The sequence below is a fragment of the Contarinia nasturtii genome, unplaced genomic scaffold (genome assembly GCF_009176525.2).
Source record: "Contarinia nasturtii isolate CC-2019 unplaced genomic scaffold, AAFC_CNas_1.1 Cnas_scaffold_1182, whole genome shotgun sequence".
Taxonomy (NCBI): domain Eukaryota; kingdom Metazoa; phylum Arthropoda; class Insecta; order Diptera; family Cecidomyiidae; genus Contarinia; species Contarinia nasturtii.
Window position 1 is genome coordinate 965,507 of NW_022198526.1, and position 62,254 is coordinate 1,027,760.

General features: G+C 33.2%; 6 protein-coding genes and 2 long non-coding RNA genes across 17 annotated transcripts; 3 read left to right on the forward strand and 5 right to left on the reverse strand.

The window, feature by feature from the left end:
* Window positions 1-16,432: 16,432 nt before the first annotated feature.
* Window positions 16,433-17,227, forward strand: LOC116344776. The gene is made up of 2 exons (XR_004201455.1): window positions 16,433-17,000; window positions 17,098-17,227. It is a non-coding gene; the product is annotated as an uncharacterized LOC116344776 (long non-coding RNA).
* Window positions 17,228-20,253: 3,026 nt separating this feature from the next.
* LOC116344788 (protein spaetzle-like) lies at window positions 20,254-21,764 on the forward strand. 3 transcript variants are annotated; one of them, XM_031773529.1, is made up of 3 exons: window positions 20,254-20,648; window positions 20,813-21,013; window positions 21,086-21,764. In XM_031773529.1, the coding sequence occupies exons 2-3, from the start codon at window positions 20,899-20,901 to the stop codon at window positions 21,583-21,585; spliced, it is 615 nt and encodes a 204-aa protein (XP_031629389.1). In that variant the 5' UTR covers window positions 20,254-20,648; window positions 20,813-20,898; the 3' UTR covers window positions 21,586-21,764. The 3 variants fall into 3 exon arrangements, with proteins under 3 accessions (XP_031629389.1, XP_031629390.1, XP_031629388.1); XM_031773530.1 differs by having other exon boundaries at window positions 20,254-20,534; XM_031773528.1 differs by having other exon boundaries at window positions 20,254-21,013.
* Window positions 21,765-22,377: 613 nt separating this feature from the next.
* On the forward strand, window positions 22,378-39,354 carry LOC116344877. Of its 6 annotated transcripts, none has more exons than XM_031773718.1 (4): window positions 27,309-27,336; window positions 27,444-27,584; window positions 27,658-27,774; window positions 37,801-37,895. In XM_031773718.1, the coding sequence occupies exons 2-4, from the start codon at window positions 27,473-27,475 to the stop codon at window positions 37,842-37,844; spliced, it is 273 nt and encodes a 90-aa protein (XP_031629578.1). In that variant the 5' UTR covers window positions 27,309-27,336; window positions 27,444-27,472; the 3' UTR covers window positions 37,845-37,895. The 6 variants fall into 6 exon arrangements, with proteins under 6 accessions (XP_031629574.1, XP_031629578.1, XP_031629577.1 ...); XM_031773717.1 differs by lacking the exon at window positions 37,801-37,895 and adding an exon at window positions 27,889-28,055; XM_031773714.1 differs by lacking the exons at window positions 27,309-27,336; window positions 27,444-27,584; window positions 27,658-27,774; window positions 37,801-37,895 and adding exons at window positions 22,378-22,592; window positions 38,505-38,898; window positions 38,963-39,354.
* LOC116344878 lies at window positions 24,515-25,429 on the reverse strand. Its single transcript, XR_004201465.1, has 5 exons — window positions 25,322-25,429; window positions 25,074-25,227; window positions 24,757-24,912; window positions 24,616-24,697; window positions 24,515-24,546 (listed from the first exon to the last, which is right to left on the reverse strand). It is a non-coding gene; the product is annotated as an uncharacterized LOC116344878 (long non-coding RNA).
* A 5,460-nt stretch (window positions 39,355-44,814) lies between the features above and the next one.
* On the reverse strand, window positions 44,815-46,723 carry LOC116344792 (protein spaetzle-like). The gene is made up of 3 exons (XM_031773538.1): window positions 46,245-46,723; window positions 45,685-46,179; window positions 44,815-45,596 (listed from the first exon to the last, which is right to left on the reverse strand). The coding sequence occupies exons 1-2, from the start codon at window positions 46,405-46,407 to the stop codon at window positions 45,686-45,688; spliced, it is 657 nt and encodes a 218-aa protein (XP_031629398.1). The 5' UTR covers window positions 46,408-46,723; the 3' UTR covers window positions 44,815-45,596; window position 45,685.
* Window positions 46,724-47,110: 387 nt separating this feature from the next.
* Window positions 47,111-49,058, reverse strand: LOC116344777 (protein spaetzle-like). Of its 2 annotated transcripts, none has more exons than XM_031773515.1 (2): window positions 48,407-49,058; window positions 47,111-48,306 (listed from the first exon to the last, which is right to left on the reverse strand). In XM_031773515.1, the coding sequence occupies exons 1-2, from the start codon at window positions 48,696-48,698 to the stop codon at window positions 47,786-47,788; spliced, it is 813 nt and encodes a 270-aa protein (XP_031629375.1). In that variant the 5' UTR covers window positions 48,699-49,058; the 3' UTR covers window positions 47,111-47,785. The 2 variants fall into 2 exon arrangements, with proteins under 2 accessions (XP_031629375.1, XP_031629374.1); XM_031773514.1 differs by having other exon boundaries at window positions 47,111-48,330.
* A 1,024-nt stretch (window positions 49,059-50,082) lies between these two features.
* On the reverse strand, window positions 50,083-52,985 carry LOC116344760 (L-dopachrome tautomerase yellow-f2-like). 2 transcript variants are annotated; one of them, XM_031773492.1, is made up of 4 exons: window positions 52,855-52,985; window positions 51,409-51,667; window positions 50,736-51,302; window positions 50,083-50,658 (listed from the first exon to the last, which is right to left on the reverse strand). In XM_031773492.1, exons 2-4 carry the CDS (start codon window positions 51,642-51,644, stop codon window positions 50,163-50,165), a joined length of 1,299 nt encoding a protein of 432 aa, XP_031629352.1. In that variant the 5' UTR covers window positions 51,645-51,667; window positions 52,855-52,985; the 3' UTR covers window positions 50,083-50,162. The 2 variants fall into 2 exon arrangements, with proteins under 2 accessions (XP_031629352.1, XP_031629351.1); XM_031773491.1 differs by lacking the exon at window positions 52,855-52,985 and adding an exon at window positions 52,122-52,286.
* Window positions 52,986-53,441: 456 nt separating this feature from the next.
* On the reverse strand, window positions 53,442-54,767 carry LOC116344920 (L-dopachrome tautomerase yellow-f2-like). Its single transcript, XM_031773782.1, has 3 exons — window positions 54,544-54,767; window positions 54,098-54,427; window positions 53,442-53,916 (listed from the first exon to the last, which is right to left on the reverse strand). The coding sequence occupies exons 1-3, from the start codon at window positions 54,765-54,767 to the stop codon at window positions 53,442-53,444; spliced, it is 1,029 nt and encodes a 342-aa protein (XP_031629642.1).
* Between the last annotated feature and the right edge of the window lie 7,487 nt (window positions 54,768-62,254).

Genomic DNA, 62,254 nt, shown 5'->3' on the forward strand with positions numbered 1-62,254 from the left:
AGGTGTTTTCATTGACTTTCACCCCAATTTGACTAAAGAACAGATTTCTTACCTTCTTTCCTTCAAAATAAAGACATGATCGGCATTTTTTTTTTTCATTCATCGACTGACAGATAAATTTTCGATTGTTCTTCATTTTTATCTTTATTACACTTTTCTTTTCTGGTCGGACACAATCCGAATCCAGCCGAGACTGCTGGGTGATCATCGTCATAATTTATCGCACAACCAACAAAGATGAACATAGAACAGATACAGAGAAATTACTATTAAACAACGGAGCAGTGCTGTAGAAGTGAAATCTGTACTGTGCGACAATGGTCTGAGTGTAAGTTAATAATGTATTGAAAAACGGTAAATAGAAGAAAAAAAATTGTCAAATAGGCAATCAGCATGACGTAAGAATCGTTTGTGCGAGATGTACGAAGAGATAAACTACTGTAACCGAGAAAATAAAATGTCATGCAGAGCGACTTGTCGTCGGTTCACCATTTAAAAATTGTATCAAATCGTCATTTGAGCACCGCATGGCCGAGAGACTGTAATCTCGCTTGTTTTGGTTTGAATCGATGAATGCTCATTACACAACTGCTGCACGCTCACGAATATGTCAGATGGTTTCACTTTCAGATTGATAAAACAGATGACACGAGTAAATATAATTCGAATCACCTCTTTTGCCCTTTTATTCGATGTATTACACCTTAAATTACATCTTAAAATTGGTTTAAATCGGATTTAATTTGTCTTCACCTGCGTTGACGATAGAAAACCAAAGCGGGTTAGCCACGCACACCACACCACGCTTACAATTTGCTTTTCATGTATGCATGAATTACGCCAACAACACGAGAAATCCATAAAAATATCGTGTGATTTACGGTTCGAGAAACCTAATATTGTTCATATTTAACCCTAAATTATGGCCAATTTTAAGGTTCAAAACGCATTTCAAGTCCTTTTCATTGCCATTTCATTCTGTGCTTTGTTACCGTTTGTTACCTGCTGTAATGCAAACTTGATAAATAAATAAACATATATTCCTGTCTAATGAGATCATATGCGGATGTAAAAAGCGTGAACACTACATTAGCACATTTTGAAATGGAATTTTCAAGCAACCCATCACCTCACAATTTTATTATATGAAATTAGATATGACGTGATAGCACAGCTCAAAAAAGGGCTTTTTTGATACATCAATACGGTAGTAATCGTATCTGTTTGGGTAACCCTTTTTAATACTCAGTCAGCGATTTACACATTCAGTTTCTAGATCGAAAGAAAACAAGCCACCATAGTTGTATAAGAAAATAATACACAACAAAGAAATATCGAAACTCCCATAGGTTTGCCAAATCGTTAACCAAATATCCCATCGTTGTTGTTTTTTTTAATGTGCATCCTTAGAAATGATATAGTTCCCGCACCGTAATCTCAACTTTCATTGAATCTATTTTCATCAGATAGTTTAATATTTCATGATAAAATGACAACAAGTAAAAATAGAGGTAAGAATTTAAACGGATTCGTTACTATTCACAGTTTTGAATGCCCAAATGCCATTCAATGTGAGAGAGAGATAGTTCTTGAGAGACTTGTCTGGTAGACGACACGGTATCAATTTAATTTGTCATGAAAATGCCGCGTTTATTTGATTAAATGAAGAGGTTGAATACCTCTGCATCCTCCGGACCCGTTTCCCTCTTTCATTTTTCACGCATTTCAGTACTGCATCGAATTATGAAGTGCTGAATAAACCTAACAAAATGGAATTTCAAGAGATCATTGAGAGTGCAAAAAAGGTAATTTCTTTGAATAAAAAAAGAAAGAAATCTTTTGGCCAAAAAAGGTCAAGTTTGAAATTCGGTAAATTACAACGATACACATTGTGATTTCAGAATTGAATAAAAAACATTTCAGTTTTATTGATTTCGATCAAATCCGATAGAATCGGCCTTTGGTCAACACAATTGTCCAGCTTATCGATCGATTTTTTTAAATACATTGGCATTAAATAGTGCCAATACTTTAGATTATGAGCTCACGATATTTTCAAATCGGATTATATTCGAACGTCATACACGATTTGATATTAGCTTACCGTTTTATTCAATAAAGTTTTCTCTGTAATTTTCATTTCCGCACCGTATTCCTTTCTTCTTTCTGCCGATTTAATTCATTCTAATTGATCCAATTTTTGTTTGTGTTGCATTAAATTTGTTCAGCTGAGAGAATAAGCAAAGAAAAAAACTCCAAACAAAAAGGCGGCCAATCGTTAGTTTTTATTAACAATGATGTAGGTGTTTACTGGATCAAATTCACTTCAAAATCCATATGGTGTATAGATTGCGTCTAATATTCTCATCTTGCACCGTATTACGCATTTACGCACATTTGCGTGAAAAAAAAAAAACAAAACATCAGTACCCAAAAAAATCATCTCTTTTCAAGGTAAAAAAATGCATGCTCCGGTCGGTTTTTATTCCATTAGATTTTTGATTCAATGGACACGACACAAAAAAAATATATGTTGTGAATTAGCTTCAAATAACGTGAGCCTTTTACAAAATCAACTTCTTTGTCGGGGATTGCTTGTAACGTGAGCGACAGTTTAGACTACATAAACACAACGGATCAAACGCACTAGAAAAGAATGCTAAAAATTCGGTAAATCTACTCCGCTGTGTGCGAAAAAAAATGAACTGAATATGGATCATTGGTCAAAGATTAGTTTGTTTTTGACACGCTGTGAACATAGTCATGGCTACCGACGATTTATACCAATGAATTTGATATTTGAAATCGGATTTGATATCATATCGGAAGAAAGTAAAGCAAATTAAGTGTAAGAGACTAAATGTTTTTGTTTGTAAAATGAACGCCTGTTTGAACGAAAGATGAGGACGACCCGATTCAGTAGATCGATTAATTCTTATCATTTAAACGGATCTAAATTCCAAACCTCATTGATATCTGATATAAGAGAGTGAAGTTTTCTTTTAAGAAAATAACACACCGAAATTGCGCTCATCAAAGAACAATGGATAAACAATTCTTTCTTCGTATTTTTTTTTTCTTTTGTCCAAAATTAAGCAATTGAAAATCACTTCTCTTTCCATATGTGGATCGAGTATCCTTTTTTGTTTTTTAAAAACACATCTCCATTGTTTGTGCTAAAATGTTTGGAAAATTGAAATTCTCAAGAAAACGAATATGGTTGATGAATCTGCCGAAGGAAAGCGATTAAAGTAAATCGTTTTCGTCAACTTTGTGTCACCCAAATTATGGGCTGAGCTCACCAATTTTTTGGCAAATAATGCACAGGATGTCGGATGTGAGAGAGTGAGAGAAAAAAATTACACCAAATAATCTGGCTGTAAGCAAATTATATTTGTGTTTGAATTAGAACAAAATAAACACAAAAAACCGCTCATAAATCTCACTTAGCGAAAAGTATGCGAAATTCGGTCATTGTTTGGACGCATCAGAATTTAAATATGAATTAACCATGTCGTTGACTTGAAACCGGGCCCCGGCCGAATGTGTTTGACGTTATTTGAGCATAAAGTAGTCCATGTGGCCACAAGACCATACAAATTTGTCAAACCAAAAATACCAAGCACTTCCGTTTGAATCATCGTCAATGCAACAATGTATATTCGCATAATGTGGCTATTGCTATTTAACAATCGTCTTCCTTTGCATAACCCAAAAATTGTGATGAAAAAAACGATGGCTCAAAGTCATGTCTAATAGCCCCTTTTTTATTGTCGCACCTAATAAAGTGAATAAAGAACGGCCATAAGTACTTTCAATTGAACGTAAAAGAAAAACCAGTTAAATGAAAAATATAACAATTGTGCGTCGTTTCATTTGGTCAAAACATTTGTGCTTGAGAATGAAAAAAGAGTTTTTGCGTTGCTGCTTCATTTGAAAAATTTAAATGGTGCGCGACTGTGAATAAGAACCAGTTTTACTTTTAACCATTTTTATTCTCGATATGCAAATTCCTTTTGTTCAACGATACAATCATTCATGCGCATTGGTCTTGAGGCAAACTATTTCTATTATTTCAAATGAAAATTCTCTTATTCAAAGAGAGCTCCGCGTTTCAAATGCAACGGATTAAATGTTTCGGTTTTATTTTTTCACTTTCAGAATTGGAATGTCTTCCATTGTGAACGGTTCCACAATGGGAACAATAACACACTTAATACGAGAATTGGAATATCTTCATTCCAATATATAAGTAACGGTTTGTTTAAACACCAAGGGAATGCGCTACACATTCATCAATGGAATGCATTTCGTAACACACAAAAGATCAAAGAGCAAAAAGCGTGAGGCATACAAAATGTGAATAAAACAACAACAAACAATACCCTCTCTTGCACATATATTGGTCGCTTTTCTTTGCCTCATTTGACAGGGAGGAGAGAGATGCAAATTCGCGGTCGACAATGCATCACAAAACGCTTGAAATAATTGACGTGATGACAGCCCGCGAATTAACACATAACTTGATTTATTCGACGAACAAAATTGCATTTGCAACGCGTTTGAAAACAAGTTTGCAATAGCTTCTGATTGAGCGTGTGAAGTGGTATCTTTGGAATTCTTTTGCTCGAAGTCATTTTTTATTGGCTACAATAAATGTCGATTTTCACATCGAAACAAATTGAATGGAAAAATAGGCGATTTTTCATGGTTTTTAAGATTCAAAAAAGAAACCGTGAACCATCTCAATCATAATATCCTAACAATGTGCTCATCAAACGTTTAACAAGCCGAAAAAGAATTTTACAAAAAAAAAATGTTTGTAATTTTTTTTATTGCTCATTGTTTACATCATTGAAAAAAGCACTCTGTGATCTAGTTCAGTTTAGAACATTGATAGAGCGGTAGAGAGAGAACCATATCTAAAAATGGCACATTGCTGGCGTCAGTGGGATTTTTGGCGTCGTAACAACAAACACTTGAAACACACAATATATATATATATTATATATGTATTGACCAATCATAGGCCAAAGCATTTCTGATTTGCTATCATAAAACGCTCAAATTAAACGATTCGAAATCCTTATAATTAGGTATATTCAATGGTGAATTTTTATTGATGCCACATGTCGATGATTGAAAGGCTTTATTGGCGTGCGCTATTTTTTGCCTACACAACTGAATCGACTGTTCGTTGAACGTAAATATGGCCTACGTTTCGGAGGCAACACACAATAGCCGCACATAAATTAATTGTCTGTGCGTTCATTTTGTACAATTCTAATCCATCTTGTTCTCACTTTCGCATGCCAATCGCCAAGCAACAGTGAATCGAGACTCATTCAAGCCCATTAAAATGAAATCCATCAATTTATAGTTGAACACGAATCGAATTGTTTAGAATGAAACAATAAAAATGTGAATGGAGCGATGAAGGCACGGTACATACCAAAAGGCACACGATACCCGACTCTATGATTATGACCAATCAATGGTTCATCGCATCTTTTCAAACGTGTTAGCCAATTCAAACAATATATCGACGAAACGGAAACTAAAAATGTCAATAAAACACCTACTGTTTTCACACTTTCAACAAATCGCTCTTCATTCACTGCAACGATTTTTGTTGCATTTTTGCATTGCATTTCGGTAAAACCTTGTGTGACTTTTGTGAGCGTTACTGACTTTATTCAACACTTTGTTTGAAATAATTGAATGCTCGTCTTTCAATGGGTCTTCCAATTTAGATAATAGCCAGAATACGTTTAATCGCTTTCGATTTCGATACAACAACAAAAAAATGGGTAAACATTTTTACAACATCTGCGTACCCATGCCCATTGTATGTGTGCGAATGCTACAATGTGACTTTTTGACAACCATTTTCAATCATCACACAAAAGATACGGGCTACTAAACACAACTTGCACACAAAAGACTATATTATTCTCAATAGAATTCAGATGGACACAGTCTTTCGCAATCTGATTGCAATTTGAGCAATATGTTGGAATCGGAAAAAGTGCAAATGTATCAATATAGCGCATTAGTACTAATATCACTAGATATGACAGAAACCTGTTTTTTCCCTTGAATCTTTTCCATCGAGAATATGAACATAAATTTTCGTTGACTATTTGAATCGTCACAACTTTTTCAGTTAAAAGAAAAATGGTTTATGAATGACTAAAAATGCGTCTTTGTTCGGAGAGGATAAATTATGCAAAGTGCCATCGGAACTCTTTTATGAATTTTTGTAAATTCATTTCTTTTCTTTTGGTAAATTCATTCGAAAGGTACGTTAAAAGAGCGACAAAAGCAGTGATAACGCATTATGATTGAATCGTCAAACAAATTCGATACAGCGGTTATGTAAAGAATTTAAAATAAAACCAAATACTCATTCAAAAATCTCATAAACCATTCAGAAAACGTGACAAAGTTATTGAAACTGTGACCGACATTATGTTTTTGTTATGATCACGTTTGCTTGGTCAAAAACATGAGCCAACAGTGGGAATTTTGGATTTTTCATGAGATATACTTCGCCTTCCGTACGACGCTCGTGTTTGATGAATCATTCAATGCAAAAAATTGGCATAATTGGCCCATTGAAAGACGTTTTTCTAAAAAAAAAAGCAATTTCACCGGCAACTTAATTCCCTGGCTATTTGAATAATTTCCGATGTTTGCTTTTTCTTTCTATTCTTTCTTCTGTTATTTGTAATTAATTCAATTCATTTGAGCATCATATGTTTGCCTGCTTTCAATCTCCCTCAATAATACCAATCACAATCCAGTAACAAATTCATTGCGATTGTTGCACCAAATCGTTCCAAAGAATATCATTTTTTGCTCCCGACAAGCCATTTTGATATTTTAATCGTGAGTATTGAAATGTGTGCATCATGGTATCGTGGGTTGCTTGCTGTGTTTACACAAAAAAAAAACACAATTCTTCCATATATTGTATAACATATCTGTCCCTCTACAATTCAACAAAACTATGCTAACAAAAATCGCCCCTTGCTTGTCAAACTAATCGATCTCCATCGTGCATAAACTGTGCAATCACTGTCTATGTTGTGAATATTCTTCAATCGATTGCAAACGCTGCGAGTTGAAAATAATAAAATATTTGCAATGGAACATTGTTAGCGCTTCCATTATTCATTGAGTGTATTTTTTGTGTGTTGTAACTGCAATTCTCATGAATATTCGAGAATTCGATAGAGAGAGAGAGAGAGAGAGAGAAAGAGAGAGAGAGAGAGAGAGAGAGAGTAGGAGACTGAGAAAACTGTCAGCGGTCCAGTATAGATTGAAGATAATAATGATTACGATGATTTTTTTGTTCGAAGGGATGAAAATCAAACAGAAAAAAAATCAAACGCCATTCGAAAGGAAGGAAAAAATGGCGAAGCAAACGGTTCGGTCGATGTTCGGCCACATTGATGGTCGGTTATTTATGTTGTAAATCATATTATATGTGCACGTTGGTTATCGTGTGCAATTTTGCTTTCATATGTGCAACCCCGCATACGATATCATTGTTTTGCTTCTGTCGCTACTTTTTTCCCGTTGATTTCCGTCAAATTTCGTCGATTGTCATTCGACTGTTTTATTGAGCTTCCCACTATACACAATCACTCCAAATGGTTTCAGGGCTGCGGGAATCGATTTTGATTTTGAGTCAATATAAAAACATTATACACTGACAAAACTAAGGTTATGATTTTGACAACACCGTGTTGTAAATGCTTACATTCCAACGAATGTTGTGAAGTAGCCAACAATTGTTGTCATTGTGAATACGTACAATGGCATATATTATATGTACAACAACAACAACAACAACAACGGAATATAACATTTTATTATAAATATTGTCAGAGAAAAAAAAAGAAATCACGTTGAGATGAGAGGACACAAATTCGAATTATTTGCATTGTATAACGTCGGCACTGGAAGTAAAAATGCAAAGTTTTTTTTTATATTCATCCATTTTAATGCATATTTGCCTCGTGCAACGAACAACAACAAAAAAAACGAGATTATGTGCCATTCAGATCGATATGATTGTCGTCGTTGGGTATTTTTTTTGCCCTCTGTTTTCCAAACAATAACCTCATATACAACTAAACTGCATGATCGCCAGTTCCTCTCTCTCTCTGCTTTTTTCATTTCGAGGAAAACGTATAGATTATCCCATCCCGTAAAAAACTGATTGATTTAATCATTTTTGCTGACGAAATGGCCTCTGTTACGACCGAGTAATATTGGCAATCGGTTTTATTAATATCACCTCAAGCAATGAACCATTTTTTGTAAACTTGCAATTTTGTTATGCAACTGCAAATATAGACGATGGAAGAAACAAAATGCTTCCAAATTGGCAATTTTTAAACCTTTTTGCTTTTTTTCATTACAATCAGGAAATATTACATAAAACATCGTGGACAAACAATGATTCACGGAAACTTGCAACATAGAGTCAAATCCAAATAGATTAAATTTTTTTATACCAAATTTCATGTCAAAACAGAGCATTGAATAATTCACTGCAAATGAAATTTTACAATTTTCCAAAAAAAAAAATCGATTAAAAATATGAATTTTGCTTTAAGTGAAATATGGATCAATTACTCTCTTTTTTCATCCTCTTACCGGCGCCTGTTTACACAGTACCATTAAGAACGGAATTTGAAATTACATTTAAGTCGAAGCTTATGTTGGATTATCCATATGTATAATAAGTTGCAAAGGTTTCAACGCAAAACATTGTGCCGATATTGGTTTTTTGCTCATACAATGAGCCCTTTGTGCGTTCTGCCAACCCAAAAATTGTCTTACGCTATCGTTTGCTGACAATGGTAGAAACTAGTCCAAATTGCCCATTTTGATAAAACACCTTGAGTCGTTTGAATTGAAAAGTGTTGAAAATCTTAAAGAGAGAGAACAAATACATGTGGCACATTTCGATACATAATAAGCACCGAATCGAATTGATCCATGCGAGAATTAAATGAGTTGTGGTATTTTCAATGATCTTGGTAAGCTGCTTCAAAACCAAAAACCTTGGAAAAAAAACCAAAAGTTCTTCTAAATTTAAAGGCGCATGTTCCAAAAACCAACATATTTTACTGATTCTCCAAGGAAGCATGTTCGATTCAATAAAGAGACGACAATAGTAAAAGGGACAATTGTAATTAAATACTTCCATTGGGCATTTCACTCCCTCAACTTAATATACTCTGTAACTTCATCTCGAGAATTGCTGTTATGATGCAAGTATATGTTTCAAACGAGCGTCAAACTGACCATGTCAAATTACCGCACAGTGCCCGAAAAAACAAAACAAAAAAATCGGCATTCGATATTGTTTTCTTTTTTCGTCAGACTTTTGAAGAAACAATGAAAGATTTTTGTCGCTCTTTTGGATGTCCATTCAAAGGCAAAAAAAATTTTCGTTTGAAAGGAATGAGGAGAAAGAAAAAAAAACATAAAGAAATTTACGTAAAAAATGGTCAAACAGTACAACATAATAATGAGGAATTGAGAAATAAAAGCAAATAAATTGCCGCTTTATCAAAAGATAATGGACGATATGATGGCCTTTTCCCTTTGTTTCTTTGCTTTTTCGAAGAGAAGAAAAAGAAGTCGAAGTCCTTTTGTAAGTTCGAATGGAAAACAAACTGAATTAGTCATATGGCAAAAGAGATCTCAAATGAAGAAAAAGAAGCAAAAAACAACAAGATTCAAATAAACTGATAAAATGAAACATCTTATTTTTTTCTTGAACATTGTCTATCTTTGTTACACATTTGACATCTTATTTTTGTGATACTGACCTCTACAAGCAACATTTTTGATAAAGAGAATCTCGTGTTGTTTTGCGGACGAGACATACCATGAACGGATTCAACGGCATTTTTTTTAGTCTTGGTTACTTGCTGTTTGGATGCAATTACTGTCGATGCGACAAATGAACCGATTTATATTTGTATTTTTTTGAAGACAGCATATATATGGTTCGACCATATTTGAAATGAGAAACATCATTGTCAATGCAAACAAATGAAACGCTTTTTCTTCAACAATTATTTCATAGAGGATAAATGTGACTTAGAAAAACGGTTTTTGTTTGTCTCTTTGATTTTGTCGTTCGTTTTGACCATTGTTTCATGACTACATTCGGAGGCTCTGTCAATTTTTGGCCGAATGTGCACTCACAGATAAACGAACGCATTCACACGCACACAAACATACTGTTTAATGGGTGTAAAACCGAAAATTGCGACCACTGTGAGATGCAGGTGTGATAAGCGACAAAACAAATGATTTGACGACGGAGTCGCATGATCATCGGCATTGTTTTGGCCTTTTTGTTGTAGCAATGGCTTTTCTAATAGAGTTCTTTATATGAAAAAGCGATTTCAGTACAAAAATGGGCTTGACCGATTTGCCGAAAAACCAGAAAAGATCAAACACAAAAATAGCGCGCGACAGAGAGCAAATAATCGACCGGATTTGGTTAACATTTGTTTTATACACAAAACGCATATATCTTTTGGATATCTCTCTCTCTCTCTCTCTCTCTTTGTGTCGCTCTCGCTTTTGCATCGGTATGGTGCCATTTCATTGATTTATACAGTAGACACAATTCTCAAATTTTATCTTTCCAACGAGACAACAGAAAAATCACTGCTTTTATCTATCTCACAACTTACTATGCTAAAACAACATTTCACGATTTTTTCTTTTCTAATTTTTTACTGCCTTCGATTAATTGTTGTCGAACTTTGAGCAGGCCGCACATAAAAAAACGAACATAGTTTGAGTTTGGCCGAAACAAACGAGCTTTACTGAACACAGTCATTTAATTTACATTGACATATGGATGCACGATTTACAATTTAGAAAACAGAAGATAAGTGTAAAATGGATTCGTATCGTGTCGAGTTTTTTGTTTTCAGAAAAAAGTGTCAATTGCTTAACTCTTTTTTTACCATCCAACTTTTTTCGCCCAATATCAGTTTTTTATGATACCATTTAAAAAAGTGACTGAATTCTAAAAAAACAGCATCGATATGAATCCAAAAAACAACCCAAATGAAAGAGTTCTTCTGAAAAAAAAAAATCACCAATAAACCAATTTTGTCTTGAGAACACACATTTTTTTCGTCTTGGGTACATTTTTTTTAATTGCACCACAAAAACCAAAAACAAAAAATTGAAGCAAAAAAAAGGGTTTGTTGTTGCACATGCTAACAGATAAGCCACAGATTCTTTTCTATTTTTCACTGAAAAAATTGTAGGTTTATTATAATATTGTGGTGTTGTTGAAAAAACAAAAAAAAACAACCCGAAAAACATGAAATACTTTTTTGTAGAAACGAAAGTGAAAGGTGTTCCATTGCAACGAAAAGCATTCAAGGTATGTAATAAACAAACCCTTTCATTTTGTAACTTCGAAAAAATGAACAAAAGATACGACAAAAAAATCATCTCGTTTTTTTTCTAGAGCAGTTTATGACACGATTTTTTACACTTCAATAAAAACATGCAATGCCAGCCTAACTCTTTTTCCATTTTGTAGTATGCCACTTCCCGGTTGTAAAGTTGCAAACAAAACGACGACAGTTTTTTTTGTCAATTGCTTTGTCACTTTTTTGAGTGAAAGGATTGAAGAAAAGCAAGTTCATTTTTTGAAACAATGCAACCAAGACGTTAAGTGCTTCAACTGCATGTAATTTTCATTTCATTTTTATGATAGTTTCTTATCTTTTCTTCTATTTTCGAAAATGTGCCTTGCATTCGATCCATTTTTTCGTCTATTTCATTTTTTACCATTCGTTACCGACAAGCATTTTTTTTGAGACATGCATATTTTGAGTCATAAAAAATGCAAGCACCAAAAAAACCGTAAGAAAAAAAATTACAATACTGTTGGCATGGCAATTCAACATTTGGCACAGAACAAAGCAGTTGTATGATATTCGATGTATTTTTTTCTTGGATTTTCAAAAAAAGAACTCTCATTTTTGTTGCTTCCAGATTGTTGTTGTTCGATTGAATTGCATATGAATAAGTTTCGATTTTTCGAACCATTGATGGTTTCAAATAAATCATATTCACATTGCGTTAAGCAGACACTTTTCAAATCTAAGTGGATATTTGACATTTTCGGAATGTTTATATTCGATATTATATTTATTTACTTGATGTAACCCACGCGCCGACGCAATTTTACCAAAGCATGTGGTTTTTCCGAGATGGTCAATTCACTGACTCGAGTGTACGTGAAACACTTGCGCGACCAAATAACTCAATGCTATAGGTTTCAAGGCGACAGTGGTACGGATGTATTTCGCTTGAAAATGTTTGCTTTCAACATGTTCAATCAGCTCAACATTTAGCATCAAATGAAAAAGATACGTTAACATTCTTCGAAATCGGTATCGAATAGAAGACGTTAAAAGAATCGTTTGCAATATTTTTGGTTTGAGTTTACCAATGCGGATCCTGCTTGGTTTTGTAAATGAAAACCATTCCTTGCCATTCATTCTCGGTGACTGCTCAATTCCAACGAAAATGACCGAAATGTCGCCACAGGACACACACTTTTCGACAATAAATTTTCTAAAATATTTTTCAATCCGTCTCCGTGTTCTTATTTCGTTTTTTTTTTTTTGTTTCAGTGTGCCGTTTTGAAAGAAGATGGACATTGTTGCATGAATGTAGCACCAGTAACCACTGAACATAGTCACTTGGACATGTTCGCAAAACATGTGAGAGACCACTTGCAGTTCCGAAAATCTCTTTCATTTGGCTTCCTTTTGTAAGGCGGCACATTTTGGCATCGGTTTTTTTTATTCTCTTCAAATTGTCTTTCTGCCCATTCCGAACATATGATATTGAATTTGGGTTTACTTCTTTGCTTTTGTTTGTTGATTCAAACTTAACTCATAATTACCTTTAATATGCCCCCAAAAAACGTTTAAACAAATAACAAACCATTTATTGCGCTTGAATCGCACCAGCAATTTGTTACTTAATCGCTTATTTTTCTCAAAACATATCATATAATATCAAAATTCACTATAATTAATGAGAAAAACTGACTTGTGAGATTAAAAAGGCTGGGAAAATGGAAGGCATCATGTGGTTCAAACAAAAAGTGAATGCACGTTTGCTCAGTTGTCCGATTAGTGCACCACTGCTGTGACATATTGCTAGTTTCAAACATGTTTCCAAACAACATAATATCGTTCAATTCCATTTCAACGATTTATATACACATTTTTTTAAGTTCATCGTTACTTGCCAATATTTTTACATTATACGGTTAGAATGCTGAAATCTAGTTTACGCGCCATTTCTGCACGGAATGAATTTAAAACAATTCATTCCGTTTTGAAAATGAACGTTAAAAATCAACAAACTGTGAAGACGCCAATATTCTGGATACATTTGCTCGGAAAAGGCAAACAATGCTATGCAAATGCGATGTAATGAATATGAAATTGGTCGAGAAAGTGTCGAAAAATGAACCGTTGACAGAAACCCGTGTCTCGTGGATTGTGAAGTCAAATCAATGATATTCAATGGTACTTAATTAAGCGTAGAAAAGACGATCATTTCACTAAATCTTAATGTAGTGTTTAATTCGGTTAATTGATGTACACGATAAAAATCATTCGTTCATCTAACTCGAAGTTTTTGCAGTGAACGATGACTTAATTACACAAAATATTTATTCTTTACGGGAGTAAGAAAAATGCTTTTTTAGGGTGAACTGCAATAAAATTCCAACATAGAAAGCATCGAGTTTTAAATTCCTTGTATCTTCAAGTCCGTTTTAAATTATGTAAATTGAAGTGCTTGCCAGGCGTGACCGCTTTCGAAACTCATTCAAAAAGAAAATCTGCCATCTTTGCACTTGACACACTTTTTTGATTTCATCACACTGCCATTACAAGACATATGAAATAGTTAAAACTCAAGTTCAAAAATATCGGTCAAAAGAATGCGAGAATTTCAATTTTCTGATTGAAATCAAAGCGATTAGCGAAACAAAGGTTTCACTTAAAATGCTATCAATTGGGTCATAAACCAATGATCAATCATCATTATCATGACACTAAAACGTCTTTGATTAAATGAAAGAAACAAAACTCTTTAGGCAAAACGACCAGTGGCCAACAGTGAATGCATTTGGAAATGCGAAACATTTCACCATCAAATTTTACGATGTTAGCTTTATAGTTTCTTTTCCTCGTTTCTTGTTCAAACATAAGGAGTGAGCGGGAGAGAAAAAGAGATGATTTAATTTTATTACTTGGAAATTTGTGTTTATCCGAAGCAATGAACATAAAAGTACCGAAAAGGAAAGTCGAGGACGGAGAAGAAAATGGCACTGCAGTAGGGTGAACATTCAATGATGTCATCGAATGAAATTGATTCGTTTTGTTGTGTCGTAATCAAAACATAGAACGCATGTCATCACAAACGAGAATAATAGGTTTACAATTTGATTCAAATTGGATTAAAATTGACCGAGAAAAACCGAATTGTCGCTGGTCTTCGGAAAGTTGCCGGAATGACCCTTTTTTGCGTCAATCATGTATCGAATGAGCCATAAAAATCGAAAAAGGCCATTTAACGACCGTTCACTTTCTTTGACGTCGAACAAAGGCCCCCAAACAAAATGCCCAATCTATAAAATCCGGAATCAGTTTGCACGAATCCACAATTTGTTACTTCTCGTGCGAATAAAAAAAACAACGGCACCCGCATTTTTACATTCTTGCAATGGTAAATTATTTTCTACCCGGATTAAATATATCTGATTTTACATGTATACAGCTATTTGCATTTAATGTTTTCTGGTGTTCATCCAATTTTTCTTACTTGGCTCATGCACACACTCAGACATGCCAAATGAACCGAAATTAAATTTAAATTGTTGCAAAAATGAATCTGAATAAAATTGGCATTGCCAGAACACAATTTGGTTTGTTTCGGGCAAGCATTGACCGCAGACGCTCGACTCCGTCTCTTGCCCTCTCTACAAACTGCTCGCTCGATCTCCTTCATTGCAAATACATTTTATTTTAAATTTTACATTTCAATTTAAAAACTCATTGTAATTGGTTCTAGTACTTTTATGGGTTTTTACATTTTGAATTGGCCAATGTGGTATACCAATTTTTTTCTCTCTCGACCACATTGACTTTTTTAAAGCCAACAATTATATGACCAAATTGAATTCAATTAAATGCACATTTTTTTATCGCATATGTATACTTCATAACATTTTGGTTTTATTTTCTCTTCTTGTCTGTGCTTTTTTCTGGGCTTGAAGTATTGTTTTACGTTCGATTTAAATAGATTTTAGTGTCATTGAAAAAAGAAATTGCAAGTGGCAGAACTTTTTTATGTTTGATGAGAGTCATGAGGCAATTTACTGATTGAATTGCCACGAAAATTACGAAATCAAATGATATTGCCACAATTGAACTACAGTCATGACCGTCACTATAGGAAATCTAATTAAATTTATAATATATAGCGATCATGATGACATCGATGCCCTTCATGGACTGACATACTGATTTAAAGTGTGCAGCATTTTTTTTTTAAATATCAAATCCTTTAATCTATTTGAAATGTATTAGAATATATCAGTTTTTCTACTTTCTATTCACTGATTAACGGATATTTCTATTTGCATCACACAATCTTGAAGTTTTTGTGACATTTTTGACAAAAAATAAGCTTTATTTTGATATCATCATTAATGTTTTTCAATTATTGAAATTCGATTAATTGTTCCAGATGGAATTATAAATATATTTTTTTCTCATAATTTCTTATCAAAAAAATGTATATGATGAAAACATCTTGTTCATCTATTTTTCCACTAATAAAATTCATTAAAGTATTGCAATATGTCACCATAAAAGCAATGACATTTTATCTGTGAATTTTGTTGCCGTGATTAACTCGTTTGTTACACGATATTAATCACGATTTGAAGTATATAAACGCCCACTTTCATTAAATCCAAAAATAACACAACAAGAAGAATGTTAAAGTTTATTTTTTAAAAAATAAAGTTATTGGTGTTGTTTTATTGGGCTTAAAATGATTGGGCACACATCTTATTAATTACGATAGTTTTGGGTAAATGGTAATTCAAACACATTCTGTTTTTATCATCTTTTCCAAAACAAACTACAGTCAAATGTATTTGCGTGTGTTTGTTCATTACTTATGCAAACAGTATTCACAAATATTTTGTTCAATCTACGACTAACTCTCTTCAATAATCAATTATTGTATTAGAAAAATGAACATCATATACTGTGTATGAAGAAAAGGAGAATTTAACAGTCTTAGTAGACATCAATTCCTCGAGGCTCTAGTTTTGTTACGCGAACCATTATACACTTTTGTCGCGGTTTCAATTTTCTATTCATAGTGTGATCAAATACATACACTCATAGGCGCTTTTTCCATGGTTGTTTTTTTATAAGAACTTGGCATTGAATGAATAAATAAAAGAGCATTTCTTGAAAAAACAGCTTTTTCGAATTTTGTAGAAAAATTCACGCGTGTTCACGTATTAATAAAATAGAGTCTGTTATGAGTTCGATGTAAACATATTTTTGCTGAAAAACAAACTTACGTAATTGCTGTTTTACGTAAGTTTCAAAACAAGTTCATTTGGTATAAAAAGGTGTTCAAATTTTAAATGAACATTGTACTCTCAAAGCTTTTATTCAAATAAGTCAAAGGAAGGACAAGACAACATGAAATTATCTCGAATTTTCGCCGTGGTTTTTGGAATTTTTGCAGTTTTGGCCGGCGCTGAAGAAACGTCAACATCTTCAAGCATCTCATCATGTGAGCACGCCAAGTGTACCGCAAGCGCATCAGCTTCAGCTGGAAAATAGATATTAGTCCTTTGCTAAAATGATTTTAAACCAATTGTAAAATGAAATAAAAACTGCGAATAAATATTCGTTATATTTGATTTGAACAACTTTTTAGACAAAAGTCTCATGATTTCATTTTATTTTCCAATAGACAAACTTTACACTGCAGACTATCCTACTGATGTTTTATGGTGAGCTATTTAAATTAAATGAGCAATATGCATTTAAAATACAAATCTTATGAACATAATCGTCCGGAATAAATGAATAGATTCAGCGTATATTAATTGCTTTTTATTGTAAAAAAATATATTTACTCTGAGTCATTGTTTTAAAGTGATGTCGTGAATATTTTTAAGAGATGGATTTGTAACAATTTCACTAAAATCGCTGGAATCAATGTCATCCTGTACCAACTGACGTTTGATTCATCAAGTATTGGTCTGAAACCATGTGGTGTAAAGTCAGTGGCAAAAAGAAAAGTTTGCGAAAAATGTCAGGGTGTTTTTATATATTTTAACTTCTTCTTCAGGTTTATGAAACGCGAATGATAATCTACTAGACAAAGATTGCTCTTTTAGTTATAAAATATTTTTTCAACCGATTGCATAATAATTTATTATTTATAATAAAACTTGTATTCATTCATATGTTCAAGGTGCTGAATTTCTAATTGCACATTTAGTTGGACTTGATTAAATATAAATTTAGACGCTTTAACTTTAAATTCAACTTTGTATTTTGAGTTTTTATAAAGTTGAAAGTTTCTTATGTTATGCTTAATTTTGACCAGTATCAAATTTTGTATGAAATCTATAATGTTTTGAATTTGCATTCGCCACTTATGGAAACGTCAAATGTTAATGTTGAACTGTAAATAAATTTCGAATCACCTGAGTTGAATGTGGGCTGAAAAAGTATCGTTTTGTCTTTTATGAGAAGAGTAGTTCAATTTTTGTTTTAGATTAAGCATTTTATTATTTATTATTTTAGCTCATTAAAATTCTCAAAAATTTGAAATTATTTTTAATCAAGTGCATCAATTTCATTGCGTTGGAGCGGCATTTTTAACGACATCTGGTTTATGTTCTGCTTCTTGGGGCTTAGTAATTGTATCTGGAGAGATACCTTCAATATTATTGCGTCCAGATTCTCCTTCTTGGGGCTTAGGAACTGTATCTTTGGGCTTAGGAATTATATCTTCAACGTCATTGTGTCCAGCTTCTCCTCCTTGGAGTTTGGGAGCTGTAGTTGTAGTTGTATCTTCATTGAAATCGTGTTCAATCACTTCTTCTTGGGCTTCTTTTTCTTGAGACGTGCTTTTATCATCAGAGTCTTCTTCTAGGCGATAATCTTGGAATCCTGGTGGTGGTGAAGGTGGGGAATGGCGATACTCTCCAAATCCTCGGAAAGGCGGACCTCGTGGTGGTGGTCGAGGGAATTCTTCGTCTTCTGATTCGGATTCATGCTCTCTTGATGGTTCTCCTTGAGGTTTAGCGTTTGCTGTGTGTGTATATACTGCAAATATAAAAATAAGAGCAACGAAAATTGCCAAGACTTTCATTTTGTTGTAATTTACTTTAACTTCTTCTATAAGTTAATGAAACACGAATGATAATCTACTGGAAACAATACCTCTTTTATACAATTTCTAAGACAAAAATGTTGCGTATTGTTCAAAATTTAATATTCAAATAAAAGAATGCAAAAAGTTCAAATAAAAGAATTTCCGTGTAATTGTGTAATCAGTTGGATAAATACAAATTTGGGCACATATTGATAGATGAATTAAATAATAAACAATGAGGCATTTGCAGAATATCAGACTGATAACACGTTGCCGAACAAAGTAAATTTTTTTGGTTGCGAGTGAGTGAAGAAATATTGGTATTAGATTTTATTCAGATACTCATTAATTTAACCCTCCTAGGTATAGAGTAAAAAAAAAACTTGAACGGATAGAGTCATGATGTACAAAACAGATGTCCATTGGACATACAAAATGTATGAAAAGTCTATGAAATGAACAAAATTATATATTTCTTTTGTTGAAATTATGACAAAATTAATTGGAATCTGATGATGCAGTTTCATACGGACGCTTTTTGGTGCAGTTCGTACACATCACAATTCTTTCGGAATGTTCACCACAAACATGTTTCATACATTTGCTGCACTGTGTTCGCGTCTTTCGATTGATTTTAGTGGGACATAAATGACATGCACTTTTTTTTATCTTGTTTGGTTTGCGTTGTTGAAGTTGACGGTGCTGTTGAACTGTGCTGGGTACAGCTCGATGCGCTTTATTAAATCCATAAGTGGATCTGCGTGCTATTTGATCATACACCAATGCTTCCGATAATTCGATCAAAAATTTCTTGCGTTGAAATGAATATCGATCTCGTGTAATTCCATGTGTTTCATTATAAACAATGAACGCAGCGAGTCCACAATGTGGAGTACACATACATTGGTCAAGTTCATGAATGAAGGCCAACGATTTCTGCCTCGTTGAGATGAATAGCTGTGACACAGTTGATCTAACTGATCAATGTCACCTTTTGTGCTGTTATAAAATGTGTTGATTTCAGCTCCAGAAACCACATTTTTGATCAACAGCGAACGAATCATGTGTGTGTGTCTTACCTTATATACACATATAAACACATCCTTTCTTTTTTATTCTTTGCTACATTGGTGAATCTTCTCTATATGCACCGTTTTATAACGCAAAATTCAAAATGTGCTTGTCTACAGTTTTGAATTGTTTTATTTTTTAATGTTTATATGAGGTTTTCATACATTTTGTATGGGCGGTCCAATGGACCGCCACTATACGTTCTAGGTGAGATTTGGTTTTATCAAATGTCCACAACATATACAATTATTTTATGATAGAAACAGTATGCACATGAATTATAATCTTCTGTACGAATAATCTGCCCGAGAAATTTTGATTTTTTTTAATTTACTTAGATTTTTATTCAATTTTTTGCCTCTATACCTAGGAGGGTTAAATAATTATGATGCAAATAATTCAAAACAGATTTCAATTATTTGTTCAGATTTTTTGTTGTGACAAAATCTTTCGGTTATAGTAGATTTAAGTTTTAATTAAAATGTGTCGAGTGACAGCGAAAATATTGGCTGCCGCTACACAGTAAGAAAATATCAGCCGACGCTATACGCAAAACCGACTGGTACATGCACTCATACGTTTTTACATCTTTTACATCTAGTGACCATACGATTTTTCGACTGTGCGAAGATACGCACAAAGAGTAACGAATCAGTCGAAAAATCGTATGGTCACTAGATGTAAAAGATGTAAAAACGTATGAGTGCACGTACCAGTTGGTTTTGCGTATAGCGTCGGCTGATATTTTCTTACTGTGTATATGCATATCTGTTTTGACTATATGCAGAGATAAATTGTTCGGTGAATTGAACACAGAATCTCGCAGAATTCGAAGTGATTATACATACCACAGTTCAATAGCACAATAAACACCTAATTCTTGGCAAAAATCCCAATGAAACCAAGAAATTATTGAATTGTGAATCTTGGTGTAAGCGTGAAAATCATTGGTTTGTCGTGCTCAATCAAGACTTTTTGGATCTTTTTTACATGTTCAGTTATTTTTTCATGTATTTCATTGAATTGAGCAAGTAACTCAAAATTTCAGTTAAAACCATTCAAAGGTTATCATCTTCATTGCCCTTATCTCCATGTATACCGCACATACTGATATTTAACGAAGTTTGGTCCGCCCAAAATTAAATGCATATATTCACTCTTTTATTGACACAAATAGAGTGAAGTTCATATTTAATTTTTGCTGTGATTTTTTTCATTTTTTCAAAAGCTGACTTCAAAAGGCGCAGTTTTAGTTCGAATAAAAAAAATTGTGCATTGGAATTTGCCGAAGTAAACACAAAATAATTCGAGAACATGTTGAGAATTGGTGTTTTGAGTGTAATTTACTTAATAATTGTGAGAGAACTAACATCATCCCGTATCACAAATACTGATGATATAATTCGATTTCCCAGTGAACAAGATTGTGGTAATAAATTTGAAATTTATTTCTCTGTTTTTTAACCATGGCCATAATCAATATTCATTTCAAATTAAATAGTTACAACGAATCGAATTATTGCAAATGTGAAAGATTGTGCTGAAAACAATCAGACATATTGCACAAAAACCGATAATTATCCAACTCGGATTGTACAGCAGTTACTGGACCGCCAACCACATAAATATGACGATGTATTTGGCAGTGATATGATGACAGAAATAGAAACCCGTTTTGATCCGAATCAGGATGAAGTTGAATTATGCGAAACTTATGAAGATGTAATTTTTCCGATCATTGGAACAAATTCTATGGGAGTGGATCGTTTTATCATCAATACACCAGAAAAGAAACAAGGTGTACGCATTTCAATGTGCGGAAACGCAGGAATTGAATGTAATATTTTGAACAAAATAGTTGCAAATGACTATGTCACCACATGTAAACAACAATTCGTTTATCGTGAGTTAGTCGCTTTGGGTGACAATAACCAAATTATAAAAGATAAATTTGAATTTCCGGCTTGTTGTTCATGTGCCCTGTACAAAATTAAAAATTGATTGAAAGAGGAGTTGGAATTTAATTTTGAATTAATGATAGTTTTGATCAATAAAAATTGGGATCAAATGATTTTCGTTAGATAATCTGTTTATATATTAGATGCTCTTCTCAAAGAGCATTCAATATGCTCTAAATATTTGATTAAACTGTATTTTCTTTCATGTATGACATAGTTTTACTTTTGATCAATTACTTTTCACCGTATTATGAAACGATTCTTTTAGAAACAAAGGTAATATTGATAGTAACCAGCGAGATTCTGTGCACAAAAGAAGCTATATGGCAATAATATATTTTTTTAAATATATCACTGGTGGCACATAATTAAAATGAAATTCTTATGAAAATGAAACAAAACAAGTGTTTAATTCACTGAATCAACCTATCATTTTGGCTGTTTGCATCATAGTATGAAATCGTCCTTCACAAAGAACGCGCTTGCTAGGAGCTGCTCCATGTATGTGTTAGTATGGATTGCTTGTAATACGCTTCACAAGTGCGATTTCATGCTCTGGTTTGCACCAAGATAAAATTACTAATCAATTATTCTTCAGAATCAGTTTCCAAACTTTATAAATATAAACTTACATGCTTGTTATTATAAATTCCAATTTATTTCTTTAAATGATATACTAATCATATGATAAGAATATATTGGACTCAATACTAGCGAATTATTGTTGTTATAAATAAATAACATTGTGAAAAATTCATTACCAAACGTGCCGTTTTTTTCTATTTCAGGACAAGATTAAAAACTCTTCATAACATGCAACATTCAACGAAATCAGACTGGGTCAATGTGAAAAAAATGAGTTGATTGTCTGAACTACGACAACTGTCGAACTTCTGCCGTCATTTTTTTATTAAATATTAATCTTGGGAGAAGCGTTACAATCATTCTCAAGCATTTATTTCAAATGAACTTAAAACTAAAAAAAGCATAAGTATTACATTAATACAGTGGGTGTATTCTATTTTAAACGCTACTACGACATCTAATACCGTAAGTCTGACCGTGCAACAAAATCAAATATTTTTGCTTTTATATTTTGAAATAATCGTTAAAATAATATAGAATGCTAAAATCATGGCTAAAATTCATTGGCCAATTCGTCTACTATTAATAAACAAGTTATACTTCAAATTCGCGAAGAACCATAAAATATGAAAAATCAACGTTAACCACCTGAAAAAATTAAGATATTTGAAATCTTAAGCATTTATAGCTAAATGCTTTGCCGATTAACTTACTTTCTTAAATGAATCGCAAGTGCATGAAATATTCCCAAATGCCCGAAAAATAATTGACTGCTGAGCAATCATTAAACATGTTGGTATCATTTGTTGGATCTCATTTGAAAAAGAATACCAATTACATTGACATATATCATCATTCAATTTATCGAAACGATTTGTTAGGCTTTCGCCAAATTCACACACAATATAAACCAAAGCAAACGACCAAAATGCCAAAATCAATGGTTTTATTAATTCGGTTGAGCTACCTGTACTGCGTAACTATAAAACAGTGTCTCCACAATATATAGAAATAGCACAAAATAGTGTCGATATCTATACTATATCGGTCCACTATATATGGAAGATATTGCCGAACGGCACCGTATCTCACGATCGAAGTGAGTGTAGACGGGAAAAATCACAAGTTGCCGTGCAGCAGTAGAAAGAACTGTGTGTATGCGGGTAGGAATATCAAAAGCAAGCACTCAAAAAAACTTACTCCTAGCGCCACCAACCTATAAGTTGTGTATTGTGAGAGCCAACTTCAGACAGATTGTATATATGTGACAACTATTTTTTGACATTTGTAAAACCGGCAATTAGGTGTTTGTGTTTCAACTATAAACATTAAACATGCGAAAAGTAATTTTGCTTCTTTTTATTAATCATCATTTTACTGTGACTTTTTTTCTTAATTTTTACATTTTTATTTTTTTGATTCATTATTGGTTGTTTTTTGTGCTTTACTTTCATTTTTTCCCTGAAATTTAGAAGTGTGGAATGTGCGAAAAATCGTTCATTCGTTTACAAACTTTGCGGGAACACGTCGAAAATGTTCACCAGCCAATGAAGAAAAAATTCAAATGCCCGAATTGCGACATATTTTGCTCGCACATAATCAGAAGTTGCCGAATCAGCTTTTGCCGAATCAGCTTTTGCTGAATCAGCTGTTGCCGAACCATGATCTATTATCTGTGAACGTGTGAATAGATCAATCAACAATTTTTTCAAAATACTTACATTTGAAGAAAATGTGCCTTTAAATTGTGCGGTCTCGAGCAAAATATGTCGCAATTTTTTTGAGCAAAATTACTTTTCGCATGTTTAATGTTTATAGTTGAAACACAAACACCTAATTGCTGGTTTTACAAATGTCAAAAAATAGTTGTCACATATATACAATCTGTCTGAAGTTGGCTCTCACAATACACATCTTTATTGAGTGAATGCTTTTGATATTTCGACTTGTTAAAACGATGCATTCACGTTTTTTATTGCCGATTAATATTTTTTATGAATAAAACATTTTTTTAAAAGATTGGCAATCATAATATTCATTAAATTAACCACTAGAAACATATTTGTGGATTCATTTCGTTTTGATATTAGAATAGTAATCGATACGAAAGTAGATGGCGGTAGGATGTAAAAATCTTTTTGCAAAAGTGACATTTCAGTACAAAATACGTTTTGATATTCCTACCCGGTGTATGCGTCAAAATATTTGCCGTCCGCACTCACTTCGATTGTGAGTTACGGTGTCTTGCGGAAATATATTCCATATATAGTGCACCGATATAGTATAGATATCGACACTATTTAGTGCTATTTCTATATGTTATGGACACACTGCTATAAAACCAAATCAAATCTTTCCAATGAGCAAAAGATCAATTATCAAAATACACACCATTTCCATCTGAAACGCTAAGAGGCAGCTAAATAGAAGTTATGAATAAAATTAGTGCATAAATATAAAAAATAATACATGTTCAATAATATATTACCTACAAATGGTCACAACACTCCAGCTGAAATACTGAAATACCTGATATGGGCTCTGATATGTTGGAAAAGTCATGAGCAAGTCTAAAATAAGAGATTTCATTGGTTTTTTCACGTATTTTCAAGACAATTGAACACTCAACTTTTGTTCATATGCATGAAATTCAATAAATTCATTAAATCCTCTTTTAAGAACCAACGAATTTTCCATAGTTTTTGAAGTCGCATCCAGAACGGCTAGTTTTTCTTTCAATTCATCGACCAACAACATTAGAATCCAACACCATGCTGCCACCAAACTAATATAACATGTACAAAAACATGCAACAATTTGAAAACAATAAACAATCAAAAATGCAAACGGCGTTCTGCAATCAAATGGCACCCTTTGTCAATGAAAATATACTTATAAAAATGCAGAAAATCCGGGATTAATTTAGTTTACTTGCAAGACTCTCACCAAATTTGATGGGGAAAGTTGAAGGTGTCGGCTCCCAAATCGGTTGTGAAGTAAAGCAAATAGCTGATTATCAAATTCAGCATCAATTGTCCGGTTACTGTTACTTTTACTAGCCACAAATATAACTTTAACTTTGATTCAGAATTTTTCAAACCTTTAATAAAAGCGATTCACATTAGCAACAAAAAACCAAAGAAATTTGAGCAATCCTATAGTTTAATTTGGGAAATTCACATAATTTGACTCACGTTTTTCGATATAATATTCAAATTGATCCATTAGTTTGAAAATTGTGTCAATTTTCCATACAACGACCAACCGGCTAAGCCTATGAAGAGACAAAATGCGAATTCCCCTCATTTGTGCCATCTTGTATTCCATAGTTGAACTCAATTTAGTTACAATGAATTGAATCGAAAAAGAGAAAAGAAACAACAACAGTAACATGGCTACATAGATCTGTTGACCAGTGAGATACGTATAACAATGGAATGAAAGAATTAAGAAAGCGTATATGTGTATGTATGCATCAGCGCGCATAGATGTACAGCTCTGTGTGGCCGTGCTATTGTTGTTGTTTTTTCTCTTTTCCATTTCAATGCTACAGAATTAAATTCAGTTTTTCGATCTAATTAGAACTAATGTGAGGTGGCGCTGATCAGCTGCGTTCGCATAAAAAAGTTCCCAATCTCATATACGCCGTGATGGTGGTATAAAATGAGTCCGCGTACACCCTGAAGTCATTGGCCATAAACAATAGAAATGTTGTTGAACAAATGGCCCATAGCACAAAGAAAGAAAGTGCCACTGATTTTCTCATAACTGATTCGGTGTTAGAATCGAAGGGCAATCGCACTTTGAACACTGCAGTTGTGCTGCTCTCTGACATTTATAAGTTCAACCCCATGTAAAGACATTGCTCTCCTCTTCTTCTTTATTTACAAGAAGCATGTGCGTTATAGCATCTTAACTTTGAGATACCAGGTGGCAGCATATCTGCGTGTTCGAAACCCAATACATTGCTTTAAATGGAGTGCGAGCAGAGTGCGTGGTTAGAATACTTCTGCGATTCATCTGACGGTTGAATCCCCGTGAACTTTAAACGCGCGTAAGTTGACGCAAAGAATTTCTTTGCAAATTTTGATTTTATTGGTTTGACAAACAATTTTATCTGAATTCACGTATGTATTTGATTGCTTCTTTTCTGTTGTACACTTGATTGAATACGGATGGCTGAGTATTTTGTTCTACCTAAATACTTTTTTCAACAATCCTGAATAAAATGTCATTCAAAATCAATTTTCACGAATTAAATGTTATTGTTGACTAGTTTACAACTCAAGCCATATAATTCCTTCTATATGCCGCGAATCTTAAGTATATACTTGGAAAAACACAAGGTAATTTCACTCAGGTTAAAAATCCTAAAAACATTTGTCAGATATGTTCAGTAATATCATTTACTAAATGACCGTTCATTTTGTCATTAATAACATGATTTCAGAGTTCAGAGACATAATGTCTATCGCTTAATTCGCGAGGAAAGTGTGTTTTTTTTGAAAAAAGAGAGTATGTTGCCTTTGCGATTTAATATTGCTTACAAGAGAAAAAGAAGATCATTTTTTTCTCTTTAACTTTGTGAAAAACACCAAAACAATCAATAATAATAAAAATCGCCTGAACACATGATCTCTTAATATTAACACATATGAATATCAAGTGAAACAAACATACTCTCCCTCTGAATCGAGCAATGGAAGAATTCACGAATGACAATCAAAACAAAATTAATAAAATGCATTATAATTATCATAATTGGCATTGGCATTGGAAGTTTCCGTACCCCTGAAAATCTATTGTGATAAGCTGTCCTTATATTTGAAACTTTTAATGAGTTAAAGAATTAAAAAATGCCAACGTTGGCATTTTGCAGCAACATTTTTTATGGTTTTAAAACATTTAGAATTATTCTTGATTAGCCATAGCCTTCCCAAAACGAAAAACTTAATATTTTAAAATTTTTGAATATATTTTTCTGACCTTGACCGTCAATGTGAAACGAAAAGTTTTTAAACAAAAGAATTATGTATCAGACGATATGAATATACTATGGCCAAATGGTTGAATAAAAAACGCTCACGTAGCAAAGTTCCTGCGGTCATCATTTAAATTGCTCTTATCTCCATGAACGCGAGCTCTTATTTATACTTAAATTGAATTTTGATTTGTTCGAATCGTTCATTGAGTGAAGTCTCTTTTCGCTGTAAGCTGTTTGAATTTTTACAAAAATATTGATTTCTTAAATAGGAAAAAAACCGCTTGAAATTTAATTTTGCGTTTGAATTAAAAATCAAGTATTGTCATTTTCAGGAAGAATAAAGAAAGAGTAATCTGAGAACATGACTACGATTGCATTGAACATTTGCCTTTTGAGTGTGATTAACTTACTAATTGTGATAGAATCAACGTCATCGATGGAAAATAGTACAATTGTTTTTGATTTCAAAAATGGTAATAAATTTGAATCACTGTCTGTGCTCTTTTACATTCGATTCTCGACTAATTTTCATTTTCAATTGAATAGATAATTATGAAGAAATAACATTATGCGAAACTTATGAAGACATCATTTATCCGACCATTGGAAAGACTTCTGCGGGAGTGGATATGTTAATCGTCAATACGCCAGAGCATAGACAAGGTATACGTATTTCAATGTGTCAAAACATAGGACAGCCATGTAATAATTTAAACAACTTTGTTCCATCTGGCTATGTCACCGCATGTAAACAACAATACACTTATCGTGAATTAGTCTCTTTGGGCGCCAATAACCAAATTATTAAAGATAAATTTGAATTTCCATCTTCTTGTTCATGTGCCTTGTATAGAATTCGAAACTGATTGAAAGAAGAGTTTGAATTTAATTTTTATTTTATGATAGTTTCGATCAATAAAAATTCTTATGTGCATTTTTTTTCATTAATGTTCTTTTTTCTCACAATGCAATTAAGTAAATAGTCAAAGAACCAGACGGCTAAATTCGGCTAGTCGACTGGTAATATTGTCAATGTTGTTGTATACAAGTTACAATTCAAACATTTTGCCACTGAATCGTGTGATTCTTTTAAAATATAATCAGTTCTCAAATTGATAGTACCCAGCGAGATTTTGTACACAAAATCAGCTATGGGTTGTAATACAACCGTTGTATCAAGCAAACGAAAGAAATCATAGCTTTTTTCAATTGTTGTGAAACATTTGATTACGATAATGTTTTTTTTTTTTGTTGCTTTTTAATTGTCGTGCTCGTGTTCAATCCATTTGATCAAATACAAATGAATTAAATAAACAGTTCGTTTTTCAATTATTTCAACACCCAATAAATACACTTTTAGCGAAAATATTGATATTTGTTAAATATGTTTTCAAATTCTGTAAATTGGGTGACGAGTAGGGCTCATAATGATTCATGCAAAAATAGCGATATTGTTGCAGACCATAGACAAACAAACTAGCAAACAAATATACAATTGTGAAATCAAGTCCTGGTACATCTCGGTTGTTATCTTGAGTAAGCTAGAATAAAAACCCGACTGGAAATAAAAATTTCTGAAACTGAAACACATCGTTTTTTATAAGTATATGTAAAGTCGCATTCAAAAAAAGTGCTGCAGCATGTGTTCCACTTTTTATTCTAACCATATCAATTGATGTAAATTGATATGTCGAAATAGTTTTGAAACTAGAGGAACTTAAAAAATAGCATATCTATAACCGTTTGAATGACATCATTTGCGTTTGCAAACAATCGCTTAAAAGTCTTCAAAAATAACTAAAATGCCATTGTCAAGAACAATAAAACGATATTTTATTCTTTGAAATGCAAAAGGTTGAAAGTCAGGAAAATAAATCACTCGAATTAATTTTCCTCATTTTGGCACTTTTCGTAAAAGATTCCAAAGTGTATTTGCTTCTACTCTCCTTCTGAATGACTTCATTCTCGATTCGATTACAATGATGCGGATATAAATTGCACTTCATTCAAATCGTTTTTTTCTTTGGTATTTCAACTGTAAAAGAAACTAGCATTCATTGAGTTGAATGAGAGAAGATTAGCTGAATGGGATGAAATCCATTCACCGCGATGTCAATTGTCTCGTTGGTTTCTATTTCGAGTGAATTGTTCGTTGTGTCTCTTGGGTTCATCCGTTCATTGTCAATTGGTTTACATTTTTACCTGATACGTGATCAGCAATAAGTACATTGAATTCATTCACATCTTATCTCTCATTTTCTCCTTCAACATTACGAGTGCTTTATTTTGAGTTTGGTTTTTGTGTGTCACCATGGATTTAATTGTGTGATTCGCTATAGCGCAACTGTGGCAATCCGAAATTATTACCACAAAAGCGAACAACTAAAAAAATATATTACTTCCGTTTTTTTTTCTACTGCACAAAGAATCAAATTGAAACGGTCATTTTCAACATCTTCTTCAGAGTTTCATTTTTCTCTTTTAACGCTTATGAATGGAAAAGCAAGAGACCACATAAATTTTGGTATTTAAAATAATAAAAAAAGGAAATAAGTGGTCGCATCAGAATAAATCAAACACTAAGTACACCAATCAACTTGAATGTCACTTTTGTACAAATTGACCCACACGCACGAAAATCGGATTTCAATTTAATATTAAATTACCCAACATTTTCCTTTTGTCATTGACATCATACAAAAGCTAAACAAACAATCGCATTTTATTGCTTGGTCAACAATCAAAAGCGAACCAATATTTACAAGAGTTAATACTTCTGGTTTTCTACGGGATGTAATCGGAAATAAATGTGTACACATAAATAAAAGTAGATCATATCCTTTGCAACACAATTTCAGTGTTGTCTCACAGAAGGGATCGCTTGCCTTTATTTTGAGCATCTTCTCAATTTGATAGTATTTGGGTGTTAAATCTATTTTAACGTTCGTTATGTTATTATTCTGGCATTTTCGATTGAATTGAGAACATTTCTATGAATTTCAATTGTCTACAGAGAATAAATCAATTTTTTTCAGTTGCTTATTTAAAAAATCAGAATCCTCCAGTTCTATTCGGTGTCAAATTGAACACAATGTTTATTGCGTGTTTTCCTTCAGCTGGAAGGATTTTTTATTATGAAAGATACTTATCTCCACTGATATTCTATAATTATTGATGGAATTCATTTGTATCTTTCCATTTGTTTCACTCTCTCTCTCTCTCTCTCTCTCTCTCTCTCTATCTCTCTCTCTCTCTTTTATTGAAGGTATTTTTAGACCGTAAATTTCAGACAAGCATGTTCACTTTTTTTTGCGCGAAAGATATTTTTTTCTCGATAAAGATATTTATTTTGGATACATATATGCGTTCAATTATTATTGTTTGGCAATCGTAAAAATACTTCAATTGAGACAGATTCAATGCAAAAAGAAGTGAATAATTCAGTTAATCGATGTTTGGAAAATAAATATTTTTGATGCTTCATTGTTTGTCGTCGTCGTTGTGCTTGCATTTTTTTCTTGTTTTTATTATAAAACGTTGTTTTGCAACGAATAAAAAAAAGTTGATATTTATAAAATATTTCGGCGAATGAATTAAAGTAAAAATAGAAAATGGAAATGGACATCGAACGACTCAACCTTTTGTAAATTGATTTTGATTTTGACAGGTTTTTTTTGTGTAACGGGCATTAATTCCCGTATGTGGTCCAATTTCGATATGAATGCACAGGAATAAAAAAATCTCAGCACAACGAGAAAAAAAACGCTTGAAAAACGGATACAATAATACGAGATTCGCGCGTAGAAACACAGCTGAAAAAACAAGGAAAATCGGTGAAATTTGTAGAGGAAAAATGCAAACGAGGTTTTTATTTGGTAAATCTGGTTGGTTGCGTTTTGTTGTTGTTGTTGTTGTTCCGATATCGAATTGGTTCTTTGATGTAGCTGAGCTATTGGAATTTATAGTTGTTTGGTATGTGAATATATGTTTGAATGAATGGTATGGTTGACGACTTTGCTGGAGCCATGTGTGTATGCGGTTTCGTATATATATTCTAGATGTATATTTGGCGCGATTGGGTTGCAGCATGCAAGGCGATAGAACGAGAGGGAGACATAGCGAAATGATCCATGGCAAGCAACTAATGCGGCCATCCAATGAACCAATGCGGCTATAAATTATTAATACATTCACGTTATGATTCGACGTGTGTGTATGTTTGCGTTGGCTTTTTTTATTCTTCTCGGTTTGTACCTACAATTTTTCATGATTTTTGCATTTTCCTTTTTTTTGCTTTGTTTTTCGTCTATTTTTATTTTTTTCCGAAGTTATAATGCTTTTTTTGTTTCTTCGATTTTTTTTCGAAGCCGAAGCTCATACGCACCAATTTTCAATTTTTCACGTTGAAAACCTCCAATAATAATTCACATGAAAAATGGATAGAATCGAAAGAGAAAAGGAAAGAGTGAGAGAGAGAGAGAGAGAGTATGAAAAAAGTAGACAACGCAAATGCGGATGCAAACGCGGACAGCAATACGTAAACATTCGCTAAATTTAAAATATTAATGCCGGGAAAAAGCATATTCATGCTACAAGTTTTCACGCAAACAACGACATCCGTTATTCGGGGCGGCAAAACGATCCTTTTCGTTTCGAAACGAACAAAAAAAATTGGCAAAATTATATCGTATACTCATTTTGACCTGGCGGAAATTTTTTACAAATATGAACACACAGAGCTAGACTACAAAACCGAATTGTGAAAAAACCATCGATGCATGTTGCATCGCAAAAGGAAAATAAGTGCAAATACAAATTGTGCATGCAAAACGAAAAAGAGGAGAAAAAACTTCGACGATGCAGAGCAAACAGAATATGAATTAAAAAAAACCAACAAACAACATATCTCAAGCATTAATGACGATTGGTTATTATTTTTTGTTGTTATCTCATGTCCATTTCGATTGAATTGCACATTCGTTTACCGCTGATACGGGGGATTTTCAAGTGAAATCGCTTTCGAACTCGCGCACACCCCAATCGATCCGGATAAATATTTATTTTTATTCATTCTGAAAATTTAATCACGATCACCTTTTTTGCTGAACTTTCAGAAGAACATCCACTGACTACTTTGTACCGAAACACACTTTGTCCACACATGTAAAGGTCGCATGACAAAAAAGTGCTCAAACTATTTGCATGCATCATTGTTTTACAACTACTCATTTTCACCAGAAAAATGTCAATGTAGTTTTCAATTTTATTTCCAGAAAATAAAGTAATCATGGAATTAAATGGAAGAACACAAGCAAACCGAAATGACTATTGATGTTTTATTGCAAAATGGTGCATACACATGAATAGAAACTGACGTCGATTAGTATGCAAAAAAGTGTGTTCACATTACCAACGATTACATCGCTTGACCTTTTTGTGTGCGTATTTTACATTAAAATTCGGATCCGAACTGACTCAGGTAGTGCAAAACGGTGCTTGGCGAATGTCTTCGTTTGCTCATTTTATTATTTAACAACATCAGAGTGCAGTCGCACGCATTTCGTATGTAGAGCAAAGAAATGTCTACGTGTAGATGTACTGTAAAACTGCATGCATTTTTTGCTTATTTGTTTCTTTTCTCTCATATTTTATTACTCATATTTCATGTATTTTTGCTTTAGTTTTGTCATTTGAAAAAAAATTAGAACGAAAGAAGGACAATTGACGCAATTAACAGACCCAATTTCTCTTTGCGTTATGTTATATCGGAACCTTCGTAATTTTACGTCGCTCTTTGTGTGTATTTTATGCTTTCTTCCGTTGTTTCGTTCTTTCTTACGTGAAATTATGCGCTGGCCTTTTCGTCTAATTATGCCAACACAAATTACACAATGTTATCGCAAAACCAAACTAGAACTAGGGCGGCAATGACCAGAATAAAGATGCTTTCAGACATTTTTCTCTTTACAGCCCAATAAACTGCACTACATACTTGGTCTTTCGACAATCTTCTTTAAATTAACTGTAAGTTTTCAATACAGTTTTCAAGAAGAACCCAAGACGCTCTGATTTTTTACACATTTTAAGTTTTAGTTTTATTGTTGTAGAGCGTTTTTTTCATGTGCTCTTCTGTTTTTTTATTGAACCAAATGGCCGACAGTCAAACAACTTCAAAGGAAATCGGTGAATTGCTTTAGTTTTTAAACAAAAAGAAAACATTCGAAAACTTTATCAGAGCCGCTTGTTAAAAAGCAATTGCCTTCGCTCTAGAATTCTAATTTTTTTACTAGCCATTTTTTATTGGGATTCCAAGGAAATGCTCTGATTTTTTAGCCACAAGAAAAAACAAACAACAAAAATGATTTTTTCGGGAAGTGATTTTCACTTTATTTGCATTTTCAGCAATTTTATGATAAAGAAAAAGAGAGCCAGAAGAGAAAAAATGACTATATACACTCTCTATATAGTTTAAATTGGTTAGATGTTCAAATGCACTAATGAGAGACTTGATCGAATTTTATTTTTTTTGGAGATACAAAGAACGCAAGGCATTCAAACCCGTGAATGTGTGTCTCTTTATTATCTCCAATTGTTTTTTTTTTTCCAAAATTGTAAGATTATTAAGTCGATGAAATGCGTTGTCTTCGATGATTTGAATTTGAATGATATAAGTATGTAAGATCTGAAAAAAGGCCACGCGCAATGAATTGAAGTTCACTTAATACTGAAAGCTGCTTTAAATTTCTTGACAATGCTGTTTTTAGATCATCCGCAGTAATTGATGTGACCTTCGAAGTAATATGGAGTAATTCCGAATTATGAAACAAATCAAAATTCCCCTCATTGCAGCAAGACGAAATGTCCAAAGTTGTTATTATTTTCGATTTGCACCAAGAGCGTAAAAATGCTAATTTCTGAAAACGTTTACATGGCAACCAACAATAATTCAATACTATGTGGAGAACGAATGTGCAAAAAATATTGACAATTAAACCAGTAAATGTTCAATTTTAAAATGGATAACATGAAGGTGTAACGAATAATGTCAATTTATTAGTTCCTAAAGGTTTGAACGCCAACAGAGAAAACAAATTGATATTTTTTTTTAAACCATCAAGTAGCTTACACACATACATATTTCTCTATATGAAATGAATTCAATTAAAAAAGAAGTGAAAGCACGAAATTAACTCACATGCCAGAAGTCGTTGTCATTTTCCCTTCGTTGTCTTCTTTTGTGGTGAATTCAATTCTAACAATATTTGCGATGCGGTTTTTTATGGAGCGTTTAAACATATAATCTCAGTTTGACCTTTAGATTTAACTATCAGTTCAAAATTATCGGCATTGATGGTATATATTCTATTGGCAAAAACACCACAACCGTATAAATGTTGGTATAATTTAGTGCGAAAATGTTGTGTATGTGCAATCCCATATGCATGAACAATAGCGGTAAATAAATCTACCTTTTTCTTTATCCCGAGCTGGGCGAAGCCTCAGAAACCGTAAATAAAAACACACGTTTTTTGCAAACTGATAACAAACAACCAAGTGAACTCATTGACTTCAACGCACAGTTGAATCATGCTTAGGTCATAATGAAAGAAAAATAACGCAACAAACTGCTTTCCATCCTTTTTATCTCTTTTTACCACCCTTCGAAGGCTATAGCAATCGGGTTTTATGAATTTATGCACATTCTCTGGTTTTTGCGTTTAACGGATGTATTGCGAAAAAAAACTGCAAATGCAAACATGCCTGACTTCTTTGTTTCTATCTGTTTTTTTTTCCTTTTTCTCTTTCTCCGTTTTTTTATCGCCAAAGTATTTTATGGGTTGAACAGATATATGTGTAAGTTTTGCACTCTTTTATCTTCGTTGTTGTTAGGAACGAGAATGAAGAAGGTGAAGTTTTTTTTGCACAACAACCGTAAAAGAACTGAGTACTATTTACCTTTTCACCAAAAACCCTAAGAGATAAGAATGTTTTTTGCACTAAAGAAAATGCACAGAGTCATAAAAAATCAACAATAAGCAAACGGAGAATTTGCAAAAAACTAAAAACTCTCTGATAACAGCATTGCATAAATGCATTGCACAATGAATTGTTAGTTTTGCGTCAACCGCTAGAAAAGGTTGGGTGCGCAAAATTTTTACAACTTCACCGATAAAATTAACAGTTTTAGAAGAAAAAAAAACATGCAATGCAAAAAAACCAATCGATTTTTTTACAATACAACAAAAATACAACATTGTTTGCCAAAACACCAAACAACAGTTTTGTTGTTGTTCAATAGTTTCATGCGAAAGCATAAATCTTTACATATTTTCACTTTTATTGCCATTCTTCAACATTTGGCGTTTGGCTTTGGGCGTGAGATGAGAGAAGGAGAAAGCGAGAAAAATTCGAGAAAAGCAGAGGCATCGATATAAAACCGTAAAAAACACAATTTATTACTGTTAAAATTAAGTTACTCGCATTTCATGTGAAAAAAGGACTTTGCACATAAACATTTAGAGTTTTCAACATTCGATACAAAGAATTCAAACTGATAAATTGTATGAAATTTTTGCAATTGATATTCGAAAGCATAATGTTGACATCCCCGAGATGTCCCAGAATTAATATGAGTGTGGTTGGTCGAATAACACCACTTATTTGTAAAATAAATAAAAGTCAGACGCATCTCCAATGACTCAATGGCTGCTATGATTTATCAAATCGAATTAATAAATTAAAATAGATAATTTTGCAAAGTGTCTCCGATAGTATTATCAAAATAAGTATATACTTTGTTTCATGTAAAATTTAATCATTTTCAACAGATTTTTGATGCCTACTGTGAACTTAAATGACATGTTTGTGGTATTGAAATAATTTTCTACTTTCATTACCGTAAAATTGCACCTGAATAAGTGAAATTGCAAAAAAATTGTCGTGAGAAAATTTCATGCGATCAATCAAAAAAGCCTTTCTATTTCCAGAACTGAAAAAGTCATCAATTGAATGAAAGTCCATTCAAAGCATTAAAAGCATGGCTTTGTCAGTTTTGTATGTAAACCAACCACAATACACAATATGTCTATGTTTTTGGCAATTGTTGTATACTCTTCGAATGTTGTTTAATAAATATTCGATTTTCTCACCAAAAAATCGGCAATGTCCACGGATTGTCTCGCAAAAAGTCAGTGTCAAAAGAATAAATAATTGCTTGAAATAAAATTGCGCCAAAAATCAGAATCGGCATTTTTTTCCTCTTTCTCTCTCTCTCTCATTCCTGGATTTTGCACTGGTTTTTCGCAATGTGTATACCAAGAGAAATAAAGAGATGAGGAATGAGAGAGAAAGAGAGAACATAACCAGCCAAGTGTCGTCGTGTATCGTGTGTTCATGGCGCGATTCTGAAAACCACAGCCACAGCGTATGGTAATTTGTTAGTTATTTTTTTGTCGTGTATCTGTGTATATTTTTTTCTGTTTCGTCCTGTAAATTTCATTGTTGCTGATTTTTTGTATGCTTATTTTGTTGTTCGTTCATGTGCACTTTGAGTTGCAATTTTCATTCTTTCATTCGTATGAATGATGGCCTACAACAATATGTGTTTGTATGTGTCCTCACAATGTGTGTATGAGTGTTTATTGTGTGTGTTTGAAGACACAAAAAGATTTGCGAATGCGACAACCAAAACGAACAACCGGCCATAAAAATGTTTGGACCCAAAAAATCGAGACCTGCAAAGTGAAAAAAAAGAACAATCAGCTCGAACGAAAAAAAATATTATGAACGAGAAGTGGAAAACAAAAATTTGCAATTGTAAAATGTGTTGCACGTGATACGTGGTTGAGACTTATGCATACGCACAATGTTGTGGACATTTTTGTTCACTTGAATGTCATTTCGATTTTGGTTTTATGTATTGCATTCTCACACACAATTTTTATACCATTTGTTTTCGTTTATTCGCCAACCGCCGCTAATATGTTGTTTCGCTCGAAAAAAAAAATTTTTTCACTCTATCGGCTTTCATATCGATAAAAATGCCATGCACACATGCAACAACGCGATTTGCATTTTATTCAGCCGATGCTCACTTTTTTCTCGGCAGGAAAACTGCTGCTTTAATTATCGATTGATGCTGAATTTCGGGGAGATTTGTTTTTGCAAAAACCGGATGAAAATCGGTTGTTCGAATGGATTTATCAAAAAATTCAAATTCACGTTCGCGAAAAAAGAATGTGCACATCTTTGTGTGATTCGCACACGCTTACTATTAGAATATTTTTGAGCATTGTTTGATGCACTTTTTTCGTATTTCCGGCAAACAAGGGATCGGTCAATAGAGCATTGGTTTTACCGCGATGTTTTCTTGTTGTTATTATTGATCTAAATTGATTAATTTGATCTTAAAAAATGCATATGCGTACCACGGATGCATTTTTATTTGTACAAAATGCAAATAGAACAAAGGGAAATCCTATTTGTAACGCTTTATTGGCATTTCTGATTGTACACAGTACTTTGATGAATCCGATGATTAATTTGAAACTAGTTTTGCATGGAATTTCTGTTTGAGATTCGTGTGCGTTTTGTGATTTATATTCTTTACGTTAACCGTTACTACTGAAACCTGTTTTGTATCGGGCCGCCGCCGCATCAGTTTTATAATCCAATCTAATTTTATTTCAGATCGTAAAAAAGAACAATTTGTTGTGTTGTATGTTCCGGTTTGAAAATGTATAACATTGGTGTAATCTCTAGCTTAAACTCGGCAATCAATCATTCGATGGAATTAACACAAATAGAAATTATACAATTTAAAGGGTTGAAAATTCTGCTTAGCTTCCGTTTCAGTGAATCATTTTAACAATGGACATTTTATGTATGCAAAGAACCAATTTATATGTAATATATAAAATGGCATTTAGTAAGTAATAATTTTAATGAATTATTGTATTTAAAGATTGAATTATTTTCAAACGAAAAAATGCAAAACACAGTCTCACAATCTCTGAAGGTCAATTGGACGTTGTTTTTTAAACGGCAATGTCGGGCAATGTTAGCTTTACCATCGTATATTTAGTTCAATCTTATCATAAAAACGAATTATGGTGCCTTATAATCTGTGTGTACAGTGTACAATTTATATTTATTGTTAAACATTATCGACAAGTTATGCGCCATAGCATGAATTAGCCAAAGAATTTGTTCAGATTTGTAAAAAAGATGCAGGTTTCCGGAACTGTTTTCGATCAATGATCCTTGACTTAAATAAAGACAGCCAGTTTTTGGCGGTGTATTATATAAACCGCGACAAACTCAATCTTACTTATTTCATTTCACAATATTGTGGCAAAATCTACTTATATGAATTATTTTTAAAACATTTCCAGAAATTTTGAAAACTTAACCAATATCCTTGAAAATGTGGGTGGCGAAGAGCTTCAATCTTACAGCGGCATACCAATGATTTTAAAATTAACCGGAGATCTATGGAAAATTGTAAATCCGAAAAAGAATATTGAAGATCAAATTGTGGAAGAAATCAATAAATTTTTACAAAATTATCATCAAATGGAAGCAAAGATTTTCGAATAAATGAATGCATCATCGATGCATATATCGATTGATTCCATAAAATCAAAACTTTCAAATGTATTCAATGGTGTCAACAGTTTGGGAACAAACATAACTTATCAATTGAGTGATCTTCTTAAGGGGGAAGAAAATATACAAAGTCTTATGTCAAATCGTTTTCATGAAGCTCTACTTGAGCTCAATACTTCGGTAAGAAATGAAATTGACTAGTGAAATCACTACTTTATAAAATAATTCCTTCCAATCATACCAGATAGAATTACGTGAAACATTCGAAGAAATGATTAATGAAATGACATTCAGATTACACAAGAACCTTAAATTGAACGAACTGATTACATTGGTGGACGACATGGACAAACAAGTTGAGCAATTAACACTCGACAAATTGCCAAAGGACGCTTTTGTTCAACGAGCTGTTAACTCTTCTTCGGACGGTGGAACCATAGTAGCAATGCTTAATAGAATTCGTGCAATTGCCACAAATAACATATTTTCGGATGATGCAGACACTTCACTAAATCAATATCTAAAGGTAGTTTAAGATACAATACGTAGTATCAACATTGTAGTTAATTTAAGGTTAAATGATGATGAATTGTGAAATTTCTTGGAATAAATTTGAATATATGATTTGAAATCATTCGTTTTATGTTTCATTTGCAAAGAATAATGTACGATTTGTCGGTCCACCTGCGAGTATGAACGTGTTAAATATTTGTATGATAACATAAATTGCATGGATTCATTATGAATTTCGATCATAGTACAATTGATTCGCCCTTTTAAATGCAATCACATACCATTCAGACATTCAATTAAAATGCTGTTACGCCTTAAAAAAAACTCCCGTCTCGCTCAATTGATTCTGCTTGCCAATATTATGTTCATTTCTTTGGGTCGAAACATAGGCGACCAGTGTCGTCCATAAAAAATAATTTATGAACAGAAAATGTCATTTCACAACATTTCCACATAATATAATATGAAAAAAAAACTCTTTTCATATTACATTTTTGTAGTATGTCTCTTCAATGCATTATTTATTACAGATATTTCACCCCAAAATGTATCGTCAACACACTGACTCAAAATATACATGGCAGATGAATGCGGCAGCGACAAGTAGCTAATAAGGTTGGTACTCTTGTTGTTTTCTCTATCTTTGTGTGTGTGTTTGTCTGCCAGAATGACACCATATCCAAACGATGAAAACTGATTTGGTTTTTCTTCATTCGCTTTGACGCGCATAGCTTATACTTTATCTAATCTCCATTCTGATCATACAGCATGTGCAAATGTATTAAATTAAAATGGAACTGGAAATTCAAATGGTCTCAAATGCAAAATCTTCATATATCCCACATTCACAACACATTTATTATGGCCAAATAAAATCAGATTCATCTTACTGTTTTATGCAGTGCAAAAGAGCGACAGTGAGTTCGTTTCGGACATTCCGTATAAATTATACATTTATGAATGGTATGTATTTGTATGTCTTTCGATATGCGTGTGTGGATAACGTGGCTTTCCATTTTGGCCACACATCCCTTTCTTGTGCCGTTCATACTTCGTAAATGGAACTACAAAGGGGACAGAAAAAAATACCGGGCGACAGTTCGCCTCTTTATGTTTTGTGCTACCAATTTTCTGGCCAAATCAATGTGTGACGAAACGAAATCAAGTGACGAATGGGTTTGAGAGAAAGAAAGAACAGCATAGAGTGGGATTTTTGAATTGAGCCGCGAGGCTCATTGTTCGCATAAAAAACCCATCATAAAACCGTAAATAAAAGAACGAACAGCAATATTTTTCGGCATAAGTCTCTTTTTATTTCTATATTAAAATGTGCATAACGAATGACAGCGACACACCAAATTGATATAACTGAAAGCAACCAAGCACAATAGGCAAGTAGTTGACACCACATGGTTATATGTATATGTATATATGTGAACAGGCTCAAATCATCATTTCTACCCTTTTTCTCGGTGTATATTATTTCATCGGCAAATTTTTTGATTCTTCTTTTCTGTGTTATGTTTTTGTGTGCAGTTCTTCCCAGTGTACCCGATTGTTGTGTGTAATAAAGAAATTCATATTAAAATCAAATCCATTGAAACCGTCGCATTTCATTCAAACAAAATGATGCTAATAAATTTCCCTCCTGTATATTCACATTGCATCCGTTTGCAATTGGTGATGTTGTCACCGTTGTTGTTGTTGTTATTGCTGTTGTTGCTCTTGTTGATAAATTATATTTAATTCAATTTTGTGATATTTAATTTAATATTTTAAACAAGTTTCATTCGAAGCGGCTGAAGCACGTTCCATAATCGACGAATAGGAACATATGCGCATATATAAATATTTATGAATTTTAAGGCATTGACGTCATTAGATTTTGTGCTCTCTTTGTCCAAAACCAAACCATTCAATATGCTGGCCGTTGCCAAGTGCAGTCTGCCAATCCGGAAAACGACATTGGCTACGAAATTCATATTTTATACACATTAATTGCACTGATAAAATGGTCTTTCTTCTAGTTAACAACGCATTTTATTTGCGGAATAATCAAGTTACCGGTTATTCATTATTCATTTTTTTGTCGCTGTCATTTCAACACCTTTCTTGAGGACAACACAAACATTGACTATATTTATTTGTGCACATGCTGCCAGATTTCTTGTATTCACACTTCATATTTTGCGTACGTGACACTTTTGATGAGTAATCCAAGCAATATTGGTACTAGATGATGGGGATTTTAAATGTTGTCAATAAAATTTAAAATGGCTGAAAAGAACCCAATCTACTAATCTACCTTTGAAATATCAACGTGATGCCCTGACTGTTGATGAGATCCCATATTTTTGGGAAAGACTATCATTTATAAAATGTCTCATTGAAGCATAAATTAATACAAACTATTTAAATGATTAATTTAAATAATTCTAAAATTCCCAATATTTTAAGTATGGCATTTTTATGTCTACGTTCTTTCCGTGTTTACCGGTCAACTTCAAATAAAAAACACAATGCTTTCATTCAAAAATGAAAAAGAAATTCAATTATCATAGCTAATCCAAATGTCCATGTGCCAATTACAAACATGAGCATCGGAGACTTTAATTTAGAAATTGGACAATAGAAATGTGTCTGCATTTATTTAGCATCACAGATTAAGTTGGGAAAGACCGAGTTTAATAGAGCTCATTTTGACGACGGCGAAACGAAGAAAGTGAAGAATGACAGATTTTCTTTCTGCCAAGTACACAAATGACAATGGTCATTCAAACATAACAACAAACCAAATGTATTATTCTTCGTTTTGTCTTGTTCATTCTTTCAATTTTTTCTTTGGTTTTTTTGTGCTTGACTTTCGATGCTATGCATAGTAGATGTCACACGTACAAATTGTGGACATGTATGTGAATGAATGGCGAAAGTACATTTTGGCAAAGAAAAGAACAAGAAAATTGCTAGTGTCTTAATATTTTACGCATAATTGAATGATCAAAACTAACGAAAGTCAATTTCATCTTTTGCTCACAATAACAATCAGAAAATCGGTTTTGTTGACAACTAAATACAATAATCTTTCTCTCTCTCTCTCTTGTCGGAGATTAGGGCAATAGTATTTTCCAATCAATTGAATGAAAATGCGCTTTGATATTTGCAAGACTGATTATTCGGCAAATGGGCCAATTCGCAGGCGAAACATTTGACTTTTGTAATATATGTTTGGCTAGATAGAAATGTCAATGATTGTAATACGTAATCGGATTTACGGTAAATATGACATTTATATTAATTTGATGTTGTCCTGTCGCATGATCATTGCATTTGTTCGGAACGTAATTGTACGAATTGAAATGCTCTTTGTTAGATTTAATTAAAAGTTTTGCAACGGATGACAATTGAGAGTATTGCAAAAGGGAACATCGGCAAGCGACAATTTCATTCATAATTCACAAACCAATTCACACTTTTTGCCATTTGGTCGATTCTGGCTAACCGAACTACGACCGCTGCGCTTAAATCGATTTTTTTCTGAATGATCGCCGTGAAATTGTTTTTTTTTTTTTTTGTTGAAGAATGAGCCAAAATTTTGAATTATGAATGGATTTATTTTTATAAAGAAAAGAAAAAAAAACCCAAAAGAAAGTTTTTTTTTTCTAAATGCGCCAGTTCTCAACAAACTTCGCTGCAAACCAAACATCTTAAGAAACGGGAAAAACCCCAGCGAATTTGTTGAATGAAATGCGGGCCATGAATCAAATGAAACAATTAAAAAAGAATACAAACGACAAAATAAGCGAATCGATTCGAATTCTATTGATTAGACTGTTGGGTCTGGTCAGTTTTTTACACGCTATACTTTCGTTGAAAAAGATGAAGAAGAAAAAATGTGCGCACCGTGAAATTACACGACATTCATATCTGTAAACAAGCTATTTATAGTTCAAATAGTGTCAGGTTCGGTTTTATTCAGCCGGGTATTTTCATTCATGAACGCACAGAGAATCATCGAGTCGTTTATCAAAAAAATGACGGTTTCTGGTTTTTTTATTAAAGCGAATTGCAAACAATAATAATTCTTCAATAAAAAATGGTAACTTTTGAGGGAAGAAGTGACAATGAAAAAAGAAATCTTTGAACTATTGCAAAGGAAAAAAGTGATGTTTGCTCAACAATGACACTGGAAAAAATCCCAGCGTAAAATAAACAAACATTTTTATTAAGTTTGTTGATTCATTGTTTAAATTTTTGATTTCCGTACAACTTGCAGTCCAATACATCATACACCTTTCTCAATTCAATTCGTGAATAAAGACATTACGCTCCTTTTCCATCGTTTGTTGGGTACACACAATGACCGACTGAAGACAATGGTAACGGCACGACTCCGCCCAAACGATTTTGGTTTTCTTGGTCGCATTCAAACCATTCTATAATTGTCGTCGATCACCGATCGAACAACGTCATAAATAACAATTTATTGAATAAACATTTTCATTCCTTGAAAGGACGACGAGAAAAAGTGTTGTCACCGTTTTGTTCTTTTTCCCTTAATTTCATAGTTCAAGCAATGCAGAAAGAATGAAAAAAAAACTGTTCGAAAAAAATAGAAATGTAAGCAGGATTTTGTGACACAATAAATCCATTCTAACCGATGTTGTTTTTCCTTCCATTTCAAGTCAAATGTTAAAGTCAACCGTTTTCAACTATGCTCCGAAAAACGACATAATCAAAACAGATAAATCATTTGATCGTAAATCTATTGTGATGATCTGATTTTGGATCGTTTCTAACTTTTTTATGTGTGTTGTCCAACTTTTGGAATGTTTAATGTAAAAGAAATGAATCATATCTCAATGTTTCGATGCATTGTATTGCTTGTTTTGTCGACATACATTTTTTGATGAATTGTTTGGAATTTCGTGGGGTTTTGTTGGCTCAAGAAATCCTTTTTTCGATTGCTCACTTATTGAGGTGTAAATATTTTCAAACGCATTTTCACGCCTCAAACACCAACACAAAACTGATGATACAACCGAAATGATGGTTCCAGGTAATCTTTTTTTTTTGCAGTGAATATTTTTCAAGGGTGTCGATTGTGAGTTTTTTCTCGCCATTTCAGATTTTTTTTTTCTGTGAATGAAATGGCCATGAATATTCAGTAAGATATTGAGCCATAAATGTTCGAATAAATGAGGTAGTTGAAATATATTTTTTCTTCGAGATTTTTTGAATAGCCCTGTTTTTTAAATATCAACTGTTGTTCTATTCTTGATATATACGTACTAGAAAATATATCTGTTGGCTATAAACTACACCGACAAATCATTTTCAATTTTTTTTTCATTCACATGAATAACACTTTACGAACCAAACACATTAAAAAAGTGATTTGCATTGTTTAACAAAGTACTTGTGTCTAGCACACGACTTATACGATCATCATTCAATTAGTGTGTTATTTCGTTGCGTACTACACAGTCGAAGGGGCGAATAGCATTTCGAAAGAGAACAAACAATCTCGTAAGTTATTTATGAAAGAAATCGAACACAAAAGAACAGGTCTGCAAAAAAGTCAAATGTTTCATAGTGTTTATATTATATATTTGCATATATTTTGTATGAAGTCCAATGTGATAGTGGATAACCTTTTGTTTGACTTCTAGATGAAATCAAAATGAGCCAACAAAACAAATTCTTTGTGGAGACGTTGAGTGTGAAAACAAAATTAAACTATCAATAAAATTATTCAAAACTGCCATTTGTTTATAAACGTTCCGTTAAAAGATATTCATTCGTTCATATGCAAATACGTATGCATATTCATAAATTAAAGTTGTAATATTCATTTTTACTGTAGCTTAACCTAACAGTAGACCGACACGTGCATAGATAATGCATAGTTTTTAATTAGATAATCAATACCGCAACTACACCGACTTTTGAAGAAAAACACAGCTATAATAAGTATGAACAACAAATAAAAATGATTTAAACGTATCTATTTTTAGATGAATGATTAGAGTTTATCACTTATGAATTACATAAGTACATGGACATTTTTAATTGCTTCAGCGCCGAATATCTTTCGATTACTTAATTCTGTGATAATGGATAATATCTTAATAAATTTAGTATTTTTGAGTTTTCAAATATATTTTTTAAATTTGACTCATTTCAATGCAACAAATTTGAGATAAATCGATTTTTAATTGAAAATAATTCGAATATTGTGTTTTATTTCGTGTAATATTTTATATCTGCTATGCTGATTGGCTGAATTATTCTATTTTCGGAACTGATTACATTTCATATTGAAAATGATGTCAATGCAAATTCAATCTCATGTTGCTTTAGGCTGACTGAAACCAATGTAAACAATATACTTTTTAATTTGATTGGTTCAAAGATCAAATTGATTTCATTACAAAAATAAAATATAAATCTTTCTCTAATTTCGGTATGCAGCACATTTGCAACAAGCTGGAAATGAGAATGTCTCTTTGACACCTTGTCCATTAGGTGATAGTGATAGAAGTTCGTGGTAGACATGATGTTGTACGCATTCAGTTCGATAGCCATTCGGCACGCTGACAATTGGCTTACATTGTTTACCAGAGCCTAAGCACATCCCAACACGAACACCTTGTTTATGCTCATTCGTATTAAAAATGTATAAATCTTCTCCTTCTTTAGTTTTTCCAGTTTTCGGGAACAAGACATCAGTATAGGAATCACAAAGGTCAATTTCCTCCAAATTATCTCGATTCATAACGTTATCTATTGGAATAATATCATTGCTAAAAACATTGCTAAATTCATTCCCGTGTCTTTGCAATATTCCTTGTATTATATCCAACGGATAATTTTTGTCTTCTAAACAAAATGTTTGATTATCAATAGCGCAAGAATTGACATTGGCTACGAATTTACGTGGTGTGTTTCCTGTTTAATAGAAAAAATTAACAAAAATTAGCCTCAAGTGGATTTGGTACAATTAAAATCTTCACCAAACCGTTGCGAAACCATTGATTCAATTCTATCAGGGAAGACAATTGCACCACTATAATTTGAAGGTGTTCCGACGCATAAATGCGACAATATCATGACATTCGAGATAGTGATGAAAATTAAAATGCTGGATGCAAACGTGTGATTTGTAACTATAGACATATTTTCACTTTTATTCGAAACTCGTATTCAACACACTTTCGCCAATTGATTTCTTTTTATCGCCTTTGAAGTCGAAGAAGAACAAAGTTTACTGTCGAAGCTACTGCACCAAATAATTTTTCACAATATATGAATAGATTGACTTTTAATTGATTGACACATTAAGTTTGCTGCACTGAATAAATAATTGCATTTATTATCTTCGATCGAAAAGTCTATTCAATTTTCTTTGCATATGGAAGATCACAAAGTCACACAAGCGCGATTAAAACGCGCAGCGCACACAAACTGTAGGTGCAACACACTGATCGTTTATTTGGCGATGCTGGCTGCTTTTATAAAACTGATTGTCAACCGAATAGTCTATATGCGTATGTTTGGGTTTATAATCAGTTGGTTTTTATTTACTTTTCATCGTTTTAAAATTCATGTTTGTAGACTTGTTTTTCTAAGGTTTGCTATCAGTGCGATTCCTTCTTTATGTATTACAGAGCTAAAATCCATTAACGAATGATAACAACGAAATGCTGTTTCATTTAAATGAGACATTCGATGAACTTGAAAATCGGTATGCAATAGCTGCAACTCTGCTGCTGGACCCGTTGACTGTGGACAATATCAAAGTTTTCGCCGCGATAACGAACGAAGAGAATTAAAACAACACACACCGATTGCAGACATAAACACCATTACAACGACAATATTTTGCGCTTTTTATTTTATGTTTATTCATAAATTTCCATTAAAATAACGATATAACATCAATTAAGGTAACCTATATGTCTAGATTATTTCTATGCAACGTATGCAAATAAGTGTAACAGCTAAATGATCTCATAAACTATATGCACGTTTTTTTTGTCCCAACACATTAGCACGGCAATGTTGAATATTAAAATTGGTCAATCAATACTGAAACACAAGCAAATGAAAAATCGTTCAGTAAATCGAATACATTATACATTGACTTAATACGTATTTGAAACGAAAATAGCACACACATTCTAATGAATTATTCTAGTATTTATCGTCGTTTCTGGGACCAAAAAAAAAACGTGTTTACAATTTAAATATAATTTAAATAGTCGTATAGAGATTATTTACACGCAAAATTCACTTCAGGAACACGTCGATGCTACATACTTTTGAATCCAAATTTTGGCTCTATCGAGACGAAATAAGTTAAAAATGGAAAAAAAATCTAAACAAATTCTATTCTGGAAAAAGTCTTTTGTCATTTACCATGTTTCTTTTTAAATTTTGCATTATATTGTAATTGAATAAATTTGGCTTCATTCTGAATGAAGAATCACTCAGGACAACAACAAAAAACTAACTTGTTTGTCACTAATTGAATATTGTTTAAGTTTGATATCATTCAGAAATTATCATCTCTGTACACGGCACATGAGCAACAAGCCGGAAATTCGAATTTATCTCTTGTGATTGTTTGATCGGGCGCCAGCGTGAGTAATTCACGATAAACAAAATGTTGTTTGCATTCGGTGCGGTAACCATTTGGGAAATTTTCGCTCATTCTACACGTTTGTCCATTATTTACACACTTTGAAACGCGTACACCTTGTTTATGGTCGTTGGTATTGATGATGAACATATCAACGCCTTTTTGGTTCCGTCCACTTTTCGGATAAATTACTTCTTCATAATAATCGCACAGTGTAATTTCATCAGCACCACCATAGCGGGTGGATATATTCGTCGATATCATATCGCTGCCAAATGCATCGGCATATTTATGCAATTGTTTTCGCAATAATTTCTCAATGATGTCCATTGGATAGCTGGTGTCGTTTGTACAATACGATAGGTTACTGTCGGCGCAACGGCTAACGTTCGCCATGTATGTTCCGTGATGATTCATTGTTGAATTGGTTTCGTCTATTAAATTTGAAGATTGAAAGACTAAACTTTAATATTATTAATAATGACAGATTAAAAGTAAAAGACATTCACAATAAATAAAAATGAGTATATGTACCTTCACGTATTCTCTCACGAATTTCATGTTCACTAAGTCGTTCATTGCTGTTTTCACCGGATGATGTTGTATCTACCATAGTACCGTCTGGGTAACATGCATATACTTTGCCATTTATTGCAATCGTTCGAATTCTCTGACTTCTATCTTTAAAATAAATTTTATCACTATCTGGTTGCGATGATCCATCGATTTGACCACAAAGTGGTGTTAGTTCCACAACGCTTACAATTACACTTAACATTAACAAATTTAATACACAATGACAAAGTTGCAATCTAATTACACTCATGATGTGTAATTTTCTCTTTTTTTTCTTAATCGAACAAAATACTCTATACCGTTGACAATTCTACGCCCTTCACTTATTTTCGAACACAAATTTTTACTTTAAACTATTAACTCACACAAATTAATTAAAAATTGTGGTTTCGGAAATGAACAAATCACGGAACTGATTTAATTCGAAAAATGTTTATACTTTATTAATATTACTTTGGCTTTCATCGTTTGTAAACAAAGAAACGAATATAAAATGTTTGCTGTTTTTAATCTGATACTCAGTCAATTCAATCTGGTATACGACATAAAACACGAAATAACACACAAAAAGATGAACTTTACTCGATTTGCTGTCAGCGAGCAACTGTAGCGAAACTACACAAAACCAAGCAAACCAGAAATCACGGAATATATATTTATATATAGGCACGTGCAACAGAAAGAGAAAAAATTGGTAGAGGGAGAACGAGAAACATACACTATATGACGATAAGATTCGAAATTCCGACACACACACACACACACACACACACACACACACACACACAACATATTCACACACATATTCGACAAACGAGAGAGAGCGCGCGCGCACACTTAATTTCGATTGTCATTTTGTCAATATGTACATAAATAGTGACTTATGAGTATACAAACACACGAGGTGCCAACACATACTGACCGATTACTGATCGCTCACTTAATCGTATTACATTGTTGTTGTTGTTGCTGCTGATGTTGTGGTAGTATATCATATGTTTGACCGATGTGTCTCTTTGTTGTTAAGTTAATGACGTTTACTTTTTTTTGGATATTGTTGGGGTATAATTATTGCGTGTGACGTTTGTATTGCAAATCACGAATTCTGAGATGCTATTGTTCGCATACTTATTTTCCAATGAAAAAAATACAAAGAAAACATAAATCTACGTGACTTTCGTTCCATTCATTTCGCATCATATTCATGTATATTATTTTAGTTTTTGGTAGACATCTGTTGCGTGATCGTACAATACTTACATAGAAACAAAATTCGATTTGTAATTTAATGCGCGATTGTCATACGCATTTATTGTTTCCGTTTTTTTTTGCCGATGATGGCATTCATAATTCATTTAAATATAGTAAATAAAAATCAGTTTACAGCTTCTGTGAGAAATAACCTTCGATAAGTTACCAATTCAGTTTACAGCCAGTTTTTTGTTCGTTTTGCTTATCAGATTCATAAACAGAATGTTTTTTTTTTGTTATTTCGTTGACTACTCACATTAATTACTTTTTCGTTAAAACGTTGATTAAACATTTTTATTTTCAAATTGAAAGATTGAACATATTCCTGAAAATTTTGGTTCAAAACTGCAAATCATACATTGGTGAAGTGTAAAAAGACATGATTCACACAATTGCAGTGCAATGCTACTGATTTATTTATTTTTATTAAATGTTTTTAATTGCGTTTTTGGTCAATGTTAGTCTAATTATTGGGATATAATATAAGACCATCAGTTGTACAATATTTATTGATTTCACATGCTGTTCCGGCAATCAATTCACTGACTTTTCCTCTTAAAATTCGGTAGTTAAATTGGTTTGGATTTAATTTTGAATAAATGAACACTGGTAAACGGTCTGACAGAACCCATAAATATCCATCTCTATCGACTTTCAAATCATTTACAAACACCAATGAATCCGAATTCATATCGACAAGTCCTTGTGTATTCCAATTGTATGGCTTGTTAGCATTCCAACAATAAACGGCGTCCTTATTTACTTGCGCGTAGAACAAAACATTCGATTTTTCGTCCAAAAATGATGCCGTCGATTGCCCATTTGAACCACGATCACCGACCAAATAATAATCATGAAAGGATTCGGTGCTCGTTGCTCGCGTTTGATTTTGCAAAACAACGTTTGGAACGGCGAATTCACGCGAGCTCGACAATGCGTGGAAGTAAACAGTTCGTACGCTGTAGTTGTTAAAAATTTAAATAAAATATTATTTATACATTGATGTTAACAATATTCTAGAATATAATATACAAACCCCATATTGTCTGGATTGCCCAAAGCCAAGCTGAATATGCCGTTTACAAATTGGAAATTTACACCTCCAACGTTATAGTCCGTATAAGATGGATCGAAGTGGAAAAAATTGTGTTCGGCGCGCCAAGACTGATCGAGTTTATATGAATAGACTACGACGCCAGATATTAAGTCCGGTACATACGCATGCGCATTATCACATTGGTTTTTCGGAACATCAACAACGACATTGATGAAGTAGGAACCGGGTTTCATGTCAGACAGTTGAATCTGATGTTGTCTTATTAATTGGTCGGTGTTCAGGTCGAAGATGTATATCGTTGGAAGTTTCACTTGAATTCCCAAATGATCAATGAAGCCAGAGTCCATCACCCACAAACGATCACATTCATCTACACGAACACGAAATACTGATGCTAATGACATATTATTGACAATAAATCCATTGGAATCGACGTCAACATTGTGAAATTGCCAATTTGGATATGGCTTCAGAACTGGACTGTTATCTGGATTGTTATCTGTAATTCTAACATAATTCAACGTTGAAGCGACACCTGCAGCAAATCTTTAAGAAAATGTCCGAATCAATAAATGTCACAGTTGACCTCCCAATCATGCAATTAATATTTGATTTTCAAAGAAGCATCTCTCATTCTTATCTCAAGATTTACCTTGGAACAGTGATGAATAGTTTGTCTTTCCACACATCTAATCCGAGGGGCAGATTGCTTTCGGGTATGTATTTTTGTGTGCGAATCGCTTCCTCTTTGGCGGATGGAGTTGGCCAGTCATATTCCACATTTTTCCAACTGAATTTTTCTTTTAATTTGGATTTTTCCTGTACTACCATGGACCCGTGTACTATACACATGGCCATAAAAACAGTCGCCCATTGTAAAATTTCCATTTTGTTGTACCAGCAAATGTTATCTTAAGTTCAATAAAAGGTCAAGGGTAAGCGAAACTAATAAAAAAACGTTCAAGCGAATAGTATGTTTTTTTTTTCAATTGATTAAACTTCGTTCAGGATCAATTCAACTGATACTGAATTTAATATTTTCATGTGGTGTAATTTTATAATACAAAAGCACCTCTTTGCATTGATTTAATTTTTTTTTTATTTATACGACGAGTGTTTGCACAAATTAATCAAAATACACTACAGTAACAGATTTTACACACACAAATAAATTCGAGCTAAGTTGTCCGGCAATTGGTTTCCACAAAATATCCATTCAAATGATTATAATAAAACTTCTTAATAAAACTTTATTATTAACTTATTTATTTAAGAAAAATTGCATCTTCAGCATATTTTGATTGCGTTTACATAGTCAACAGAACTCAAATTAAAAAGAATAAAATGATTTTTACACGACAATACCTGTGATTTCCTAATTCTTTTATAAATATCGCCTCAAAAGTTTGGATTTTATACACTACTTAAAATAACGTTCGACCACATCAGCTATAAATGTGTGAATAAAATGTAATTCCCAGAGACTTCTGTTTCGACGTGTAATCACTGAACGAACTAAAATAATACAGAGCCTTGATATAAGCGTTTTTATATCAACCGAAAAATATTTCTTATCAAGAATTCAATAAAAAAAACTCATTCCAATTTGAAAAATGGATTATCACAATTACAAAACATATTTTGGGTTTATTTGGTGAGTATGTTTTGGTCCATTTTTCAAGGAAATGAAAATGTGTCGAAATGGCCCTGCCCTTGATATTGTATAATCTTTTTAAAAGTTATAATGAATATTATTGACGTGGAATTTCTGTATAATCTTCGGTAATGACAGTATATCATCAGAAAAACACATTATATCGTTCTTGACAGTTAATTGAATCTTTGAATTTATTGAGATGACTTCTAAAATATGTCATCTGGTTGAAAATATCTGCTATCTACTACTCTCCTATTTTCTTCAAGTTTTTGCAAATAATTTGGTTTTGATGACATATTTCAGCTAGATGTCTTTCTCTACTGTTTTTAAAATTTTGATTATTTGACGCTATATACTTTGCTGCGATAATAATGCTTCAATGTAACATTTTATTCGAATTGAACAATAGTTGGAAAATTCCGTAGAATATAAATCACTCACAATACAAAAAAATTCGGCTTTTACACTTTGCACATTGACGAACCTATCTGTTAATCGGTAAGAGTCAAATGTCTTGAACAAAGTCATCAAACTTCGAAAGCACCTATAACTTTTGTGAAGACAGTTTTTTCTGTTACGCAAAATTCACGGCCGAAAAAAAGTGTGAAGAAACATGCGTTCATTCAAAACGTGAAATTCAAGTTTTTCTATAGATTTCAAATACCAATTAGCATTCCTAGCAGTTAACTCAAAGTGGCCTCACGCGCTCTTTCGATGGTTTACGCTTTGTTTTATTTAAATCTAAATTGTGACTCGAACAGGAACAATTTCGACAGATTTTTCGTTTGCGAATTTGAAATGTTTTCCGCACTGAATACTTTCAAATTAAAATAACATGAGAGTCAACGTTCAATACAAAAAAGTTCAACTTAATTGACTTTTTAATAAATAAACGTTACTTTTCATTAGAAACTAACCGCAAATCTATTATTCATTAAATACTAGTTTCAAGCAATGGAGATAGAAAAAGAGAATACAATATTCTATTCAGTATGTTCAATTTTTATTTGTTTTATTAGTAACATTGGCTAATTTGGATAAGCAAAATCAGATGACCAACCTTGTTTGCACATTTTTTTATATTCACATGCTGTTCCGGCAATCAATTCACTGACTTTTCCTCTTAAAATTCGGTAGTTAAATTGGTTTGCATTTAATTTTGAGTAAATGAACACTGGTAAACGGTCTGACAGAACCCATAAATATCCATCTCTATCGACTTTCAAATCATTTACAAACACCAATGAATCCGAATTCATATCGACAACTCCTTGTGTATTCAAATTGTATGGTTTCTCTTTTCTCTTCTCAGTATTCCAACAATAAACGGCGTCCTTGTTTATTTGAGCGTAGAATAAAACGTTTGACTTTTCATCCAAAAATGATACCCTCGATTGTCCGTTGGGTCCGCGGTCACCGACAAAATAATAATCATGAAAAGGTTCGATACTCAATGCACGCGTTCTATTCTGCATACCGACATGGAAATAAACAGTTCGAACGCTGTAATTATTAAAAATATGAATAAAATATTTTTTGTATATTGATGTTAAATATGATATACAAACCCCGCTTTATCTGATTTCGCCAAAGCCATGCCAAATACACCGAGTTTTACTTGAAAATTCACTCCTCCAACATTGAAATCAGTGTGTAATAAGTGTGTATAAGAAGAAATTCTTACCAAAAAAAGGAACCATCCTTTAAATGACTTATTGGGAACCAATGTAGCTTTATTAACAGGTAAATATTCAAATCAATGATATAGATTGTTGGAAGTTTAACTTGTATTGCCAAATAACCAATGAACCCAGAGTCCATCACCCACAAACGATCACACTCGTCGACTCGAACACGAATCGCAGAAGCAATTGGAAAATTGTCTGCAAGAGTTCCATTTGATGTTATATCAATTAAAATGACTTTCCAGCTTGGGTATGGCTTCAGTATCAGATTTTTTAGCACACTTGAAATATTAACATAATTAAGAAACGAAACCACACCCAATTTAAATCTAAAACAAGAATCAAATGAGTATTCAACATAATCCAAAATTCAAAAGAGTTTAATAATAGAGTTTAATTAGTGCCGTTTAGCATCTCCCAATTTCTAAAATCGAGTTAATATTACCCTGGAACGTTGATAAATAGTTCATCTTTCCACAAATCTAAACCGAGTGGCAAATTGTTTTCGGGAACGTATTTCTGTGTGCGAATCGTATTCTCCTTGAGGAGGGGCGATAGCCAATCGTATTCAACATTTTTCCAACTGAATTTTTCATCTAATTTTACTCCAATAGCATAATCTTCATACGCTGTTTTGACAGCTCCAAGTAGCCACCTGATGGTTGTCATTGTGTCACAATGTTAAAGTATAGAGCGCATTAGATTTATGTCCCATAGATGATGACGTAAAATTTTTTAGGGGGAAAGGGGTGATGGCAAAATTCTGTAGGGGGTTCCTGGAAAAATCCATGGGGGGTCCCTGACGATGTCAACAATTTGTACGAAATGAGGATAAAATCGTTTTTTTTTTTTTGGAAGTCACTTTTTTGGCGAAAATCCCTAGCAAATCGAAAGAATTTTCTCGGCCAAAAAAAGTGAAGAGCAAAAAAAGGTCCTCATTTACAAAATTGTTGAGGGTTCCTAAAAATATTTTAGGGGGGGGGGGGTCATCCGACCCCTAGGAACCCTCGTCATCACCTCTGTGTATCTCCAATAGATACGTTCATTATCCACATAGCCACGAAAATAGTGACTCTTTGTACAGTCTTCATTTTTTCGCAGTATTCACTCTAGGACAAAAAATTGAAAAATAAGCAAAACATAAAAAACGCTTCAGTTCATTTCGAAACCGTTTAGTAAATGGAATGGAAGATAAATTGTAAAACTATGTTATAGTTAATAATTGACTATTTAATTTCATAAATTGATTTTGAAAGTTGAAGAATAAAAATTGTTATTTATAACTTACTCTAAAGCAAGAAATTCAAGTTTATTTATGTTTCGAGTACTTGAAATGCTTCTTTCTGCCAAGCGATTAAATAATAACTTCGAATTCTTTGTCTATTTAAAATTTGTTATTAAAAACTATGGACTCTGCTCGATATTCTTCATCAATTCTTTAAATCAGATCCATAAACTGCCGTTTAAATACAAACAAGTATTGAGTTCAATTTTGTTTAACTTATATATTGAGTATCTTTTTGTCTGTGTGTTATAACAAGTGCATCTAATTCACACACCAATTGTATTTCATTTTTTTTCTCCTTCCGCAAAACTTCAAAGAATTTTCGAAAGCAACAGCCAAAAAAAATGTTCAGTCAAAGCTAATTTAAACTGTGTCTATTTTGTTGAACGATTTGTTCCGATCGTACTGTGTGTCTCGTTCAAATCAACATTTATCATTAGAATTAAAGTCACAACATCATCCAGTATTACAAGAGGTGATCCTGCCGTGTGGTCGTGCACATATACATCATACGGTCATAAAAATATTCACAGCATGCAACAAAAACAAACAACAAAAACGGTCGAAGAAATGTGCACCCAGTGGCTACTATTTCCATGTTTCCATTCGTTTTGCTTATCGCTGTGTCCCTGTTTCTATATCGATGTGCTTCCAGTTTCAATTTATCACGCTTCTTCAGTCGACTCCTTTTTCAAACACAAATTATTACAACTTCTGCTAATTTTTCATGCGTCGTCTCATTGTTTTCGATGCCTGGTAGTCATTTGAATTGTTTGTTTTCCAGAGAAAGTAGCAAACACTTTCAGTACATTCATCGAGCGTAAATGTGCAGAGAAAAAAAGCACAATATTAAAAATACAAATCAGTAGAAATTTCTGTCTTGAACTTCTATTCATTTGGACAGTTTTTTGCCGGCCAGTAGGTTCCGCGAATTCATTCAATGCAATACACAATATGGAAAATATATGACACCAAAAAAAAGAAAATCGAAAGATTGACACAGGGCGAGTGAGAGAAGAGAGAGAGAGAGAAAATAACAAAAAAGAAGATCGAAGTCAAGGAAGAAGAAGAGAAATGCGACGCAAAACAAAGATAAAAATTAGTGATATGAGCATGACTTGTTTCTTTGTGTGTTTGAAGCCGATTTTTTTTTCGTTCAAATCAAGCGAAACTGTCTGTTTACAAATGTTTGATTTCATCTTATTTACACAAGAACTGATTCAAGATTCAGTATTTATTATTATTATGAAACTATTCACCTCATAAACTAATCGAATTCACAGTTTTGTCTCGTTCTCCATCCCTCTCCTCTCTCATTTTCTCTATCTCTCTTTTTCTTCATCCATTACAAATTCCGGATCTTGTATCAAAAGTCGAAATGATTTTATTGTTCATTATAGTCTTGCTGGAGCCAATATATATTTATTGCATAATGCACATGTTTTGACGAAGTAAATTTTAATTAGAAAATCCCTATCCGTTTGTTGTTTAGTTTTGATTCTTCTCGTCGGTTGTGTAATGTTCTTTTTATGTGATTTCATATGCGGACATGACCACATCTGAAAATGAATATCAAGAGAGACCCCGAATGCAAATAATGTGCACACAAAGCACATACCACACATTCTAAACTCAATCGTTTATACAATATAACACAAAGAATGTAGAGAAAAGTCGGGCATTCAAAAAAATACCGCGCATACACACATTGCCGACCAAACACATACCGAGCATCAACATGCATTTTATAGCATATCCATGTGTGTTTGATTTTGTATATTCTCATTTTTCAATTGAGTTTTTCCAGCAGCCGGTTGGTAAGTAAACGCGCCACAATATTACGTTTCAAACTAACCAAAGAAACCATCGCTCGCACACACAAGTGAGCTACTGGGTAACACACATCGCAATTGGTTTGAATTTAAATAAATACAGATTTAAATGAATATATATATATATATAAAAAAGTTCCGAATGAACCAGGCGACCCGAATGAATGAGTTTTAAAAAAAACGTCGACAAACAATACATGCCAAAGATTTAAATTAAGCTGCAACAACAACCATGTTGCCACATCGGCTTGCCAACAATGGTTCAACTCTCTTGATGCGGCCGCGTTCAGAGCTCAAGCGCGCGCGCCCTCGTTTATTTGTACAAAAACACACAATAATGCTCACAATCCCTACACCCGGCACACATTTGCACAAGTTCAGCTGATTGCTGTTGTTGCTATAAATTTTAAAATTAAAATCGAAATACCGGATCAACCCTCGTATTATTAAAATAAATATAGACATGTATTCACGCAAAGAACAGCGAGAAAGAGAAAATGCGTAATCAAACGATAGAGCAAACGAAGAAAAAATCAAACCCTGACATCCACGATTATCGTCAACAATGACGACATTTATTTGATTGCATCGAACGCAACAAATCAGTCGAGCCAAAATCAGCATGAATCTCTCTTCTACTGACTTTATTTCAAACTTAACACAATATCAAACATGGGCAAACTCAAATCAATAGACTCGGTACTCTCGGTGTGCGTACTCGCTTAATGAAAAAAACCGGTGTCAGGAATTTATTATTATTATTTTTTTTTTAACAAAAGAAACATCAAGCCAACTGGAATATTATACACACAACTGTTGTGTGTTGAACAAAATGCGGCTATGCACTTTATTTGTTTATATCAAATGAGAAACGACGGTGATATTAACTTGGTCAACTTTGTTTTTCCTCTACCTATCTGAACAATACATTAACCATACTAATTATGTATTGGTTGTAATCAACCTGATTTACCTTCAAGCAATTGTTTTTGAAGTTTGTATGTAATTAAAACAAAAATAAAGTCGTGGAAAAAACTTTGAATTCAAAAAATATTCGCAATGAATTTATCAAGCAAATACCTTCATGATTCCCGATAGCAAAGAAGAAGAAAAAAAAACGAGTTGAATCGTCGCCGTTAGTTCGCGTATGGTAGCACATCGATTTGTCGAGAAATGGACCATTCAAGAGATTTCGATTGGAAAGGTAGCTCGTTTGTTCGTTTGCTTTATGATTATTTGCAAGTGCATCAATGAAATTCTATCGAGCGTTGCAGAGTTGCATATTTATATTGGTTGCAGTATGCGTAAAATCGACGCAATTTGAAAGTTCGTATCATCGATTGGTACACATCAATACCAATAAGCGGATAATTGGGCCCTCCATACCGGCCATGCCAATGGCTATTAAGGTACACACATGGTCATTCCTTTTTTTGCTCAATGTCTCTCGCATCGTTCGCGTTCGTTCGATAAGCCATTTTGGTCCGTTAAATATTCGAGAATTGAAGGCAACAAGAATTCACAAACAGAATCTGCGAGTGCAAAAAAAACGGTAATTTTTTTTTCTGCGTGTGTATCGAATCAAGAGATTGTAAATAACGATGAATGTTCGCCATTCAAAGTATAATTTGATATGCGCCTGGATGCAGTAAATCGGAAGTCAACGTATAGGCTGAATGTTCCATGTTCGTGTATAATTTTTGCTCTCATTCTCTGTGGATCTGTGTTAACGTATTTGTCTCATGCTTTTCAGCGTTTTTTTTTGTTTTGTCTTCAACTATTGCCCCCATCAATTTTGCCATTTACACCGTTAAATATACTATTCAAGTGTTGCTAAAACCAAACACACACAAAACGTTCATTTGGAGCGGCTTGTAGCTACTTTGTTTTGCAATGCGTTGGCATTGAATTAGCGATCGTAGACTTTTGAGCCGAGAACCATTTCCTCTTCCATCCATTCAAAATACATTCATTTTTTTTTTCGTTGTTGTCATTCTGGTCTTTTTGCACCTTGTCGGTGCCATTTATTTGAACTGTATCATTCGTCGGACGATGACCATTCATTCCATTTTTCAATGATTTTTACAATTCTCGTTTCGAATTGTTATTTATGAGCATGGCAACACAAACATCTATCGCTTAGCAGTTCGGTGTGGAGACAGACCTCTTTTTTTGTTACATGCATACCAACGTGAAAATGTGTCGCGCATTTTTCTTTTATGTCACATAAATGTTTGTGTCTTTTTGAACAGAGTATGTGCCTTTTTTTCGCGTGAATTACTGAATGATTTTTCGAGTGTTTCGAGAAAACTGTGTGTCTCTATCTGTTTTGTTATAAAACAAATGCTATGGTGCACCAAAACGTTTCACTTTTGATTGTGTTGGAGTTGAAAAGTTGTTGATGTGCTGTGTAAAAGTACTCAGTTAGTGGTGCAAATGCGGTAGAATGTATTGCATACACATAAAACGTGCACAAAACTGCATTCGATTTGGAAAAAAGTCACACACAAAACCAACCGAAACGGAATCTTCGTTGAATTGGTTTTAAGCCATTTGAGAGCCTGTATGCAAACATACTCACGCTTTACTCTCTATTGATAATTAAACTAACTTATTTTTGTTTGTTCGAAATGCAAGAGTGTTTGCAACTATGGCAGTGGCAACTGAGGATTTTCGAATGACGAAGTGCTGGCAAAAAAAATATCGACATGCGTTTTCGCATTTGTATATACATTTTTCGTGGATTTTTTTTTCTTTTTTATTCGATGTTGAGTGTGCATTCAAATAAATGAAAATGTGACTGTGTTTTTGGATCGTTGAATTTTTAGGTGCATTCGTGTGTTTTGGTTTGTTTTTCTTTCCGCTCTTTCCCTCTCTCTCTCTCTCTCTCTCTCTCTCTCTCTCTCTCTCTCTCTCTTCCTCTCTTGTATTTTCGCGAGTTGTTTTCGTTATTTTGCTACTTCATTTTCGCCGTTTTCAGAGTGGATTATTTTCGGTGGTATAGTTGCAGTGGTTCGCAATATTGATGTGTGTCTGGTCAATATGAATGTTTTTGTTTCTTCTTTTTTTTCGGGTTTGAAGTGCGTTGTTGTTATATTTTTTCGGCTCTCGTCTCGTCAATAGAGCACAAACAAATGGTTTCGTTCGCAAGTTAAGTGTATCTAACAAACACCAGTGTTCAGTGAGAGATAAATGGGTCTCTGTATGCAGTGCACTTTTTTTCCCTCCCCAAACATCATTCTTCAAAGCATAGAAAATCGCTATAAACACATTGCAGCAGCAACAAAATACACACACAATAAACGAATATGTGAATGCAAATGGAAGTGCATAACTGTATCCGACAGAAAAATACCAGAAAAACCAAAAAACGAAATGAAAAAGAATGAGATTGTTTAACAACAACCAAATGAATGAGTTGGAATGGCTTGTTTAAATGAATGCGTTTTGTATCCGCGATTGATGGTTGTTTTGGCGGTGGCCGGCCAAAATCGACAAAAAACACGCACACACTCACAAGTAAAAAAAACAACATCAACAACAACAGAAATTTGGTTATGCTGCATTTGCATTCGATTTTGAAAGCCTTGCACATTCCGAATCAACTCTTGCAACAGAAGCAGCAGCAGCAGCAAGTGTGTGTCGTGTTTTTTGTTGTTTTCGTTTAGTTTTATTATGCATTTTCCATGGAGATTTTTGTTACTTTTTTGGGGATTCAATTTTTTGCCACTCGAAATTGCAACGCTGGCTGAGAATAAAAACATTGGTGCGAGAAAAGAAGTTAAAAAAAGCCAGATCGCTTTGAGCCAGCCTGACTGGTTCGGCATTTTTTTTCGCTAACCAAAAACAACTAAATATCGGAAGTACAGGCGGATGCACTGGGAATGTAAACCGATGTTGGATTTTAATAAAATTTCAATGAATTCGATTGATGAATTGTTTCAAAGCTGTTCTGATCTATTTGAATTACTTCGTTTTCTCTTTTTCTCTCCATCAGAGTGATAGTAGAGTACTCGAACTATCTCTCAATACCTAGGGGGATTCCGCGCGTATTTATGTACCAAAATTTAACTTCATTCTTAAAATCTCATAAAAATTCAAATATCTCACCGTATCTGACAATATCCGTAAGTATTCACCGATATCCACCATGTAGGATACTTCAAATTTTGTCGAATATTTTGACATTTTTAGAATATGGGCGAACAGAGGTGCGCACGCATTTTTTTTTTGGAGGGGGATAGCTGTCAAATTTCGGATTTTTGGAAGGGGGGGTCAAGAAAATAAACAATTCTTGGGGGGGGGTCAATCCGGATTTTCTTCCGAAAACTGAAACCGCTTGTATTAAGATTGACTTTCGATTTGACTGAGAACGAAAATGATAATGAATGAGTTTTAATAATATGACGTACTTTCGATTATCTCAAAAAATGATAGTTTTTTACAAAACTAGCCAGAAAATGAAAAAAACAAAGCAATTTTGTAATGAATATACACAAAAATGTGTATTTAGAAAATGTACTTGAATCATTGGGAGAGGGAAATCCGGACGTGATAAAATTTTGAGGGGGGTAAAGTTAGACCCGGAAATCCGGACGTGACAAAGCTAGGTGGGGGGTAAAACCCTGAATCCCCCCCCAGTGCGCACCTCTGTGGGCGAATATCAGATAATAATGAATGGTGGTGAATTTTTGGCGCTGCAGACTGTCAGCAACTGCATTAGCGACATTAAAATATTTATAATAGGTGAATTATTGTGACAGCTTCTGAGCTGTCATGGTAGTTGTTTGTTACATGTGTGTAAGTTTTTGCATTACAAAGCAAAATTGAAATGTGCCATTTGCAATGGAACGGTTCTGGCGTGAGTATCAAAACTTCTACGAATATAAAATTCCAAAAATTATTAAAGATATTTTAGCTGTCTGTGCAATCGATAGAGCGTCATTAAGTAATTTAAATGAACAAAGTATAAAAGAGATTGAACAAATAGTTAATCAGAACAAATCAATATATTTTTTAATATTGATTTGTTCTGATTA

Coding starts and splice junctions, on each gene's coding strand:
- LOC116344920 (XM_031773782.1), bottom strand. CDS start 54,767: ATGACAACCATCAGGTGGCTACTTGGAGCTGTCAAAACAGCGTATGAA. Junction 54,428..54,543: donor CTATTTATCAACGTTCCAGG/GTAATATTAACT, acceptor TTCTTGTTTTAG/ATTTAAATTGGGTGTGGTTT. Junction 53,917..54,097: donor AAGGATGGTTCCTTTTTTTG/GTAAGAATTTCT, acceptor TAATAATTACAG/CGTTCGAACTGTTTATTTCC.
- LOC116344777 (XM_031773514.1), bottom strand. CDS start 48,698: ATGAGTGTAATTAGATTGCAACTTTGTCATTGTGTATTAAATTTGTTA. Junction 48,331..48,406: donor TCGTGAGAGAATACGTGAAG/GTACATATACTC, acceptor ATTAAAGTTTAG/TCTTTCAATCTTCAAATTTA.
- LOC116344877 (XM_031773714.1), top strand. CDS start 38,710: ATGAATGCATCATCGATGCATATATCGATTGATTCCATAAAATCAAAA. Junction 38,899..38,962: donor TACTTGAGCTCAATACTTCG/GTAAGAAATGAA, acceptor CAATCATACCAG/ATAGAATTACGTGAAACATT.
- LOC116344788 (XM_031773528.1), top strand. CDS start 20,899: ATGTTGAGAATTGGTGTTTTGAGTGTAATTTACTTAATAATTGTGAGA. Junction 21,014..21,085: donor TCCCAGTGAACAAGATTGTG/GTAATAAATTTG, acceptor CAAATTAAATAG/TTACAACGAATCGAATTATT.
- LOC116344792 (XM_031773538.1), bottom strand. CDS start 46,407: ATGTCTATAGTTACAAATCACACGTTTGCATCCAGCATTTTAATTTTC. Junction 46,180..46,244: donor AATGGTTTCGCAACGGTTTG/GTGAAGATTTTA, acceptor TCTATTAAACAG/GAAACACACCACGTAAATTC.
- LOC116344760 (XM_031773492.1), bottom strand. CDS start 51,644: ATGGAAATTTTACAATGGGCGACTGTTTTTATGGCCATGTGTATAGTA. Junction 51,303..51,408: donor CTATTCATCACTGTTCCAAG/GTAAATCTTGAG, acceptor ATTTTCTTAAAG/ATTTGCTGCAGGTGTCGCTT. Junction 50,659..50,735: donor GGCAATCCAGACAATATGGG/GTTTGTATATTA, acceptor TAACAACTACAG/CGTACGAACTGTTTACTTCC.